The 66,606-nt window shown below is 43.7% G+C and overlaps 1 protein-coding gene across 1 annotated transcript; it reads left to right on the forward strand.

Annotated features, from left to right (window-relative positions):
• Nucleotides 1–25,291: 25,291 nt before the first annotated feature.
• Nucleotides 25,292–60,285, forward strand: ccdc80 (coiled-coil domain containing 80). Its single transcript, XM_055644644.1, has 7 exons — nt 25,292–27,649; nt 38,064–38,220; nt 40,093–40,226; nt 45,632–45,783; nt 47,409–47,512; nt 48,437–48,517; nt 58,719–60,285. Exons 1-7 carry the CDS (start codon nt 25,985–25,987, stop codon nt 59,033–59,035), a joined length of 2,610 nt encoding a protein of 869 aa, XP_055500619.1. The 5' UTR covers nt 25,292–25,984; the 3' UTR covers nt 59,036–60,285.
• Nucleotides 60,286–66,606: the final 6,321 nt, after the last annotated feature.

Consider the following 66,606-nt stretch of genomic DNA (forward strand, 5'->3'; position numbering starts at 1 on the left):
CTCTTGGAATGAACTCGTACCATGGGACAGGGCCATTAGTTTCATTTGGCCTGGCCTACTCGCTATCTGACTTCTGTAATCTTCATGACGCACACACACATCTTCCAGCATGAACCTAATAACTTTCCAATTGCCTGTTCTTCTGTTCAAACAGAGGAATATCCCAGTGGACTAACTTGCAAAACATTACGAATACTTCTGGCATTCCGACTGGGAAATTGGATCACATTCAAATCAACAATTCCCATTTATTTAGTCTTTGACCAACATAGACCATGAAACAATACAGTGCAGGAAAAGACCCTTCGGCCCACATTGTCTGTGCCAAACTTGATACCAAGTCCAACTCTTATCTGCCTTTACATATGATCCATATCCCTCCATTCGCTCCATATCCACGTGCCTATCTAAAAGTACCTTGAATGCCACTTTCGTATCTGCTCCCGCAATTACCCCTGGCCGACAGGCGTTCCGGGCACTCACCATCCTCTGTGTAAAAAAAAACTTGTTTCACACATATCCTGCAAAGCTTTGCCTCACTCACCTTAAAGCTATGCTCTCTAGAATTTTTAATATTTCAATCCTGGGTTCAAGGTTCTGATTGTCTACTCTATCTACGCTTCTCATAATTTTATACACTTCGACCTGGTCGCCCCTCAAACTCTGATTCTCCAGAGAAAACAATCCGAGTTTGTCCAACTACTCCTTACAGTAAAACGAGAAGAAGGCTCCACAACAAATCAGCTTTGTTGCTCAAATTAACGATCCAGACTGAAGAAGGGTCCCGACCCGAAACACCACCCATCCTTTTTCTCCAGAGATGCTGAGTGACCCTCTGAGTTACTCCAGAATTTTTTGTCTATCTTTGGTATAAACCAGCATCTGCAGTTCCTTGTTTCCATTTATCACTTGCCAGGTTTTGTCCTGCCACCATCTCTCTTCCTGCATTTTCTCCCCTACTGCAATCAATCTGAAGAAGGGTCCTGACCCGAAAAATCTCTCTTCCTGCATTTTCTCCCCTACTGCAATCAATCTGAAGAAGGGTCCTGACCCGAAAAATCACCTATACATGCCCTTCAGAGATGCTGGCTGACCCGTTGATTTACTCCAGTACTTTGTGTCTTATTTTCTGCTAGGCTTGAGTGTATAGTATGACTGATAGCATGCAAACAAATGTATTGTAGAGAGTGGTCCTGACCTACCATCTAACTCATGGAGCACCCCAGACTATCTTTGACTGAACTTTACTGGACTTTATCTTGCACTAAACGTTATTCCCTTTATCCTGCATCTGTATACAGTGGACAGCTTGATTGTAATCAAGTATAGTCTTTTCGCTGACTGGATAGCATGCTGTACACATGACAATAATAAACCAAGCTAAACTAAATATCACTGTACCTTGTTATGCATGATAATAATAAACTAAACTAAATATCACTGTACCTTGTTATGCATGATAATAATAAACTAAACTAAATATCACTGTACCTCGGTACACATGACAATAATAAACCAATACGGATCTGCCTGTTCCACCAGTCCCAATAGTGCACAAGCCAGACGCACCAGGGTGCCATTAAATGTTAAAGTAACTGCTCACAGGAAGTCTCTGCTGTCTGAACCCCATTTACCCCAAGCAGGTCACATGTGAAAGCCAATCCAAACTTGTTTTTGTTTTCTCTGGACACTCCTGAGTATATAATGCCGCTTAGTGTGCAGATAGAGAGATGCACTGTCTCAGCAGAATCGTTTGTGGAGTCGCTGGGAACTCAACTGATGGGATTAACGTCTATTAAACAATCTTCACGCCATAGATTAAATCACTGATTGATAAAACATGTGGCCAACCAAAGTCAACAGGAATGTCTGTGCCAACACTGAATCTCTGCCTTGGCAGTTGTATCCGGTTAAAAAAATGCATTTGATTTTATGCTGTCAGATACATTTTGCTACATGATGCCTCTTCTGTAATTGAGCTTGAGTTTGTCAGTCATTTATTTAATCAAAGATAGACGCAAAATGCTGGAGAAACTCAGTGGGTCAGGCAGCATTCATCGGAGAACATAGATAGGTTACATTTCGGGTCAGAACTCATCTTCAGATTGAATTTTTGACGTTTCGGATTGTGACCCTTCATCAGACTGATCACTTACTATCCATGTTCTCCAGAAATGTTGCATGACCTGTTGAGTTACTCCAGCACCTTGTCTGTCTTTTGTATAATCCAGCATCTGCAATTCCTGGTTATTATATATATTTTATCAGTTTTCATTTATCATTTTTTCTCCTATATCTCCCTAATTTGCATCATTATTTGATATGATTAGTGCAGCTATTTGGATCGATGAATAAACAAAGACTGAATCATCTTGGAGACACAGGAACTGTAGATGCTGGAATCTTGAGCAAAACACAAAGTGCTGGAGGAACCCAGTGGGTCAGGCAACATCTGTGGAATTATGAGCAATATCTATTTTAACACTAGTATTTCACACATGGAGAGTTTTAGAGTCATATACAACATGGAAACAGACTCTTCAGCCCAATCATGTCTATCAAAATACAGGTCCACCACTGATTTTCCGGCATCCTTGGTTCCAGAGCCATTCTGGATTATCCATTTTGTTGGACCAACAGAGGCCACGGCTTGCGAGAGTCTAACGGTGCCCCCCAGTCGGCCTGGGAAGTCAGCTATGGGAACGTATCTGCCAGCTCCGGCCGGGTTGGAGCTACAGAGCCCTGGTCGCACGGGACACGAACAACCCACCGATCGGCCACGGAAGTCCCGGTGAGGTCTAGATCAGCCGCCACACCCAGCCTGGGCACCACATTTTCACGGGGACTTCCTGGGGGGGGTTTAAAGAGTGCTCTCGTAGTTTTGTCCGGATTAAAGGAGGCGCCGTGCCATCAGTTGATGGAAACTAAGCGGTGGACCTGTACCTCATCAAAGCTAGTCTCATTTGCCCACATTTGGTCTATATCCCTCTAAATCTTTCCCATTCATTTACTTTTTCAAAATGCCTTTTAAATGTTGGTATTGCACCTGCCTCAACTACCTCCTCTGACAGCTTGTTCCATATACCAACCACACATTGGATGCACACTATTCACTGATAATCAATATGCTTGCAATCAATATACGATGAGTATATGGAACAAGCTGCCAGAGGATGTAGTTGAGGGAGGTACTATAAAAACATTTAAAAGACAATTATCCAGGTACATGGATGGTAAAGGTTTAGAGAGATTATGTTTAGTTTAGTTTAGAAATACAGTGTGGAAAGTCCCTTTGGCCCCGCAGCCCAGCAATTACCCATTCGCTAGTTCAATATTACACACTAGGGGCAATTTACAGAAGCCAATTAACCTACAAACCTCAACGTCTTTAGACTGCTGAAGGAAACTGCTGCACCCGGAGAAAACCCATGCAGTCACAGGGAGAATGTGCAAACTCCATACAGACAGCACCTGTAGTCAGGATTCAAGCTGGGTCTCTGGTGCTGTCATCATAATAATCAGAATTATACTTTATTCGCCAAGTTTGTTTTGCAACATTCGAGGAATTTGATTTGCCTGTAAGACAGCAACTCTGCCACTACGCCACTGTGCTGCCCCGATATGGGCCAAATGCAGGCAGGTGGGACTAGTTTAGATGGGACGTCTTGGTTGACATGGGCAAGTTAGGCTGAAGGGCCTGTTTTTATGCTGTATGACTCAATGAAATAACACCAATACAGGCTAATGCCTCCCTCCTGTGTTAGCCCTCATTGCAGTGGGGGAGGTAGAGGTGTAAGAGGGAATATGACACTGTGTCTGACACCACAGACTCCGTGCAGAGACTGGCACTGCCAGGGACGGACTGGCTGGGTTAGAAACATGCAATTCTTGGCTGAGGCACACTGTAATTAGGCCAGGGCAATCAGGAAGCGTGTGCCATCTGTGGAGGGAGCACATTGTCACCACACTTCACTGCCCACAATTCCCTGGAAGACATTTTCCAGATGTTTTTGCTGCAGTGAGAACTGAAATGGAGACTGATGGAGTGATAAGAAACAGCAAATGTCACAATCTTGTTTAATGCTGGAGTAACTCTGCAGGGCAGCATCTCTGGTGAAAAGGATAGGTGATGTTTCAGGTTGGGACCCTTCCTCAGACTGGTTTGGTTTAGTTTAGTTTAGTTTAGTTTAGTTTAGGTTTAGTTTACGATTTTTAGTTTAGTTTAGATTAGTTTATGAAGCCTGATTAAAGATAGTCCGCGGGTCTCCAATGAGGTAGATAGTAGCTCAGGACTGCTTTATACCTCTTGGCTGATTGGAGAGAGGAGAAAAGGGTGAGACTCATTCTTGATTATGCTGGTGGCCTTGCCAAGGCAGAGTGAAGTGTAAATGGAGTCAATGGAAGGGAAGTTGGTTTGTGTGATGGTCTGGGCTGCGTCCACAATCCTCTGCAATTTCTTGCGGTCTTGGATGGAGCTGTTCCCAAACCATGCTGTGATGCATCCCAATAAATGCTTTCTACGGCGCATCTGTAGAAGTTGGTGAGAGTTGGTGGGGACATGCCGAACTTCCTAAGCCTTCTAAGGAAGTAGAGGCGTTGGTGTTGTTCAACACACAGACGCCCCGGTCTCCAAACACCGATAGACCTATCCAAATCGTGGCTAAATTAATGGCCATTTAAGAAGATGTTGTGTAAGAGGGTGGGTGTAATATTGTACAGTCAGGAGGTTAAAAGGGCCTTAGTTCCCACATACCTCCCTTGTCTGTGGTGAACTACATACACGGAGGTCCTGATTTCAGCCAGAGTGTAAAGATTTTTTTTGGAAATTCATAAAATCCCTCGAACTAAACCCACTTTTGTTTTTTTTGTGTGTGAATATTTCTGTAAACATTAGGAAAGGATAGCGAGCTTGGATTCTAAAATATCACAGGTAACCGCTGGCACTGATCGGTGCAGTGGGTCAGAATGCTATCCTTTCACACTCCGGATCTGTGTTTGAATCCAAAAGAAATAAACAAGTTCAGGAAATATTTACAAGGAAGTCGGTCATTAAGTGCATAACTCCACTCATATCTCATTTATGCTTGAAGTTTAGAAACTTCAGCTCTAAAATTCACCTTTATGTAAAAGGAATATTTTAAATTGGTTTATTATTGTCACATGCCAAAGTACAGTGGAAAAACCATACATGATTACAATCAAGCCGTCCACAGTGTACTGATGCTGGATAAGGGTATATATAATGTTTACTGTAAGATAAAGCCCGATTAAAGATAGTTTAAAGCTTTGGGGCAGCACAGTGGCAGAGCGGCATTTCTACATTTTCCCTGTGACCGTGTGGGTTTTCTCCGGCTGCTCCGGTTTTCTCCCACGCTCCAAAGACTGCAGGTTGGCAGGTTAATTGGCTTTGGGAAAATTGTAAATTGTTCCTATTGTGTAAGATAGTGCTAGTGTACGGGGTGATCGCTGGTTGGCGCGGGCTCGGTGGGCAGGAAGGCCTGTTTCCGCGTTGTATGTCGAAAGTCTCCAATGAGGTAGAAGGCAGACCAGGACCAGTCTTCACAAGATTTTCCACTAGATTTTGAAAATCGTCTGACAATGCGCTTTTGGCCTTGTCTTTACTACCCCTAGAAGAGGCAGGTGAGGTTGTGAATGCCAATCCATGATTCTCTCAGTCCTCACACCCTGAGTTGTGCCTCAGCTGTTGCTTCAATGTTTCTTTCACAACCTGTTGCATGGCAGATTGAGTAAACGAAAATCTAATTCCAAGTGACTTTTTACCGTGATGGACTGACATTTAATCCAAAGTGCTGGAGTAACATAGCGGGCCAGGCAGCATCTGTGCGGGACATGGGTGGATGACGTTTTGTTCTTCCGACCCGACCTGAAATGTCACTTCTCCATCTCCTTCAGAGACGCCACTGAGTTACTCCAGCACTTTGTGTTGATTTTTAGAAACCAGCATCTGCTGTTCCTTATATCTATGCCTGACTTTGAATCCTTCTTCCACACCACTTCTATTTCCCCAGCTTAAAGGATCAAATGTAAAAAAATCCCTTATCTTTTAGTTCAGAGATAGAGCATGGAAACAGGCCCTTCAGCCCACAGAGTCTATGCCGACCATCGAATACTAGTTCTCTGTTATCCCACTTTCTCATCCACTCCCCACATACTAGGGGCAATTTACAGAGTGCCAATTAACCTACAAACCCGCCACGTCTTTGGGATGTGGAAGGAGACTGAAGTTCCCGGAGAAACCCATGCAGGGCACAGGGAGAATGTCTTGACTCCACACAGAAAGCAACCGAGGTCAGGATCAAACCCGGGGCTCTGGAACCGTGAGGCAGCACCACTCTGCTGCTAAGATTTAAGGAACAAAATTAAAATCACAATCACCACATCCCTTCTTTTGATCCTGAGCTTTCCCCTGCTCCTTCTAATCTTCATACATTTAAGGCTACTTTCCTGCAGCTTTTTAAACGGGTTTGTATGCAGGGTTGTTGTAAAGCCGTTGCCTCTGTCAGAGTGTGCTTCAGGCTGGATGTTGTTTTAAGAAGCTTCCAGTAGTGATCTCAGTGGAGTCACAATAATAAACAGTCGGCTTGTTTTTACAGCTCCTGGCCTGTGTGTGAATCCCACCTCACTGTGAAACAGAGGAGCCCAATCCTACATTAAGTATATCTGGCCCACCCACTGCAGTGGATTCTGTCCCTATGACCCCCATCTAGCCCTCCAGGTATACCTCCCACAGCTTATTCCTTCTCCCAACTCCTCTTCACGCTTCGGATCTGAGACACTTCTTGTCCTGTCTCTTCCCACATGCGCTGCCTGTCTTATCGGGAAATGATTAGTTTAGTTTAGTTTGAAGAAGGGTCCCAACCCGAAACGCCACCTATCCATGTTTTCCAGAGATGCTGCCTGACCTGCTGTTACTCCAGCATTTTGTGTTCTTTAGTTCAGTTTAGTTTAGTTTAACATTTAGTTTAGATAGTTGTAAGTTTTAGTTTAAGTTTTAGTTTACGTTTAGTTAAGTTTTAGTTTAGTTTTGTTTAAAGATACAGCAAATCCTTGTGACTGCGTGGGTTTCTCCAGGAGCTCCAATTTCCTCCCACATACAATACAATACAATTTATTTCTCACTTGAACCTCATAGAGGCTCAAATGAAATGTTGTTTCTGCAGTCATACACACATGAAAAAAAAAGACCCAAGACACAACACAATTTACACAAACATCCATAACAGCGCATCTCCTCCTCGCTGTGATGGAAGGCAAAAAAACTTATCTCTCCCCTGCACTCCCCATTCCCCTCCTGATGTCACATTCCAAAGACGTACAGGTTTGTAGGTTAATAAGCTTTTGTAAGTTGATAATTGTAAAACTGTTGCTAATGTGTAGGATAGTGCTAGTGCACGGCGCAGACTCGGTGGGGTGAAGGACCTGCTTCTGCACTGTATCTCCAAACTAGACTAAAAATACTGAAGGCTGAACAAACGCTCAGTCACAGAATTCCACATATTTTAAAATCCAGAATTATATAATGTACAAATGCTAAGGTAAAACCACTATACAGACTGGCTATTGTGTAATGTGAAGGATTTTTCATTATATCATTAAGTATTAAACAGAGTTACTGCAAATAAATTATCTGTAAGCTGATCTGACATTTTAATATTAATGATCTGTCATTCTTTAAAGTGAGATTGAAGTCATGGTCTTTCTTGTGAAGTTAGAATGCTGAGGTATGGGAGAGATGGGAAAAGATGCAGTAATGTATGAGAATGAAGTTGCCAAGTCTGTAATATAATGACAAGTACCATTGTGCAGTCTTACAGAGAACTGGGGTATAATTGTTGCATCTTGACCACACAATAATGTGTTTTAAGTATCTCCTTTGCATCTATCCCAGATACCAACAGTAAGTTTCAAAAGCATTGATTAGTCACTTCTTAGGATTGTTTCATTGATTGATGGAAAGAAACAGCTTGGCCCACCGAGCCAATAGGCTTACAAGCCCACATGTCTTTGGAATGTGGTAGGAAACCAGAGCACCCAGAGGAAATCCGTGCGGTCACAGGGAGAACGTGCAAACTCCATACCAACAGCAGCTGTGATCAGGATAGAACCCGGGTCTATGGAGATGTGAGGCAGCAGCTCTACCAACTGCACCACTGTGCTGCAAAGATTTACGTACATATTAATTTTGTTTAGCTCATTGTCACGTGCACCGAGGTAGAGTAAAAAGCTTTTGTTGCGTGCTAATCAGTCAGCGGAAAGACTATACATGATTACAATCAAGCTGTCCACAGTGTACAGACACATGATAAAGGGAATAACTTTTAGTGTTAGTTAAAGTCCAGTAAAGACCGACTAAAGACAGCCCGAGGATCTCCAGTGAGGTAGATGGTAGCTCAAGACCGCTCTCTAGGTGTTGGTAGGAGGATCTCCAGTGAGGTAGATAGTAGCTCAAGACAAAGAATTTCTGGACATTTGTAACTGTGGGTGGCTCTAAAAGCAAGGGGTGTAATTTTAGAGAGAACTCCCGTGTCAGTCCATCCCCAGAACAGTTTTTAAAAACATACACACACAATGCTGTTCTGACAGAGGCACCCTTTAGTGTGGTTAGCCACAAGCCAAGTCTGTTTCTATCGCTTTAAGTCACCGTGTCACAGAAGTAGACCGGATTCTGAAAACTAACGTGCTGACATTTTAACCTCTGTCAAGTATGAGAGAGAAAAGCAGAAACAGAGACGTGAATTGCTGCCATTTCCATGTTTCAAATTCTATTTAAGAATCACTTCCAATTCCAGGCACAATTCCCAAGCTGAGAATGGGAAAGGGTTACGGATCAGAGGCCAAATGCAAGAGGTCAGTGACCCTTTCACCCCTACAGTGCATTCAGAAAGTATTCAGACCCATTCACTTTTCCCACATTTTGTTACGTTACAGCCTTATTTTAAAATGGATTAAAAACATTTTTTTTATCATTAATCTACACACAATTCCCTGGAATGAATAAGCAAAATGTTTGCAAAGTCATTCAAAAGAAATAACTGAAATATCACATTTACATAAGTATTCAGACCCTTCTACAATTTGATTGCACCAGTGGTAAATTAAATTGATTGGACATGTGCCTGTCTATATAAGGTCTATATAAGGTCCCACAGTTGACAGTGCATGTCAGAGCAAAAACCAAGCCATGAAGATGAAGGAATTGTCCGTAGACCTCAGAGACAGGATTGTGTCGAGACACAGATCTGGGGAAGACTATAAAACAACTCCTGCAGCGTTGCAGGTCCCGAAGAGCACAGTGGCCTCCGTCGTTCTTGAATGGACAAACTTTGGAACCACCAGGACTCTTCTCAGAGCTGGCCGCCTGGCCAAACTGAACAATCAGGGGAGAAGGGCCTTGGTCAGGGAGGTGACCAAGAACCTGATGGTCACTCTGACAGAGCTCCAGAGTTCCTCTGTGGAGATGGGAGAACCTTCCAGAAGGACAACTATATCTGCAGCACTCCACCAATCGGGCCTTTACGGTAGAGTGGCCAGACGGAAGCCATTCTTCAGTAAAAGGCACATGACAGCCCACTTGGAGTTTGCCAAAAGGCACCTAAAGGACTCTCAGACCATGAGAAACAAGATTCTCTAGTCTGATGAAACCAAGATTGAACTCATTGGCCTGAATACCAAGCATCATGTCTAGAGGAAACCAGGCACCGCTCATCACCCGGCCAATACCATACCTACAGTGAAGCATGGTGGTGGCAGCATCATGCTGTGAGGATGTTTTTCAGCAGCAGGAACTGGGAGACTATTCAGGATCGAGGGAAAGATGAACGACAAAGTACAGCGAGATCCTTAATGAAAACCTGCTCCTGAGCGTTCAAGACCTCAAACTGGGGCAGAGGTTCACCTTTCAACAGGACAATGACCCTAAGCACACAGGCAAGACACCACAGGAGTGGCTTTGTGACAAGTCTGTGAATGTCCTTGAGTGGCCCAGCCAGAGTCCGGACTTGAACCCGATCGAACATCTCTGGAGGGACCTGAAAATAGCTGTGCATCGATGCTCCCCATACAATCTGACAGAGCTTGAGAGGATCTGCAGAGAAGAATGGGAGAAATTGCCCAAATACAGGTGTGCCAAGCTTGTAGCGTCATACCCAAGAAGACTTCAGGCTGTACTCGCTGCCAAAGGTGCCTCAACAAAGTACTGAGGGTCTGAATACTTATGTAAATGTGATATTTCAGTTATTTCTTTTTAATTACTTTGCCAACACCTGTTTTTGCTTCTTCATTCTGCGGTATTGTGTGTAGATTGATGATAAAAAATATGAATTTAATCAATTTTAAAATAAGGCTATAACGTAACAAAATGTGGAAAAAATGAAGGGGCTTGAATACTTTGTGAATGCACTGTAGATGCAGCATAATTAACACTTTTCAACAATAGAAGCTGTAATAATCTACATTCTTGGAAGAAGGAATTATGTGTAGTACAGTGGAAAATGTGGTTTCCCCTTGATAATGTTATGCTATAATTACTGAAGCAGATTTTTGGTTTATCTGAATGTTACTCTCCCAAGTTAAGTGGTGTAGATACTGTGAATTAATCATGTACTGTTGCATTTGAACCCAAACATGTACATTCTTCTCATATAAAACAGGTCAAAACTAGAACTGCTTTTGTTCTATTTTCTATTGCAAATATTAACATGCTCTATCTGTTTCGTGGGACCTAAACCGAATTATAGTTTGGACATGAAGCATCTTTGACATACTTCTGTGACACTTGATATATCCTGCTACTGGTGAGATGCCTTCCAGATAGAATTAAAGGGCTTATGCATTATTACTGGCACAAGGGTCTTGGATGGGCCATGGCTACTGTTTGTGGTGTTTGGGTTAGCTGCCGATGTAACTTGAGAGGAAGTTGCCTCTTCCCAAGAGGACAATTCAGCCACCTGACCCTGGGGAACATTGTGGAGAAGGGGGGATGACTCTTCATTGCAGAAATAAGGAATAAAAAGACACAAAGTGCTGGAGTAACTCAGCGGATCAGGCAGCATCTCTGGAGAGCACAGGATAGGTGACGTTTGGGGCCGGGACCCTTCTTCAGTCTGGCACTCTCCCTTGCTGGTGTTTCTATACTGTATTGGACGACCAGAATATCAGCCACAGATGAACAGGCATGACTAGAGGGGGCACATAACGTATAGGAAGCAGGGACAGATGGAATACAACATAGCAAAGTGTGGAGTGATGCATTTTGTATTGGAAATAGAGGCAGAGGCTATTTTCTAAATGGGTAGAAAATTCAGATATTGGAGGTGCAAAGGAACTTGGATGTGCTGATGGAGGATTCCCAAAAGTTAGTTTGCAAGTTGAATCGGTAGTACGGAACGCGAATGCAATCCAGTAGGTTTACGGGAATTATCCCAGATATAATTGGGTTAACATATGATGAGCGTTTGAAGGCACTGGACTGGTACTCGCTGGAGTTTAGGATGAGGAGGAGGGACCTCATTGAAACTTAGCGAATAGTGAAAGGCCTAGATACAGTAAATATGAAGAGGATGTTTCCATCAGTGGGACAGTCTAGCAACAGAGGCCATACATAGCCTTGGAGTAAAAGGACATACCTTTATAAAGGAGAATATCTGTTTTAGTTAAAGGGTGGTGAATCTGTGGAATTCATTGCCACAGATGGCTGTGGAGGCCAAGTCAAAAATGGATATTTTTAATGCGGAGATTGACAGGTTCTTGATTAATAATGGTGTCAGGGTTTATGGAGCAAAGACAGAAGAATGTGTTCGAGAGGAAAGATAGATAAGTCATGATTGAATGGCAGAGTAGACTTGATGAGCCATATTGCTCCTAGAACCTATGAAGATAACGAGTAGAGTTAAAGAATCACCTTTGGTCCAACCTGTCCATCTTGAGCAAGGTATTCATATTGGCACAGTGCTGGAGTAACTCAACGGGTCATGCAGCATATCTAGAGCGCACGGATAGGTGACGTCTCAGGTCTCAATCCACTGATTGTGGGGCGAGGAGGAGAAAGCTGGAAAAGGGGAGCAGCAGAACGAAGCATGGCAGGTAATACGTGGATGCAGGAGATGGGGATTTTTGGACAGGCAGATGGTCGGAGCAAAGGTCAGAGATAAGAACAATAGGCGTGAGACAGGGTTTATGAGTTGTGGATTGTGAAGTCAGAAGAAGGAAAGTAGTTAATATGGTGAAGGGGACAGCTAATTGCAGGATCCTGACCCGAAGCGTCACCTATCCACATTCTCCAGAGAAGCTGCCAGACCCGCTGAGTTAATCCAGAACTTTGTGTCCTTTTTGTGTACAGCAGCATCTGTAGTTCTTTGTTTCTACATTGGTGCAGCGGATGAACCACTCTACATGTTTCAGGAGTGTGGTTAGTGCCAGCGCCACACAGAAACCATTGTGACGTACAACAGCACAAACTTGGCACGCTGTCTGATTTCCCGATCAAGGGTGATGTTATACTCATCCATTGCTCCATCCGGTTTACCCGTCACAGAGTTTAAACCAGACAGATGTTCCCCTGGGCAAGGGGCCTTGAAAAACCTACATTCAAGGAAGTTAACACAGGGGGCCTCCTGCCTAACACCAAACGGCCGCGGGACTTTCGAAGGAAGTCAACAACAGACCCAGGGCGACCTCCCGGCGTGGTCAATGGCCGCGGGACAAATCGCAGCCGGGGGCTTTGACTTTGACTCTGACCGGGGGGGGGGAGAGTGCAGTGGAGAGATAAGTTTTTTTTTGGCCTTCCATCACAGCTATGTGATGGATGTTTATGTAAAATGTAATTATGTTGTGTCTGGGTCTATTTGTGTGTAATGTATGGCTGCAGAAACGGCATTTCGTTTGGACCTCTAGGGGTCCAAATGACAATTAAATTGACTCTTGACTCTTGACTCTCTTGACTCTCTTGACAGGGACAGAACTGTATGGAAAGCATCTTACATATTCCCAACCTAACAACTTAATCATTCTTGATAGGTGGGTGGTTTATCAGTTCATGTTATGAGCAAAATTAGGCCATTTGACCCATCGAGTCTACTTCGCCATTCAATTATGGTTGATCTATCTTTCCCTCTCAACCCTATTCTCCTGCCTTCTCCCCGTAACCCCTGACACTCCTACTAATCAAGAATCTGTCATCTCTGCCTTAAAAATATCCATTAACGGCCTCCACAGCCACCTTTGGCAATGAATTCCACATATTCACTACCCTCTGGCTAAATTAATTTATCCACATCTCCTTTCTAAAGGTATATTCATTTATTCTGAGGCTATGGCCTCTGATCCTAGGCTTTTTCACCAGTGGAAATATCCTCTCCACATCCACTCTATCCAGGCCTTTCACTATTCGGTAAATTTCAATGAGGTCCCCCCTCATTCTTCTACACTACAGCGGGTACAGGCCCAATGCCTTCAAATGCTCATCATATGTTACCCAATTATTCCTGGGATCATGCTCGTAAAATTCTTGTTTAAAGCATGGAATGGGATTAACGTAAACTTTATGAGTGATACCCTGGCTTGTTGTACAGTGTATTGAAATGATATAAAGCGTGTTACACTGGACTGTTTCTGCACTGTAACACGTTGTTTTCTTCTGTTGGAATGAACCCAGTGTTGTGTCCATGTTCTGAAAATCCCTGTCAGTGATGGACATAGAAACATAGAAAATAGGTGCAGCAGTAGGCCATTCGGCACCGAGCCAGCATCACCATTCAATATGATCATGGCTGATCATCCTAAATCAGTACCCCATTCCTGCATTCTCCGCTTATCCCTTGATTCCATTAACCCATCTATATCTACCTCTCTTGAAAACATCCAGTAAATTGGCCTCCACTGACTTTTGGGGCAAATAATTCCACAGATTCACAACTCCGGGTGATGGACAGGGTCCTCCTCAAAATGCCTAACTGATGTTCACTGAGACATGGCTGCACCCGTTGGCCAGCATGTGGCCTCCATTAGGTCCTTACGTGGTTGAAGTGCGATCCCTCAAGCCCTTGAACAAAACTTCAGGAACAAAACCTACATAGCAAAAAAGAAAGATGACATAGTATTGTTACAGGGCATGAAATAAAGAGGTGATCATTGATAAACTCCTGCAGAATACTGAACATCCTTGGTTAAGCAATAAATAGATTGTATCTATGGTAGCCATAATTTAATATATTAGAAACATAGAAACATAGAAAATAGGTGCAGGAGTAGGCCATTCGGCCAAGGGCCACATCTAACCCCCTCTTAAATATAGCCAATGAACTGGCCTCAACTACCTTCTGTGGCAGAAAATTCCACAGATTCACCACTCTCTGCGTAAAAAATGATTTTCTCATCTCGGTCCTAAAAGACTTCCCTCTTATCCTTAAACTGTGACCCCTAGTTCTGGATGTGACCCCTAGTTCTGACCCCTAGTTGACTTTAGACTTTAGAGATACAGCATGGAAACAGGCACTTTGGTCCACTGATTCCGCCAGTGGAGTGTGTGAGGAAACCGGAGTACCCGGAAAAACCCCAAGCGGTCACAGGGAGAATGAACAGACAGCATACACACAGCATCCGAGGTCAGGATCGAACCCGAGTCTCCGGCACTCGAAGGCACCAAGTCTACTATTGCGCCACCGTGCCACCCATGAATCTATCTTCCACTAAACATTGTACCCTTTACCTTGTATCTGTGCACAGTAGACAGCTTGATTGTAGTCATGTGTGGTCTTCTTTGACTGGATAGCGCACAAACAAAGGCTTTTCACTGTACCTCGGAACGTAACATTAACAAACTAAATTAAACTGAGCTAAAGTGAAAGGTGGACACAGGTGAGAGTACTTTGTTCCTGGACTTTTCATTAAGCCTGTACAGAATTGCTCAACACTTGGAAGGCTGTGCCACTCCAAACATACCTCGAGGGCCAGCCGGCAGATACAAAATTAAACAAGGAACAGAGCAAAATCTCTTTGAATCTTTCTGTAGGTTCCAGGCAGTCTTGTTCCCCTTGGTGTGAACTTTCTTGATGAAAGAGATTTTGTGAGCAAAGTTGTTTTTGACTGTGGCACATTAGTGAGGCCAGAACCAGCAAACATCAAGGCCCAAGTTCACAGAAAATTGCGATGATCACCTGCAATATAAATAAACTTCCAAATAGCATCCTTCAAAGCACAGTCAATCCAAATAATTCTTCCCAAGCCTTTAGCAGTAGATATCTGTATTTCTGGTTTAACGTCCTACGTATACTGAGGCTGGTCTGAAGGCAAATATTGATGTTACCTCATGATACAGCAGGGATGGAGAGCAAACCCTGGGAGGTTGGCCACGGAAGGGGAGGCAGGGAGAGACGTGAGGAACTGCAGACGCTGGAATCTTGAGCAAAGAAAAATGCTGGAGGAACTCAGCATCGGGGGAGGGAATGGACAGATGGCGTCTCGACAGGTGGAGATCAGCCCATGACTTTACTTTAGACTTTAGAAATAGAGCGTGGAAACAGGCCCTTCAGCCCAACGAGTCCGTGCCGACCAGCTATCCCCTCGTGCGCTAACACTATCCTACACACTACTGACAGTTTACAATTTCACAGAAGCTACTTAACCCGTTTTCTTCTCCGGATGCTCCAGATTCCTCCTACACTCCAAAGGCACCCAGAGAAAAGTCACATGGTCACAGGGAAAAAGAACAGCATCCCCAGTCAGGATCAAACATGGATCTCTGCCTCTGTTGGGCAGCAACTCTACTGCTGCACCATTGTGCCGCTTGTTGCTGTATTTTTCTATTTTCTAAGTTTCAAAGGATAACAGGGAGTGTTCTTTTTCCCTTGGGTGATTTGTTGCAATCAAACGATTTCAGCATCTGCCAAATTACAGGATGGACAACATGTCTGTGCCCTTCATCTCCTGCGTCATTTCCTGTGGGCTGCAGAAAATATCTCATAAATTATCAAAAAGATATCAGCAAAAGTGATTACATACAGTGAATGCCATTTGACCCAAGCTCACCAACAATTACACTCCAACCAAGACACTTCCATCCCCCCTCATCTAAATCTATCTGTACAGCCTCCTTCCTATTCCCTTCTCCTCTACACACATGTCCAGCCGCTCCATTGCAGTGGTAGAGCCACTGCCTCACAGTGCCAGAGACCCAGGTTCGATCTTCACCTCGGGTGCTGCCTGTGTGGAGTTTGCACGTTCTCTCTGTGAACTCCTGGATGCTCCGGTTTCCTCACACACACTGCAAAGACTTGCAGGTTTGTAGGTTCATTTACTTTCCTAAATTACCCCTAGTGTGTAGGGGGTGGATGAAAATGTGGGTTGACATATACCTAGTGAACAGGTGATCGATGATCATAGAGTCAGAATATGCAGAGTGAAAACAGGCCCTTAGGCCCAACTTGCCCATGCCAACCAAGATGCCCCATCTCCACATTCCATCTGCCTGCATTTGACCCATATCCCACTAAATCAGAGGACATATAGGTTAAGGTAAGGGGGGGATGATTTAATAAGAACCTGAGGGGTAACTTTTCTATTTCCGGTGGAGGTAGTTGAGGCAGGTACTATTGCAATGTTTAAAAAACATTTAGAGAGGTGCATGGATAGGTTATGGGCCAAATGCGTAGATGGGACATATTAGTCAGCGTGGGCAGGTTGGACCGAAGGGCCTGTTTCCACTGTATGACTCCATGACTCTACCCTATCCATGTAACTGTCCAAATGTTTTTGACGTGTACTCGGTGGGTCGAAGAACCTGTTTCCATGCTGCATCTCTATAAAAAAACAGCGTTGACATTATTTGCTTCAACCTGTGTTAGCTTGTCGCACATTCCCACCAGTCCTTGATTAAAGTTTCCTTGTGAAGAATGATATTGATGCAATATTCAGCAACACATCAGACACTGACAAAGCAGCTGGAATTGCAATCCCCACCATCACTAAGATTGAATTTATACAGCATTAAGAACCAAGGCATATCAAGAAACCAAAGCACTTTTATCCGCAGTGTACTGAACAAAGATTCTTCAACCTGCCGCAGTTTAACGTTAGGAAGGTGGAGCATAATTCAGCTGGATATTAAATTTAACTGTGTAATTGCGGTGTAAGCAAATTAACTCCGATAAGTCCCAAAAGAAAAATCAGGAGCAGATCAAAGACGGGCTGCTTGGCTGCCACTAACTCCGAACAGATGTATGTAACTCGACAACCTATTGAGATTTTGTTCAAACATGTTATTTAAATCACAGTCCACTGAAGTTAATCCTCTGTAAAGTTCACACAACAGCTTTGAAATAAAGTAAACTTCTGATCTGCTGTGCGTTTCCCTAATGAGAGCTAGTCAGTGCATGCTGTCCAAGGCAGAGAAATGCAATGTTTATTCAAGCTGTCATAAGCAAGTTTCTGCTGCAGGCAACTAATTTGATAGCTAATATCTGCTCTGTTCGTTTTGGGGATGTGTTAGCTTTTGTTTAGAGCAGAGAAGAAGGTTGTCTGACTCACTGCTGGCTTACAGTAGTTTAGTTTACAAATGCAGTGCTGAAACAGGCCCTTTGGCCCATCGAGTGCACACTGACCATTGTTGGGGGAGTCCACAACCAGGGGTCACAGTTTAAGAATAAGGGGTAGGCCATTTAGAACTGAGAAGAGGAAAAATGTCTTCGCCCAGAGAGTTCTGAATCTGTGGAATTCTCTGCCACAGAAGGCAGTGGAGGCCAATTCACTGGATGTTTTCAAGAGAGAGTTAGATTTAATTCTTAGGGCTAAAGGAATCAAGGCTAATTTGAGGAAGGACATCTTTGTGATTGAGGCAGTGCAGTGTAGGTTCGCGAGATTGATCCCTGGGATGGAAGGGCTGTCACATGAGGAAAGATTGATAGACTAGGCTTGTATTAACTGGAGTTTAGAAGGATGAGGGGGAATCTTATAGAAACATATAAAATTATAAAAGGACTGGATGCAGAAAAAATGTTCCCAATGTTGGGCGAGTCCAGAACCAGGGGCCACAGTCTTAGAATAAAGGGGAGGCCATTTAAGACTGAGGTGAGAAAAAACTTTTTTACCCAGAGAGTTGTGAATTTGTGGAATTCCCTGCCACAGAGAGCAGTGGAGGCCAAATCACTGGATGGATTTAAGAGAGAGTTGGATAGAGCTCTAGGGGCTAGTGGAATCAAGAGATATGGGGAGAAGGCAGGCACGGGTTATTGATTGGGGAGGATCAGCCATGATCACAATGAATGGCGGTGCTGGCTCGAAGGGCCGAATGACCTCCTCCTGCACCTATTTTCTATGTTTCTCTGGGGAAAATGCAGGAATGGAGTACTGATTTTAGATGATAGGCCATGATCATATTGAATGGCGGTGCAACCTCAAAGGGCTGAACGGCCTACTTCTGCACATATTCTTCTATGTTTCTATGCAGTTATCAGGCAACTGAACCATCCTACCAACAACGAGAGAACAGTTCTGAACTACTATCTACCGCTTTGGAGACCCTTAGACTATCTTCGATCAGACTTTACTGCCTTTATTTTGCCTAAAAGCATTATTAACATTATTAATTTTATCCTGTATCTGTACACTGTTGATGGCTTGATTGTAATCGTGTGTTGTCTTTCCGCTCACTGGTTAGCACGCAACAAGTGACAATAAACTAAACTCAACTCAACTCAACTAACACTAGTTCTGTACAGCCAGTTGTTGCCCCAGGGTTAGGTGTCGAACCTGGGTCTTAGGCACTGTGAGGCAGCAACTCTACCGCTGCGCCACAGTGACGCCCACTCTGTGATAAAATGTGCTGCAAAACTGATTAGGGTTTCTCCATTTAACTATGACCTTAGGTGGAGCTCTCTCTATAAATCTCTCTTCACATACCTTGACAGGATACCTTCTCCCATATCCTCTAAACTACGAGACCAAGGTGTCCGCAGATCAACTCTACTTCTCCATGGAAGATTCCAATGAAAGAAATAACGTGAGCCCACAGGCACTGTTGTTAGATAGGCCTGGAGTCCCACTGCCCTCTGAGTGAAAACGTTGCCCCTCAGGTTCCTATTAAATCTCTCCCCCCTCACCTCAAACCTAACCTTGGTTCTTCACTTCCTTACTGAAATACTGGTGTTCAACCTATCTATTCCCCTCATTATCTCATACACCTCTATTCGATCCACCTCCGGTGATCCAACGAATAAAGTCCCAGCCTGCCCAACCTCTCCCCATAGCTCAGGCCCTTGTGTCCTGGCTACATCCTTGTAAATCTTCTCTGCACTCTTTCCAATTTAACAACATCCTTACTGTAGCAAGGTGACCACAACTGAGCACAATACACCAAATGCAGCTTCACCAACGTCTTGTACAGACCAGACTGACTCCCCTCTTGATTCCCCTACCCTGGGTAAAAGACTCTGTGTATTCACCCTATCTATTCCCCTCATGATTTTATACACCTCTACAAGATCACCCCACAGCCTCGTGTGCTCCAAGGAATAAAGCCCTAGCCTGCCCAACCTTTCCCTATTTCTCAGACTCATTGAATCCTACGTATTACCTATACCCAAAACATGGCAATTAAAAAGTACAGGCAGTTAAAAATATCCAACACTTAGTTTATTTTTATAATTTAACATTTGAATAATGTATAACGTGGGGCAACACAGTGGCACAACGGTAGAGCTGCTAGATTACAGCACCAGAGACACGGGTTTGATCCTGACCACAGATGCTGTCTGTATGGAGTTTGTACGTTCTCCCTGTGTCCCCAGTGTGTAGGATAGTGCTAGTGTACGGGGGATCGCTGGTCGGCGTGGATAAGGTGGGCCGGCTGGCCTGTTTCCGTGCTGTACCTCTAAAGTCAGTGGTAACTCACTCGTGTTCACTTTAACACTTCTGATTAAGACGATGCTGGAAACGTGACACACTGCGTGTTTGCTTCACGTGTCAGTCATCGCGTGTGCACGCCTTAACGTGTCAGTCATCGCGTGTGCATGTCAGCCAGGGATTAAAATGACAAATGTTCATTTTTAGTGTTGTGATACTGTGCCACATCTCAGAGTTCAGGGGCAGGATGCTGCTGGGCGTAGCGGACTGCTAAATGAGCAATGTTCTACGGTAAACAAGTCAGGGTGAAGGGAAAGCAAACAAGTCCAGACTTTGCTGCTTATGAAACATGGGTGTTTATTTATGTATGAAAATAGTTAGTAAGGATATTTTAAAGTCCTTCAAATGAAACGTTGTGGTCTCAAATCATACTGTGCCAGATGCCCACTAGGCAGAAGGCAGCCAGAAGCTGTTACATTGGAACAAAGGCTTATCTATTCCTTTCTTACTGTGGTCTAGGTGGGAGATTGCAACTTTCACCCTGTTTCGACTAATGCAATCAACCCGACGTGCACAAATAAATAGATCATACAGAGCAAGTTAACCTACAACTTTAGGCTGTGCACGCCATTCGCAGGAGTTACTATGGTCCGGCCCATTATACACAGGTCCACTACCAATTTTCTGGTAACTGGTGGATCAGCACCACCTTTAACCCAGAAAAAAATTACAAGAGCACATTTGAAATTCACCTTCATGGGAACATGGAACTAGTCTGTGGGTAATCAATGGTCAGCGTAGATCGGTGAGCTGAAAGGCCTGTATCCGTGCTGTATCTCGAAGCAAAATTAAACTGGAAAGACTGCAGAGAAGATTTACGAATGTGTTGCAAGAACTGGAGGGCCTGAGCTATTGGGGGGAGGATGGGCAAGCTAGGACTTTATTCCTTGGAGAGCAGGAGGATGAGGTGTTATCTTATAGAGATGTATAAAATTACTTGGGGTTTTGCTCAAGATTCCAACATCTGCAGCTCCTTGTGCCCCAGAGGTACCAGTCTATATATAACATCTCAATCCATGCCGCTTGACATGGTTCTCTATAAGTTTGCTGGTAACATCTCCGAGGTTGAGGCCACAGTTGGGGGCTATAATGGCTTTGCTGCCAGGACTAGCCTCCAGGGAGGCTTGGGCAGTAGAGGCCCTGCAAGGTAAGGGCTTAAAACATGTTTTATTTCCTGGTCCGTGAAAGAAGAGCATCCATCGGGGTATTACCGAGCACCACACAAAACGTCACATCATGGTGGGTTCACATATCACTGAAACCGATCAGAAATCAGTTCTGGAATGATTTTGCTGTCTCTGAACCCATTATACCACAACCTTTTCTTATCCACCAAAAAAAAAAAAAGACACAAAGTGCTGGAGTAACTCAGCGAATCATGCAGCATCACTGAAAGACATGGATAAGCAACATTTCATGTTGGGATCGTTTTATGAAACTGGTTGTCGTGGTGGGAGAAAGCTGGATGATAGATGGAAGCAGGACAAAGCCTGGCAAGTGATAAGTGGATACAAATTGCTGATGTAACTCAGCAGGCAGCATCGCAGTAGAAAAATAGGTGACGTTTCAGCTCGGAACCCTTCGTCGGACAGAAAAGTCACAAAACCTATCTTAATCCACAATAAGCCACATCTCTAAAGTCTACAGTCTAGCTTCTGATCTTTAGACTTTAGAGATACAGCACAGAAACAGGCCCTTCGGCCCACCAAGTCCTCGCCCACCAGCGATCACCCCGCACACTAGCACTATCCTAAACACTAGGGACAATTTTACAACTCGCCAATTAACCTACAAATCTGGACATCTTTGGTGTGGGAGGAAACTGGAGCACCCGGAGAAAACCCACGCGATCACAGGGAGAACGTACAAACTCCATACAAATAGCTCCTGCAGTCAGGATCAAACACGTGACTCTGGCGCTGTAAGGCAGCAGCTCTATTGTTGTGCCACTGTGCTGCCCTTAAATAGAGGTCGGGCAGGCTAGGGTTAGAAAACTGAAGTACGTCATAAGCCCCTGGAGCCTGGATTGTGAATATCCATAACATCTACACAAATTGCCTGTCCTGATATGTATCTTACAATATTACTTCAAACGCCCTCAACCACCTCTTTGAAGTGTAGTACGCGGATTTGTTACATTTACTATTATGCCTTTTGGGAAGTCTTGCAGTCATGTTTTGCTTTGTTCCACTCCAATAGGGAAACCGGAAAACTCATTATAGTCGAAGATAGACATAAAAAGCTGAAGTAACTCAGCGGGTCAGACAGCATCTCTGGAGAAAAGGAACAAGTGATGTTTCGGGTCGAGACCCTTCTTCAGGGTTTCTCCAGCTTTTTGTGTCTATCTTTGGTTTAAACCAGCATCTGCAGTTCCTTCCTGCACAAGCTCATTGTAGTCAGAGACAGCATGGTGAAATTGCTAATTTTTTGGCTTTGTACATGCTTGAATTGTGTACATTGTACGTCAAGATACTCCTCATTTCATGATCAATTAATGTGCATAAGTCAAAGTGCCTATTTTGCTGTTGAGATTCCTTTATTTGCTCCTCTCCTATTCCGCTGGGTTGGAACATTAAAACAAATGACAAGCCAGTGCATGGTTTTATCAGTGACGTACATAATCAGTAAGTGGAAGTAACAGTGATCGACTGAAAACATCCAGCACAAGATTAGACTTGAACTGTCAGCTGCAGAATTCAGTGTTAAATGAGATGGAAATGTGGTCAGCAGTAGAACAGAGTGATGTGAAGAATCCATTTTAACTAGAGTCTGATATCCCCAGCTGCTTTAAATAACTTGAACATAAAAAAAATACAACTCTCACCTATATAATTCATCTCAAGTAACAAAATCACCTCATGTACTTCAAAGAGACGGTGGAGGGTGTTTGAATTGGAAAGGATACTTACCAGAAGTGGAAAAATCTAGGGATGTTGCCAAAGATTTGGTTAAAAAAAATAGTTAAGAGAGCTCTTAAACATAAGGAGCGGTTTAGGAAGAGAATTCCACAATGAAGGAACTTGCTGTCTACATGCTGCAGTGCTATTAATGCACACAACTGCACAGCCAGCAGATTGCAGCCAGGAATACATATTAAGGATTGAGAAGTTATGGGCGACACGGTAGCGCAGTGGTAGAGTTGTTGCCTTACAGCGCCAGAGACCCGGGTTCGATTCTGACCACGGGTGCTGTCTGTATGGAGTTTGGACGTTCTCCCCGTGACCTGCTTGGATTTTCTCCAGGTGCTCAAGTTCCTTCCCAAAGATGTACAGGTTAGTGGGTTAATTGGCTTGGTAAAATAGTAAATTGGCCCTAGTGTGTGCAAGATGGGTGTTAGTGTGCGGGGGTTGCTGGTCGGCGCAGACTCGGTGAGTCAAAGGGCCTGTTTCTGCCCTGTATCTCTGAATTAAAAATTAAATTAAACAAGTTGCCTGTCTACCTCAGTCAATGTTCTGTTTGATTCACAAAAGCAGCGTCATGCACCTTTCCTTCTGTTGCTTCTAAGATATCTCCCGAGGATGTTACTGGGTTTGGCCGAGTTTGAGAAGAATGTTACCGGGTCTGGAGTTTGAGTTTAGTTTATTGTCACATGTACCGAGATACAAATGAAAAGCTTTTCTTGCACTAACCAGTCAGCGGAAAGACAATACATGATGACAATCGAACCATCCATAGTGTACAGCGACATGTGAATAAAGGAAATAATGTGATTAATGTTTAGTTCAAGATAAAGTCTAGTAAAGTCTGATCAAAGATAGTCTGTGGATCTCTAATGAGGTAGATAGTAGCTTAGAACTGCTCTCTAGTCGTTGATAGGTTGGTTCAGTTGCATGATAACAGCTGGGAAGAAACTGTCCCTGAATCTGGGGGTGTTGGTTTTCATACTTCTTTCCCTCTTGCCTGATGGGAGAGGAGAAAAGAGGGAATGGCTGGCGGTGCGACTTGTCCTTGGTTTTGTTTGTGGCCTTGCTGAGACAGCGTGAGGTATAAATGGAGTCAGTAGGGGAGGAAAGGGAGGGTTTGGGCTATAAGGAAAAATTGGACAGGTTGGAAACACAAGAGGTATATTGGGTCAAGGAAAGAGCGTTCACGTCACGGCCCTGTTTCCACCAATCTGTCCACGACCACGCACAAGAAGCGACAAGGCAGACAGCATTCTATTCAGATGCCAAGAAGTGTGTTCAGCTCTGGCTGAACAACTTCTAATCTTGTGTGTGGACTCGATAAGAAGAAGATAGGGGTATATAGAGCCATACAGCACAGAAACTAGCCCTTTGTCCCAACCTGCCCATGCCGGCCAAAATGCCCCATCTACACTAGTCCTACCTGCCCGCATTTCACCAATATCCCTCTAAACCACGGACCTGAAGTGTCACCTATTCCTTTTCTCCAGAAATGCTGCCTGACCCGCTAAGTTACTCCAGCATTTTGTGTCTATCCCTGGAGAAAATGGATAGGTGACATTTCGGGTCTGAACAAGGGTTTTGACCTGAAACGTCACTTATCCATATTCTCCACGGATGCTCTCTGACCCGTTGAGTTATTCCAGCATTTTGTGTCTGTGCTGTTTTATGTTCAATACCAATTTTTCCTACTCTCCGTCCTATATCATCCAAATAACTTAAGACCTCCAGCGCAGCACTCTCAGTGTTATTTGTATTAAATCCAATTTAAACCTCTGGAAGGTTTTAGAATGCAGTTTAGAATGCTGCTCTCAGCTCTGGAGAATACCCGTTAAACTTCTCTGCATCTTTATGTCTGTCTTCCTTGAAGACATTACTTTCAACCAACATTTTTGACCAAGCTTCCCTCATCCGCATTAACACTTTTATGTGATTTTGGTATCAAATTGTGTTTGACAAAAAAAGTGAAAAGATGATCAGGGTGGAACCAGATTAAAACACCTCACAGCAGAGGTGATTGCAAACACCTTCATCAGTTTCCTTGTGTTTAATTTACTCCAAGCTGTGACCCCCCCACCCCGCCCCGTCACATGAGGAGCAGGAAGAAGGGGGGAGTGAAGTGAGGGGGGAGAGAGGAAAAAGTGGAGGTGTGGGGAGGGAAGGAGCAGTGCAGTGGAGGGAGGAGGAAGGGGGGGGGGGGTGAGGGACAGGAGGGTACAGGTGGGGAAAGAGCCAGGGAGGGAGGGAAGGAGCAGGGAGGGAGGGAAGAAATGGAGGGAGAGGGGAAGGAAGGAGAGAGATAGGGAAGAGAAGGAGGGAGGGAGGTAGGGACGGGGAAAGGAGGGGGCGGAAGGAGGGAAGGGGAGAGGAAGGGAAATAGAGAGGGAAGCAGTGAAGAAAGCGGATTACTGGACTTCTGGTGATAACCCCTCCACACCTCCCATTCGGGTGATCTCAGTGGTGCTGGGAGCTGCGGCATCCCGTGTGAAGCCGGGGGAGGGAGCCTGCAATAGTTACGGAGCCAGGAGTCCGGAGTGGCTGAGCTCGCAGATTTCTCTCTCTCCCCCTCCCTGCATCCTCCCCTCAGTCTAACGACCAGAGGAGAGTGGGCAGGCATATTACCTCCCATCCCTCTCCGGGACCCTCCCCACCGTCCCATCCGAGAGGAAATGCCCCGAGCCCCCGACGGGAGAAGGTTTTGTGTTTGCTGCCGGAGACACGGGACTGCAGAGGGCGGAGAGAAAGTTCAGCAGCACAAAGTAGATCATGGCGTCCCCACAGCGAGCGGAGGAGTGAGAGGTCCCGGGGTGGACAAGAGGCAGCGTCGGACGGTACCAGGAGGAGAGGAATGGTTGAGTGTTGCTTGGTCTGGTCCGTAGTGTGAAGGTCCTTGACGGAGTGATGACCTCGGCTGCCCCGCAGTGAAAGGTGTGCCCCCCCCCTCCCCATAAGGAGAAATAACTTTGTCCCTCCCCACCCCACCCCACCCCAAACCCAGCCTCAACCCTCAACATTAATCTCAACCCTAAACCCTTCCTCAATCTCAACCCTCAAATTCAATCGCAACCCTATTCAACCTTACCTCACCTCACCTGAAACCCTACCTCCATCTCACCCCCAAAGCTTTGCATCAAACGGGACCTCCCGAGCCGTGAAGCGGAGGAGTCATGAGGACCAGCGGGCTGCGGCCACTCGCCCCCTTGCTGCTGTTCTGGCTGCTGTCCACGGCCGCGCAAGGGGCGACGAGGAGGAGACTACTGAGACCCGGGAGCAGGGTTTCTCAGCCGGGGGGTATCGCCACCACCACCGGCCGCCGGGTTACGGTGCAGAGAGACGAGGGCAGGTCGCTGTTGGGACGGACCAGGAGCTCCGGGATCCCCATGAGAAGTTCTCGACCCAGGATGGTCAGGGGTAGGAGAGGTGGAGCCAGGAGCCGAATGGCCCGTGTCTCAGCTTCGGCCACGCCCAGCTTGCTGTCCGGGATGGTGGGCAGGCAGAGACTGTGGGTCATCTCGGCCCCTCACCCGTCGGACGGCTACTATAGACTCATGCTCAGTCTACTCAAGGAGGACGTCTACTGCGAACTGGCGGAGAGGCACATCGCCCAGCTGGTTCTCTTCCACCAAGAGGGAGAAGTGGCCGGCAAGCTCAGGAAGATCACTAGCGAGGGGAAAATCCTGGAGGAATCCCTGGATGCCAAGACCGTCCTCAAACTGATGGACTTCCTTAAAATGGAGCGAGGTAAATTTAGCATGGCCCTGCTGAAGAAGAACCTCCAGCTGGAGGAGACCTACCCCTACCCGGTGAGATTGGAGGCCATGTACGAGCTGATCGATCAAGACCCCATCAGGAAAATCGAGCGGTTGAGGCAGAAGGGTTTCGTGCAGAAGTGCAAGGATGCTAGGGTAGAAGGGCAGGTGGCCGTGTCCGAGGGAGGGGAGAAGAAGAAGGTGGAGCAACCAAAGCCAACTCCGAAGCAGGAGAACACGGAGGTGACCGTGCCAAAGGAGAGAGCTCCCGAGAAGAAGAAGTCCACGGTGAGGAAGCCCTTTAGGATATCACTGAACACGCACGGTGGCTCTAAACTTGTCAGGACAACTAGTGCGCCCAGAGTATCTACAACCAGTTATTCTACAACTATCACCACTACTAGACCAACCACCACCAGCACCACCACAGGCGTGCCCACCACTGCCGCCACCGAGAGACCAAGGTCTCACAAGGTCATATTTACTCCGCCGAGATACCACAAACCTGAAACCCCTTTGAGACCCACATCTGCGGCCAACTCGCACAACGCGGGCACTAAATCCCCGCAGGAGCCCACCCCGGCAACGGCAACAACTAGACCACGGTACCCAAGGGTGCAGGCTGGCCGCCACAAGTACGGCAAGGCGGACAAGAAAGAAGGCAGCTATCGCCAGAAGGGCCTCCCGGTGACACCAGGACAACGGCAGCCCACCAAAGCCAAGTCGCCCAAGTCCAAAACGACAAACAACAAGATCCTAACAAATGAGTACGTGGATAAATATCAACCTGAGAAGACCTCGTCCCCCAACACGGGACAGGTGGTGCCCAGACCCCCGAAAGGTGGCAAGGAGCAGAAGAAGCCCATCAAGGCTGAGAAAGCGAGAAAGCCAGTGAAGAACAAAAAGACAGGGACAAAGGTCAAACCCTTGACCAAAACCAAGCCCGCAAAGGAAATTGCTCAGAATAATAAGCCCAAGAAGACGGTCAAGAAAGGGGGTTTTAAACAGCCGAAGAAGATTCCAGGAAGAACAAAGTCCTTGGCATCTGTTCTCCGTTATTATGAGAATAGACGACGTCTCCTGGTAAGTGCTCTCTCTACCTATCATAGTCACGGTATCCATGGTAACGGGCAAGGATGATGGTAGTTCCCAATTTTTTTTAAATCACATTGGGATTTTGTGCAAATGACACAACAACGTTTCCCAAAGTGGTGACAGATTACACCTCTTGTATTCAGCATTGTTGCCAATAATGTGTCCTCCTGACCTATTCGACACTTAAAGCAGAGTTTTCTGTAAATTCACTTTGTACTAAGAACTCCCACTTACAATTATATCCCAGGATGTTTTTTCCTGTTGCAAGGTTGCATGTACTAAAATGACAGGGAGCAATAAAGCACAAGAACAGGCCCTTCAGCCCAGTGTCTATGCTGAACATGATGCTGAGACCATCTCTTATCTGCCTGCAGTTTACCCATAGCCCTCAATTCCCTGCATCAGCATAATAATAATAATAATAATCTTATTTATATAGCACATTTTTAATCAACTTGCATTGACCCCAAAGTGCTTCACATAATTACATTACATTTACACACAGGCAAAGGTGGGTGAAGTGTCTTGCCCCAAGGACACAACGACATTATGCACTCCAAGCAGGATTCGAACCGGCTACCTTCCGGTCGCCAGCCGAACACTTAGCCCATTGTGCCATCTGTCGTCATCAAAGACCCACACCATATTGGCCACGCATTCATCTCCCCCCTACCTTCAGGTAGAAGGTACAAGAGCCTGAAGAATGCAATGTCCAGGTTCAGGAATAGCTACTTCCCCACAGCCATCAGGCTATTTAACTCAACTCATACAAAACTCTGAACATTCATAGCCCATTATCTGTTTATTTGCACTTTATCTGTTTATTTATTCATGTGTGTATATATTTATATTAAGGTATATGGACACACTGATCTGTTCTATATTATTCATGCCTACTATATTCTGTTGTGCTGAAGCAAAGCAAGAATTTCATTGTCCTATCTGGGACACATGACAATAAACTCTCTTGAACTGTGTACCGATCCAGAAGTATTTTAAGCACCCCTATCATATCAGCCTCCACCACCCCTAGCTGCACATTTCAGGCACTCACCACCCTGTGTAAAAATACTTGCCTTACACATCAGGAGTGGCACGATGGCGCAGTGGTAGAGTTGCTGATCTACAGCGCCAGAGACCCGGGTTCGTTCCTGACTATGGCTGCTGTCTGTACGAAGTTTGTACGTTCTCGCCGTGACTGCGTGGGCTTTCTCCAGGGTACTCTGGTTTCCTCCCACATTCCAAAGACGTACAGGTTTGTATGTTAATTGGCTTTGTTAAAGATTGTAAATTGTTCCTAGTATGTAGGATAGTGCTAGTTTACAGGGGACGCTGGTCAGCGTGGACTTGGCGGGCCGAAGGGCCTGTGTCCGCAATGTATCTCTCTAAACTCAATATCTCCTTTAAACGTCGCACCTCTCACCTTAAAGCTGTGCCCTCTAGTTAATAATAATAATAATAATAATAATAATAATAACAATAATAATAATAGCTTTTATTGTCAGTGCACATAAGTGCAACGAGATTTGGTTTGCAGCTTCCATCTGGTGTCATACTTAAATAATTGATAAAATTTAGATTTAGATACCCCGAGAAACATGGTTTGTAAAAATAACATTACAACAGTAAAACAGTTCAAACAGACGTTGTTCACCTAACAATGAATACTTGATCAAAATCCCTTCACTCACCCCTTTTATGTAATTCTTATTGGTTTCTGATTGTTCAACATAACCGTTATTCATTTGAAGGAAATCAATGCCACTATTTATTTAAATATGTTTTTTTTACAGTAAAATGATGATGCATCAGATTTTTGCTGACCTCTCTGACTTAGTGGGAACCACAGGAAGGGAAACTGTTGGTTTAGTTTCATAGTGTATCCAACTGTTTCTGGCCCCATGTTTCCTAGCTCACTCGCACACTCACAAGTGCTCAGTAAATTAAAGCAAGCTCAGTATTTTATATTATGTTAAAAAACAATAATACCACCGCAGATCCGTAACCTTTTAATGACCAATGAATGGGAACCTGGTTGCTATGTCCATTTTGTTACTTGGACACTTCTTTGTAAGAACGTTAAAAATAATAATTGCCTGCAACACTAAAATTCCGCAGATGCTGTCAGGAAAGACACAAAGTGCTGGAGTAACTCAACGGGTCAGGCAGCAAATCTGTTTCAGGTCGGGAGCCTTCTTCAGACTGATTGCAAAGGTGGGGGGGAAAAGACAGCCGGTAGAATGTCACCTATCTATGTTCTCCAGAGATGCTGCCTGACTCGCTGAGTTTCCCCAGTGCTTTGTGTTTTTTTTTTGTAAACCACCATCTGCAGTTCCTTCTTTCTATGTCTACTGAATGTCCGACCTCAAACGTCTTTTACCACAAAGTCTTTTAAATGTTAAAACGATAAGATCCATGGAGGGGTGCCTATACTTTAGTTTAGTTTTGTTTCATTTTGTTTATTGTCATGTGTACTGAGGTACAGTGAAAAGCTTTTGTTGCATGCTCACCAGTCAGCAGAGAGACAATACATGAGTGCAATCGAGCAATCTACAGTGTACAGCCACAGGACATGGTAAAGGGAATAATGGGAATCACCATACATGATAAAGGGAATAACATTTAGTGCAAAATAAAGTCCAGTAAAGTCTTATTACTTGTGAGGTTACATTTCAGAACAAATTCCATGGATTGTTTATGTAGATTATGTGTGGTATAGCTGCTAAAAGTCACGACTAAATCTAATGTTATGTCAATGGGTTGACCTTCGAACCCCTAATGGATGACAGATTTTTTTAAATTCAGAAGCAGTGCCTTCTAACTTTGTAAATCTCAGGATAATACATTCAAAATGCTCAAACAAAGAATATGGTTCATATTTCCAAATGGTAGGTCTTGCATAAGTGAGCTCATTTTCAGGCTGCAGCCCTGGAATTCAATCCAGTCTTACTTACCGCTGCCTTGCATCGCAAGATTTTATACTTTTATGTCATGTTCATAAGTTCCAGGAGCAGAATTAGGCCATTCAGCCCAAATCTACTCTGCCATTCAATCATGATCTATCTTTCCCTCTCAACCCCATTAGATGTTTAAACTAGAGTGCAGAGGTCTAATATTTTGATGGGATAATGATAATAAAAGAGTCGGTATTAAGGAGATTAGTTTATTTGAAAACAGATATGTTGGCCAGGTCCGGGTGAAATTGCAGACTTTTGGACCATCATTTTTCAGTTTCTTGGCTGCAGAGGAAGCAGAGGCTTTGAGGGGAGGTGTTACTGCACCATTGTTTAAAATGGGAGGAAGATTAAAGGAAATTATTACAGGCCAGTTAATTAGCTTCGGTGGTGCACACATTACTGAAATCTCTCTTGGAAACAAAGAACTGCAGGTGCTGGTTTATACCAAAGATGGCCATAAAGTGCTGGAGTAACTCAGCGGATTAGGAAGTATCTCAGGAGAAAAAGGATGGGTGACATTCCGGGTTGTTCCCAAAACGTCATCCATCTTTTTTCTCCAGAGATGCTTCCTAAGCCGCTGAGTTACTCCAGCACTTTGTGTCTATCTTTATGGGAATCAATTCCAGGTTACTGCATAAGCTATTAACATGTGTAGAAAGACAGAGAATAACCTGTCATGAGTTCATGAGTTTTCCCTACGGATCGTGAGTTACCTCTCTAGTTCACCAGTTCCCCACTTGGTTCCCGACTTGATTTGTGGCTCGGCCAGCTTGTACATTGGCACAGCGAGTAGAGCCGCTGCCTTACAGTGTCACAGCTGGTTCAATCCTTGCCTCGGGTGCTGTCTGTATGGCGTTTGCATGTTCGCCCTGTGACAGTGTAGGGTTTCCTTCAGCTGTTCCGGTTTTCTCCCACATCTGAAAAACATGCAGATTGCAGGTTACTTGGTCCTCTGTAAATTGCCCCTTGTGTGTCCCTCGGAGTTGGATGCAAAAGTGGGATACCAAAACTAGTATGTTTGATAGCCAGCATGGATTCGTTGGGCTGAAGGGCCTGTTTCCACACTGTGTCTCAAACAATCAATCAAAGCTGTTTTCCTTATTAGAGAGTTCAAAAGCCAGAGAACATAGATTTAGAGTAATCAGCAGAAAGATCTGAGAGGCAATAAGGAAAAGGATAATTTCACCCAGAAGGTGACTTAGAGACAATATATATAAGCATCTAGATAAACAGGGTCTGATTAGGAACAGTCAACATGGATTTGTGCCTGGAAGGTCATGTTTGACTAATCTTCTTGAATTTTTTGAAGAGGTTACTAGGGAAATTGACGAGGGTAAAGCAGTGGATGTTGTCTATATGGACTTTAGTAAGGCCTTTGACAAGGTTCCTCATGGAAGATTGGTTAAGAAGGTTCAACTGTTGGGTATAAATGCAGGAATAGCAAGATGGATTCAACAGTGGCTGAATGGGAGAAGCCAGAGGGTAATGGTGGATGGCTGTTTATCGGGTTGGAGGCAGGTGACTAGTGGGGTGCCTCAGGGATCTGTGTTGGGTCCTTTGTTGTTTGTCATGTACATCAATGATCTGGATGAAGGGGTGGTAAATTGGATTAGTAAGTATGCAGATGATACCAAGATAGGGGGTGTTGTGGACAGAGTGATTTAGGCCATTTGGAAAAATGGGCTGAAAGATGGCAGATGGAGTTTAATGCTGATAAATGTGAGGTGCTACACCTTGGCAGGACAAATCAAAATAGGACGTACATGGTAAATGGTAGGGAATTGAAGAATACAGTTGAACAGAGGGATCTGGGTATAACCGTGCATAGTTCCTTGAAGGTGGAACCTCATATAGATAGGGTGGTAAAGAAAGCTTTTGGTATGCTAGCCTTTATAAATCAGAGCATTGAGTATAGAAGCTGGGATGTAAAATTGTACAAGGCATTGGTGAGACCAAATCTGGAGTATGGGGTACAATTTTGGTCGCCAAATTATAGGAAGGATGTCAACAAAATAGAGAGAGTACAGAGGAGATTTACTAGAATGTTGCCTGGGTTTCAACAACTAAGTTACAGAGATAGGTTGAATAAGTTAGGTCTTTATTCTCTGGAGCGCAGAAGGTTAAGGGGGGACCTGATAGAGGTCTTTAAAATGATGAGAGGGATAGACAGAGTTGATGTGGACAAGCTTTTCCCTTTGAGAATAGGGAAGATTCAAACAAGAGGACATGACTTCAGAATTAAGGGACAGAAGTTTAGGGGTAATATGAGGGGGAACTTCTTTACGCAGAGAGTGGTGGCGGTGTGGAATGAGCTCCCAGTGGAAGTGGTGGAGGCAGGTTCATTGGTATCATTTAAAAATAAATTGGATAGGCATATGGATGAGAAGGGAATGGAGGGTTATGGTACGAGTGCAGGCAGGTGGGACTAAGGGGAAAAAAATTTGTTCGGCATGGACTTGTAGGGCCGAGATGGCCTGTTTCCGTGCTGTAATTGTTATATGGTTATATGGTTAAGGTGTTTGCAGTCTGGAACTCGCCGTCTGAAAGGGGGGATAGCAGAAGTTCTCGTTATTTATCATGTGATTACTGTTCAACTTCATAAAGTATGTGCAGAGGGTGATGAGAAGATTTACAAAGGTGATACCTGAGGGTACACAATCAGGAAAGACTGAACAAGCTGAGGCTATGTACTCCTGCCAAAAGAAGGATGTGGCGACATAATAGCTGTCCTTCAGATTATGATAGGTTTAGTCTAGAGATGCAGCATAGAAACAGGCCATTCGGACAGAGAAAGAGAAAGCAGAGAAAGAGAGAGACAGAGAGAGAGACAGAGAGAGAGACAGAGAGAGACAGAGAGAGACAGACAAATAGAGAGACAGAGAGAAAGACAGACAGAGAGACAGAGATATATAGAGAGACAGAGAGAGGAGAGAGGTGGAGAGAGAGACAGAGACACAGAGAAAGAGTGAGATATAGAAAGAGAGAAACACAGAGAGAGAGAGACAGAGACAGAGAGAGACAGAGAGAGACAGAGACAGACTGAGAGAGAGAGAGGGAGTCAGAGGGAGACAGAGAGAGACAGAGACTTTGCCCCACTCATCTTAAAGCTAGTTCCACTAATATTTGATTTTTCCACCCTGGGAGAAAGATTCAGACTGTCTACTTGATCTATGCTTCTCATAATTGTATATACTTCACTCAGGTCTCCCCACAACCACTGGCGTTCCAGAGAAAACAATTCAAGACAGAGAGAGAGAGACAATAAATTTATAAAGCTGACATTTCTTTATTTTTTCCAAGGCCCGCAAAAATGTGCCAAATATATAATGTGGCCCTCATACTGAAAAGTTTGGAGGCCCCTGCTCCAGCTAATAGCCCCTAATCCAGGCATCATTCTGGTAAACCTTTCCAAAGCCTCCACGTCCTTTCTGTAATGGTACGAACAGAACTGCACACGATCATCCAAATGTGGCCTAACCAAAGTCCTATAAAGCTGCATCACGACATCCGTCTGCTCACATTGCCACTTTCAGGAAGCTATGGACTTGGACCCCAAGATCAACTGCTCCTACCCACTTCCCTCACACTTCTATACACTGGCTATCTTCCCTCTTCACTGTTAAGCTTACTCATGAACCTCATGAAAAAGGTATGGCATCAGAGGGGCTGGATTGGATTGGGTGAGAAGCTATTTAAGAAACAGTCAACAATTTGTAGAAATAGGTGAACATAAATCATCTTACATGAACATAACTTGTGGAGTACCTCAAGGGTCTGTGTTAGGTCCAAAGCTTTTCATAATATACATTAATGACATATGCAGAGTATCAAATATACTGAAATTGATTACATTTGCCGATGATACGAATATTATTTGTTCCAGTGACAATTTGAAGCAGCTTTTGGAGGTCATCACATCAGAAATGATTAAATTAAAACAGTGGTTTGATGTCAACGAATTGTCTTTAAATTTAAGCAAAACAAAGATTATGCTATTTGGAAAATATAAAACAAACCCTCAAGTATAATTGGTAATAGATAACATAAGTATAGAAAGAGTATATGAAAATTAATTTCTTGGTGTGATTTTAGACCACAAAATCTGCTGGAAACCACATATAGACCACGTCAAAGCAAAATTGGCAAAGTCTATGGCAATATTGGAAAAATCAAGACATATTCTGGACCACAAATCATTACATACTCTGTGTAATACACTCATATTGCCATAACTGAGTTACTGTGTGGAGATATGGGGTAACGCCTACAAAACCAACCTACAGCCGTTATGAACATTACAAAAAAGAGCAATAAGAATCATCAATAACGTTGGATATCTTGAACATACCAATTTATTATTCTTAAAGTCACGTACACTGAAGTTCACCGATCTGGTTAAATTTAAGACTGCACAAATCATGTACAAAGCAAGAAATAATTTACTTCCGGGAAATATACAAAAACTGTTTATGGAAAGACAGGGCGGGTATAATTTGAGAGGGGAACTTAATTTTTAAAAATTCTATGTCAGAACAACTCTTAAAGGTATGTGCATAGCAATCTATGCGGGTGAATTTGTGGAATGGTCTGGAACCGGAGATAAAACTTAGCACAAACATAATTCAGTTTAAAAAGATGTACAAAAACACTTTTTTTTAAAGGATATTGGGATGAGGATAGGTGATTTTGAGTGGGATATTTGTTATACTGATTGTATTGGGAAGGGTGATTATAGGGTGATGAGTTAACAATACGATTAAGGGATACTGTATAGTACAGGAGGGTTTTTTTTCTCTCTTTTTTTGTATGGCTTTGCAAATATTTGATTAGTGTATAAATGTAATTTGGTGTACATATGGAAATAGATGTTTATAGCTGCTAAATTTGTATAAGATAATTATAAGCAGTTAAATAAGGGGTGGGAATTAATAAGCTTTGGCTTCTTCCTGCTACTTTTCAGACACGTATGATTCATTTATTTACAAATATTGTTTATGACACTTTATAAATATTCTTGTTTTGTTTTTTTGTGTTTTTTTGTATGCTTTTTATTTTTTAGTCTGTTTGAAATAAAGGATTTATTATTATCATTATTAAGTTCATAAGTTCACAGGTTACAGGAGCAGAAGTAGGCCATTCGGCCCATCAAGTCTTATCTACCACTCAATCTTGGCTGATCTATCTTTCCCTCTCAACCACATTCTCCTGCCTTCTCCCCATAACCCCTGACAACTTTTCTAATTCAGAATCTACCAATCTCTGCCTTAAACATGTCCATTAACAGCCTGCACAGCCTTCTGTGGCAATGGATTCCACAGATTCACCACACTCATTAAAGAAATTCCTCCTCATCTCCTTTCTGAGGCTATGGCCTCCGGTCCTAGACTCTCCCACTAGTGGAAACATTCTCTCCACATCCACACTATCCAGGCCTTTCACCACTCGGTAAGTTTCAATGAGGTCCCCCCCCCTCATCATTCTAAACTCCGATCAGTTCTGACGCAGGGCCTTGACCCAAAATGTCAACCATCCCTTAGCTTCCACAGATACTGCTTGACTCTGTGAGTTCTTCCAGCAGTTTATCTTTTGCCAAGATCCATGTTGCCACCACCTACGATGGGCAGCTATCCAGCACTATTTTTCTCATTCAGCTCCTTGTTGCCCATCAGGGAAACTTCATGTAAAGGAAGCCTCTCCCTCCCAGCTTGCCCCACCTCTGCCTCCTTCGACTGCTCAGCCGTGCTCAGAGCAGGTATTGTTTTCCTCCATAAATTGGGACCCTTCTTCCTCCAGCACAGTGTTTGGCTCAAGCTTCCAGCGGTGCCTTGTGTCTTATGTTCTCCATTATTTGCCTTAGAATGTCTTCTGCTGAGTTTGGTTAAAAAAAAAAACCTAAATGCTTTTGACGGAGAAGTAATAAAGGTCTAAGTGCTGCAAAAAGAATAACAACAGTGTTCTGACTCGCATACATGTAGCATTAATAATCTGTTGGAACTCCCTCAATCCTGAGTTCAAACTATTAAAAGCATTGGGGAAAAATGCTGACAGCACCAATGATTAGATTTATCTCTAACTAACACTTGAACTGACAGGCTCCCACCTCAGCTCCCTTCCAAATTTCCAGCTGCAACGTATTTATTGATGCAAAGCCAATGAATTATAGAGATAGGTTTTAGACTTGAGCAGTGCCAGATTATTATAATTTATTTTAACATACTGTTTCTGACGAGAGAAGAAATGAATCATTGGTCACCTCATCAAATAAAATGTTTCTCCCAATATGCAACATGAGAATATTTGATTGAGTTGATTAGTTAACTTTAGAGGCGGCACAGAGGCACAATGTAGTGTTGCTGCCTTACAGCGCCAGACACCTATGTTCAATCCTGACTACAGGGTTGTCTGTGCGGAGTTGCTACATTCCCTCTGTGACCTTGTGGGTTTTCTCCGGGTGCATTGGTTTCCTCCCAAACTCCAAAGATGTGCAGGTATGGAGATTAATTGGCTTTGGTAAAATTGTAAATTGCCCTAGTGAGTAGGATAGTGCTAATGTACGGGGTGATTATTGGTCGGCATGGACTCGGTGGGCTGAAGAGCCTGCTTCCATGTTGTATCTCAAAAGTTTAAAGCCTAAAGATACAGTGTGTGGAAATAGCAACTTTCATAAGATCATAGGACAAAGAAGCAGAATTAAGCCATCTGGCCCATCGAGCCTGCTTTGCAATTTGATCATGGCTGATCTATCTTTCCCTCTCAACCACATTATCCTGCCTTCTCCCCATAACTTTTGAAAATACCCAATGACTTGGCCTCCACTGATGGCAATTCCAACGTTTTACATATACTTCCACCACAACGATCATTAGTCCTGATGGAATAATTTTATCCTTGTAATATCATTGCTGAGGTGACCCGTTGTCTTGTCATACACATTTCATTGTACCATTGACCCTGTGTTAAGCTACATTAAACAAATAAAACTGAACTGAACTGATGCTTTAGTATTGATATCATTCACATTTGAACACCCATCGAACCGTAGGGGGTTGATAGAATTCAAAGGACAAGGCAGAAATATTAAATAACAAGTTTTTTATTCTTTGGGAAACTTTAATATTCAGCCATTTCAGAATGATCATACTGAAAGTCATTCATATATGTTGTCTTCAATAATATGTTAACGGATTGATGTATCCGATAATGTCCTTGTTTCAAATTATCAGTCCCTTACAGCTTGAAACTCAACTATGTTACACTCATTGTGAAATGAGAATATTCTATTTACATGTTTCAGGGCAAGATTGTATTTGATAGTCTGCAGAGTTACCATGAATCACCTTAATGTTATTTTTTTTCTAGAGCATAGTTTGATGTGAATAATATTTGGTTTCAGAATATTTGCACGTGGAATATTAACTTTTCTAATATGATCTTCTCACTCTTAGTTTATCTCCTCTCCAAATGACCAAAGCAACATGTACGAACAGCAGCGAGATGAATATTTAGAGCACGTCTGCGAAATGGCGTTAAGAAAAATCACAATCATCACCCTTTTTGGACCTATGAATAACAGCACGATTAAAATTGACCATTACCAGCTGGGTCAGTATTAATTTTCTTTCCCGATGTGAAATGATATCCAGAATGTCTTTCTATAACTTTGATTCATGGGGAAGATGAGGGTTATTGAAGTGACGTCTGTCCAATAGCACCGCTGTGAATGATGTGCACTTTTGCCCTGTATTGTGTTTGTCACTGATTTTTTCAGGGCAATTTGTGTCTGACCCTGATTGGTATCTACCGGGTACCATCCTGCCTGATGTCATTGTGGCTTGTCACGAATGCTCCTGGTCTTTTCAAACCTCAAGCTCTTCACACACACACACACACACCTTACTTTCAGTCTGCAGAAGCATCACGACCCAAAACGTCACCCATCCTGTTTCTACAGTGATGCTGTCAGAACCGCTGAGTTACTCCAGCACTTTGTTTCTATCTTTACTTCTAATCACTGTTCCCTGTCAACTAATTTCTATTTTATTGCCACAATATCACCTCCTACTCATTATGGTTTACTTTTGCATACTAACCTCTGGTGCAGATTCTATCAAAGGCATGAGAGTGCAAATATGCCACATCCAATGGGTCTCCCTTTTCTATTTTACCAGTTCCACCTCTAAAAAGCTCAAGTAGTGTTATCAAAATGTGCTGGGGAAACATGTCTGTCACACGCTGAAAAGAAAAAAAAATTGCCTGAACTTTGGTTTATGCAGTCTTTATCAGAATGAATATATAAAGTAAGGAAAAGGTAAAAGCAGAGAGGAAGCAAGAGTAGGAGTGGCACACAGGCGCAGCGGGTAGAGCTGCTGCCTTATGCCCCCGTCCCACTTAGGAAACCTGAACGGAAACCTCTGGAGACTTTGCGCCCCACCCAAGGTTTCCGTGCAGTTCCCGGAGGTTGCAGGTGGTTGCCGGTGGTTGCAGGTAGTGGAAGCAGGTAGGGAGACTGACAAAAACCTCCGGGAACCGCACAGAAACCTTGGGTGGGGCGCAAAGTCTCCAGAGGTTTCCGTTCAGGTTTCCTAAGTGGGACAGGGGCATTATAATGTTAGTTACCCGGGTTCGATCCTAGCCTCAGGTGTTGTCGCCTAGATCCCAAAGACATGTGGGTTTGTAGGTTAATTGGCCTCTGTAAATTGTCCCCTGTGTGTGGGGAGTGGTAATATCTGGGAGGAATTGATAACAATACAGAGTGAATAAAGTTGGAACAAAGATGGACAAAAAATGCTGGAATAACTCAGTAGGTCAGACAGCTTCTCTGGAGAAAATGGATAGGTGACGTTTCAGATCAAAAACCTTCCTCAGACTGAAGTCTAACCTACCTTCTTCAATCTGAAGAAGAGTCCTGACGCAAAACGTCACCTATCCATGCCCGACCCACTGAGTGTCTATTTTTGGATTAGATTAGTGTAGGATTGGATAGTGTAAATGGGTGGTTTATGATCTGTGTGGACTCGGTTGGCCAAAGGGCCCATTTTCGAGCTGTATCTCTCTATATATCTAAAACAAGAAAATTTATCTATCAGAGAATACAGTGCCCTCCATAATGTTTGGGACAAAGACCCATTGTTTATTTATTTGCCTCTATACTCCACAATTTGAGATTTGTAATAGAAAAAAATCACATGTGGTTAAAATGGACATTGTCAGATTTTAATAAAGGCCATTTTTATACATTTTGGTTTCACCATGTAGAAATTACAGCTGTGTTTATACACAGTTCCCCCATTTCAGGGCATCATAGTGTTTTGGACACAGCAATGTCATGTAAATGAAAGTAGTCATGTTTAGTATTTTATTGCATATCCTTCGCATGGAATGACTGCTTGAAATCTGTGAATCATGGACATCACCAGTTGCTGGGTGACTTCTCTGGTGATTTTAAATAATGATGATCTGTTTTATTATCTTAAGACAATGAGAAACCAGTGAAAGATATAAGGTACAATAACCTGGATAAGCACCTCGTCACTGAACTTCGCAAAGAGTATGGGTTGTCTGAGAACGAATTCTTCATGGTGCTAACTGACCTCGACATGAAGGTCAAGGTAGGACAAACATTCTGTTCATATTGAGATGTTCACAGACATTGGATAGGTGACGTTTTACCAGAACATGTTCTACCAGAACATGGATAGGTGACGTTTTAGTCTGAAGAAGGGTCTCGACCCGAAACGTCACCATCCGTGTTATCTACAGATGCTGCCTGACCCGCTGAGTTGCTCCAGCACTTTGTGCCCTTTTGTGTATTAGCCAGCAAGGAGTTTTTGTTTCTACTGACCTATCCAATGACGCTATCCACACCTCACTTTGCTTCAGGTAAGCGGCCAACATAATCAAACACTTGTCCCACCCTGGTCATTTCTTCTTCTCCCCACTCTACTTCGGACAGAAGATACCAGAAGCTTGACAGCGCACACCACCAGATTCAGGAATAGCTTCTTCTGTTATCAGACGTCAACTGTCCTACTGTAAGCTGTTTGATTCACCTCTCCCCCATTGTGGGCTTTGGGCTTCACCTATGGTACTGATGCTGGGACCTATTGTACTGGAGTTTGACATGATTTCATTCATGCATAATATTATTTGATTTGATTGGATAACATACAACACAAAGCTTTTCACTGTACCTCTGTACACGTTACAATAATAAACCTAAATTATCTGAATAAATGGTTTCACTATTTAAGTTTCAGTAACCTTTTCACATGCTGCAGCGTTACAGTTTTGGTTTATTATTGTCATGTGTACCAAGGTCTCCTGCCTGACGCTGGTCACTGCCTGACCCTAGTGGGAGATGAGGTCAGAATCAATCCCGGGTCTCTGGTGCTGTGGGGCAACAGCTGCACCACTGCTTATGCAAATAAGACTAGGGACCACTCTCTTATAATCAGTGCACGGAAAAACTCTTGGAAAATCGTAATTTGTCGAACTACATTTCACACACATAATATTTGGCAATACCATTTGAAATGAGAACCTGGTTATTGTAACTTGCTCACTAAAAATAACTTGGGCACTGCATTATTTTATGTTCAAAAGAACACAGAGTGCTGGAGTAACTCAACAGGTCAGGCAGCATCTCTGGGGAATATGATTAGGTAACGTTTCAATTTGAAGAAGGATCTCGACCCGGAACATCACCTATCATGTTTTCCAGAGATGCAGCCTGACCCGCTGAATTACGCCAGCACTTTGTGTCCTTTTGTGTTTTCGCCAGTATCTACAGTTCCTTGTTTCTACATCATCTTATGTAGCCTTTGGAAACAGTAGACTCTGTTAATCCATATGATTTATTTTATAATCTATGAAGCAAAAATCAATAAACAAATTTCAGCAAAAGATTAGCGCACTAGATTTCGCTTGACACCAGAATGTTTTGCTTCTATCTCCAAGGATACGAAAATAATAAAAGATTCAACACTCAACTAACTCTCCACATGGTATTGATGTTGGAACAGCTTCTTGCACCCATGAAACACGTGAAGTCTACTCCCAGGGAGCTTTCAGATGCTCATTTTAGCATCTGCTGCAGTGCAGTTCCCCCATTCTCAAAAAAAATCTGTAACAAATTTTCGGGACAGTTTTTAAAATACAAAGCAGCTGATCCAGCAGGTCCATGTAATCGACAATATCCTAAATCTTGTCTCTCGGTGCTTCATCCAGTGCTCCTGGTGCTTTGGATGAAAGTCAAAGGTAAACACAAAGTGCTGGAATAACTCAGTGGGTCAGGCAGCATCTCTGGAAAAAAAGGATGGGTGGTCCGTGCGTAAGTGTTCAGTTAAAACGATCGCCCAGTCTGCGCTTGGTCTTGCTGATATATAGGATCTCACACAGAGAATAATGGATAGTCGATGAGATTGGAGGAGATGCAAGTGAACCTCTGCCTTAACAATTTGGCTAAACAGTTGGGGTGCTGGATGGCTGCAGAGTTTGGTGGGAGTTGAGCCAAGAGTATGTCATTGTTAAACCAAAGAACAGCAGATGCTAGTTTACAAAAAATTGACACAAAACGCTGGAGTAACTTTGTTAATTGAATAAACAAGCATGTGACAGATGGAATAAAATGTAGGAAAATATGACATCTACACTCTGTAAAAAGGATTGAGTTGAATTGAAAGATACAGCATGAAAATAGGCCATTCAGCCCATCGCTTCCAAGCAAGGCCATCGATCACCCGCTCACACCAGTTCTACGTTATCTCATTTTCTTCACCACACGTACAGAGGCCAATTAACCTACAAACCCACACGTATTTGGGATGTGGGAGGAAACTGGAGTGTCCGTTGGAATCCCATGTGGTCACAGAGAGAACGTGCAAACTCCACACAGGGAGCATTCAAGGTCAGAATCGATCCCGGGTCCCTGGTGCTGTGAGGCAGCAACTCTACCAGCTGAGCCACTGTGCCCGCCCCCGTAGAAAAGGAGAATACTTTTTAAATGGTGGAATCGAAAATGATGAGGGACTAAAATTAAGAGTGTTCAAAGTGACTTGGGGAGATTTTATGGTAGTACGAGGAGAATAGGTTAACAAGGGCGGCATAGTGGCACAGCTGTCTGTACGGAGTCTCCATATTCTCCCTGTGACTGCGTGGGTGCGTGGGTTTGCTCTGGGTGCTCCAGTTTCCTCCCACATCCCAAAGACATGTGGCTTTGTAGTTTAGTTTAGTTTATTGTCATGTGTACCGAGGTACAGTGAAAAGCTTTTGTCGCGTACTATCCAGTCAGCGGAAAGACAGTACATGATTACAATCAAGCCATCCACAGTGTACAGATACATGTTACAGGGAATAATATTTAGTGCAAGATAAGGTCCAGTAAACTCCGAATGAAGATAGCCCGAGGTTCTCCAATGAGGTCGATGGTAAGTCAGGACCACTCTCTAGTTAGTGTTAGGATGGTGCAGTTGCCTCCAGTGTGTAGGATTGAACTAGTGCGCGGGTGATCATAGGTCGGCGTGGACTGAAGGGCCTGTTTCCACACTGTATCTCTAAACTAAACTAAAATCAGTGGCGAATGGGATTGCTCTGTCAGCCAGCCTAGACTTCATTTCAAATTACTTTAAACATAGTTTCTGTGAGTCTGCCCACATAGATGAGCAGGAATTTTCCATTTACCATGAACTTGCCAGCTGTAAATTCTTTCCCTTACATTGTGCCCGAGATCATTGTGCTTTTAAAGGTTTCTATAAGACAGTCCTCGCGGGTTGGAGCTCTCCCAGTTAGGATCGTACTTAGTTTGCACGGTTTAGGTAAGCAACAAATCTTCTGGAGATTCCCACCGTGTAAGCATACAGAGAGATGGCCAAACATTCCAATGCTCCTGGTTCAACAGCTGACATCTGCAGTTCTAGGAAATCAAATAAACGCAGATGCTGGAAACATACAGCAGGAATTGAGACTTAGAGAAAATAAACTACTGGAAACACACAGCAGGTCAGGCAGCATCAGCGGAAAGAGAAACAGTTGTCATTTGAGGTCAAACACCCTTTGTCATGGGTGGCACAGTGGTGCAGCAATAGAGTTGCTGCCTTACAGCTCCAGAGAACCCAGTTCAATCCTGACTACGGGTGCTGTCTGAATGGAGTTTGTGCGTTCTCCCCGTGACCTGCGTGTTTTTTTTCCGGGTGCTCTGGTTTCCTCCAACACTTCAAAGACGTACAGATTTGTAGGTTAATTGGCTTAGTATAATTGTAAATTGTCCCTTGTGTGTAGGATAGTGTGCGGGGATGTGTTAATGTGCGGGGATCGCCAATCGGCGCGGACTCGGTGGGCCGAAGGGCCTGCTTCCACGCTGTGTCTCTAAATAAAACTAAACCGTTGAAAGAATTCTTATTTAATGTTCATTGTTAGCTAGGAGATTTACTACAAGTTAGGTAGAAAAGATACAAACACAAAGTGCTGGTGTAACTCGGCAGGTTGCGCAGGATCCATGGAGAACATGGATGGATGATGTATCAGGTCGGGACCTTTATGCAGACTGATTGGAGTAGGGAGAGAAAGCTGGAAAAGAGAGGTGGGTGCAGGATGAGACCTGGCAAGTGGTAGGTAGTGACACAAGGAACTGCAGATGCTGGTTTACAAAAACAGACATAGAGTGCTGACGTAACTCAGCGAGTCAGGTAGCATGTCTGGAGAACATTGATAGGTGACGTTTCAGATCGGGACCCATCTTCAGACTGATAGGTCGATATGGGTACAGTTTCTGGAGGATTTGACCTAAAAGAAGAGGCTTTTTTTCCCTGGAGCATAGGAGGTTAAGGGGTGACCTTATAAAGGTCTATAGAATCATGAGGATCATAGATAGGATGTCTTGTCCCTAGGGCAGGAGAGGATAAAGCTAAAGACCATAGGTTTAAGGCGAGAGGGGAACTATTTAAAAGGGACCTGAGGGCAATCTTCTTCACAAGGAAGATCATGATTACATGGGACGCGCTGCTAAAGCAAGTAGTAGAAGTGGCTACAATTAGGGCATTTGAAAGACACTGGACAGGTTACATGGATAGGTAACGTTTAAAGGGGCTAAGGCCAGTGTGAGTGAGTGGGATTAGCTCGGTCAGGCAACTTGGTTGGCACAGATCATTGGGCCGAAAGGCCTTAATGAATTTCGAGTTGGGTAGATATGGATACAGCTTCATTCATAAAAGTGATCCACTGGTGAAATTAACCTGCAACTCCAATCCATCCATGGTCTCGATCCTTTCAACCCCACTTCTGTGTAAAATGCTGCATTTCTTCATCTCCACCCTTCTGCTCACTCTCCACTACGACAGTGGCATTCCGAGAGCTATCTAGGGATCCCTTCTCTGAACATGTCCACCAGCCCATCTCTCCATTCGTCCTTCAAATGCTCCTTAAAATGTAAATCTTTAGTTACGTTATCGTTACTTCTCTAGAATAGATAGAGTGAATGCACAAAGACTTTTATCCAGCGTCCGTGAATCAAGAACAAGAGGACATCGGTTTAAAGTGTGAGGGGAATGATTTAATAGGAACTGAAGAGGCAACGTTTTCCACATGGAAGGTGGTGGGTATATGGAATGAGCTGCCAGAGGTTGTAATTGAGGCAGATACTGTAACAACATTAAAAAAAAAACATTTGGACATATACATGGCTAGGAAAGGTAGAGAGGGATATGGGCCAAATGTGGGCCAGTGGGACTAGCGTGGCTAAGTTAGGCCAAAGGGCCTGTTTCAATGCTCTATTACTCTATGATGTCTTGGCTATCTATCCAAAAGTCCCTTTCTTTTATTTGGCCTTGATTTTTGTACAGGTCAGCTTCGGAGAAATTCCTGGGATAACCTGCGGTGTTAAATGCATCATATAAATGCATACTATTGTATTCACTGAATTGGATCTATATGATATGTTGCTATAATATCTTGTTATACTGGTCAAATGATTCGTTCATGTGCAGCAGAAAACATTAATCACGGATGTCTGTATTTACAGCAATTTTACGAAGTACCCATAGCAATGCAAGCCATCTTTGATCTGATTGAAACCTTCACAACAAGGATCAAAGAGATGGAAAAACAGAAGAAAGATGGAACACAATGTAAGAAGGAAGACAAACCGAGGTCACTAGAAAACTTTTTGTCCAGGTATGTACAGTCTGAAAATAAAAGTGTAATAAAAATTAGAGTGATTTATTTCAGTTCCCAAAAGCAGATTTATATTTGAGTTTAGTTTATAGTCACATGTATCGAGGTACAGTGAAAAGCTTTTTGTTGCGTGCTATCCAGTCAGTGGAAAGACCATTCATGATTACATTCAAGCCGTGCACAGATACAAGACAAAGGGAATAACGGTTAGTGCAAGATAAAGTCCAATAAAGTCTGATTAAAGATAGCCCAAGGGTCTTCAATGTAGTAGAAAGTAGCTCAGGACCTCTCTCTAGTTACTGGTAAGATGGTTCAGTTGCCTGATATAAGCTGGGAAGAAACTGACTCTGAATCTGGTGGTGTGCGCTGTCACACTTCTGTACCTCTTGCCTGATGGGAGAGGGGAGAGGGAAGAAGAGAGAGTGAGACACCTGTGGTGAGACTCATCCTTGATTATGCTGCTGGCCTTGCCGAAGCAGCTTGAAGTGTAGATGGAGTCAATGGAAAAGAGGCTGGTTTGTGTGATGGTCTGGGCTGCAGCCACAATTCTCTGCTTTGTCCATTTATTTATTAATTCACGATCTGGTGCATTGTTGACGCTCATTTAAATAGAAGCAGTTCAACTGTGAGTCATTGAATTTGATATATTTGCTGGTAATCAGTGGGAGAAAGAACCAAATGGGGTCAGAAAAAGAGAGAAGAAGAAGAAGAGTGAAATGTAAAGCCGGAGGGAGAGGTGTAGACGGAAAGGGATGGGGAAAAGAGGGAATTAAAAGAAAAATGGAGACTAGGGGGATGGGAGATGAGTGTAGGAAGGGGGGGAAGGAGTAGGGTGATTGTGAGGAGGGTGGGGATGGTAGATGGTGGGAGAAATATTACCGGGGTGGGTTGAGGTTTCTTATTGTCATGTATAATGAGGTGCAGTGAAAAGCTTTGTTTTGCATGCTATCTAGTCAAGTCAGATAATATTATACCTAAATACAATCTCAAGCCAATCTCAAGTACAGGGGATCGAGTAATTACAGGGGAATCGAGAACCAGAGGACAAAAGTTTATGGTTAGGGCTAGAAGATTTGATAGGAACCTGAGGGGTAACCTTTTTACACAAAGGTTGGTGGTGTATGGAACGAGCTGTATGAAAGGAGGAGGTAGCTGAGGCAGGGACTATCGTAATGTTTAAGAAACATTTAGGCAGATAAAAGGATAGGATAGGTTTTGGAGGGTTATGGGCCAAACGCAGGCAAGTGGGACTAGTGTAGATGGGACATGTTAGTCGGTGTGAGCAAGTTGGGCGAAGGGCCTGTTTCCATACTGTATGACACTATGAATCTACTATAGTAGAACAAAGGGGAAGATACAGGGGTACAGTTTATAGTTTTCAGCATTGGAGCACACCATTTCCTGAGACAAAGTCCAATGTCCGCAATGGGTAGAGGAGAATTGGCCGGTACTCTCGCTTATGGAAGGACCATTCAGAAGTTTGATAACAGAGGGGAAGAAGCATAAGGCATAGGAGACCTTTCCCTATGTACCGGTTACCCTGGAGTTCCTGTAAACTACATGGCAGCAGAGCTGAGAAAAGAGAAATAACGGAAGTGTTTTCATTAGCTCGTTCTCCCCCTCAGATTCCGCTGGAGAAGACGTTTATTTATTATTTCTACCCCAAGTGACGAAGAATGGGCATACCAACATCAGCTTTATGCCTTAAACTCACAAGCTTGTAACCTGGGTAAGATTCAGTCTTCTTATCAATCAGTGTCTATCCTTGCATTACATAGAGGAATATCATTTGGAATACATTGCTATCGATTTCAAAGATTTCTTATAGTTCATTTTAGTTGGAATGAAATACAACAATCAAACTAATCTTAATGTAACCAACCTGAATCACCCACAAATAAAATGTATAAGAGCAATCTAGGTCTTTAAATATCCAAACCTGTGTTCAGTCAGAAGTAGAAACAAGCAACTGCAGATGCTGGTTTACACAAAAGGACACAGTGGTGCAGCAGTAGAGTTGCTGCCTTAAAGCGCCAGGTTCGATCCTGACTGCAGGTGCTATCTGTATGGAATTTGCATGTTCTCCCTATGGCCACATGGGTTTTCTCTGGATGGGACGGTTTCCTCCCTCACTCCAAAGTCGTGTAGGTTTGTAGGTCAATTGATTTCGGTAAATTGTCCTTAGTGTGTGATATAGAACTAATGTATGGGGTGATCGCTGGTTGGCGCGGGCTTGGTGGGCCGATGGGTCTGTTTATGCATTGTATCTCTAAAGTCTAAAGTAATTGCTGACAATTTCTAAGATTTATCATGGTTCATTTTAGTAGGAACCAAATACAACTGCAATTAATATTATTTTCACCAACCTGAATCGCCAACAAATAGAATGTATAAGAACGATCTAGTTCTTTAAATTCCAAAACAATATTCAGTAGGAGGTAGAAACAAGGAACTGCAGATGCTGGTTTACACAAAAGGACACAAAGTGCTGGAGTAACTCAGCGTGTCAGGCAGCATCTCTAGAGAACGTGGATAGGTGACGATTTGGGTTGGGACCTTTCTTCCGAACTTTTTCCCAGTATCTTCAGAATTTACTTGTGGACTGCGATTTATTCCTGAAGATTAACATAAGAATAAATCTCTTATTTTGAAGGTTTACGTCACTTGGCTGTGCTGAAGATGATGGGTGTGGGCATTGATGTTGGAGGCGTTTTAGAACTCTTTCCTATTAATGGTAAGATTATTTTCACAAAATTGGATAAGTTTAACAATCTTTATGAAATAATAAATAACTGCAGATGCTGGTTTATACCAAGGAAAGGCACAAAGTGCTGGGGTAACTCGGAATGTCATGCGTCATCCCAGGAGATCATGATTAGCTCACGTTTCGGGTTGAGGCTCTTTTTCAGACTTTATGCAGTTGTTTGAACTAAACCCCATCTGCTTACGACAGCCAATATATTCCAAAGTTGATACAATGAACTGCAGATACAGGTGCACAACCTTTTATCCGAAAGCCTTGGGACCAGACACTTGTCGGATTTCGGACATTTTCGGATTTCAGAATGGAAGATTTTTAGCGTAGATTAGGTAGGTAGCGCGGGCGGCTTGAAAAGTCTGGAGCAGCTGCCTCCTCCCCGGAGACCGGGAGAATCATTGCATAAATGTTAGTCAGTTAGTTTGGAGGGATTTTATGTGGTGGTGGGGTGGGTGGGTGAAGGGGGAAACTTTAATTCTTAGTCCCCTACCTACCTGGTCGGCGACTCCCAACCTCGCGGAGCTGGGGGCTCCGTCCGGCCGCGGGCGGCGCCGGTTGTAGCTCCGACCCCGGCAACTCTACCCCTGGCTGCGAGGCGCTCCAAATCCAGCGCGGCCCGCGGCCGGACGTCCCAGCTCCGAGAATGTCGGGAGTCGGCGGCATCGCAGCGCTGGGATACCAGCGGGGAGCGAGCAATGCCTTACCGGGTCGCCGTGCGGCAAGCTCTGGAGCGCTGTGGCCGCCTTCTTCCAACATTCGCGGAGCGTCGCTGGATTTGGAGCCGCGGAGCTGGGGGCTCCGTCCGGCCGCGGGCGGCGCCGGTTGGAGCTCCGACCCCGGCAACTCTACCCCTGGCTGCGCGGCTCCAAATCCAGCGACGCTCCGCGATGTTGTGTGTCGGCGGCCACAGCGCTCCGGAGCTTGCCGCACGGCGACCCGGTAAGGCATTGCCCGCACCCCGCTGGTATCCCAGCGCTGCGATGCCGCCGACTCCCGACATTCGCGGAGCTGGGGCGTCCGGCCGCGGGCCGCGCTGGATTTGGAGCGCCTCGCAGCCAGGGGTAGAGTTGCCGGGGTCGGAGCTACAACTGGCGCCGCCCGCAGCCCCACCGGCCACAGCGCTGCGGAGCTTACTGCACGGCGACCCGGTAAGGCATTGACCGCTCCCTGCCTCTCCGACCAGGTAGGGGACTAAGAATTAAAGTTTACCCCTTCACCCCCCCTTCACATAAAAGCCCTCCAAACTAACTGACTAACATTTAAGCAATGATTTACAGATGTTTAAGCGTCTCCCGGTCTCCAGGGAGGAGGCAGCCGCTACAGTAGTACAGACCTGGGTTGACCGTGGGTCGTTTTGGGTCAAGTTTGGCGCCAAACGCGAGCTTTGGTGCGCAGACGACATCTGGAAAAAATGGCCGGTTTTTGGAGCTTTTCGGTTTCTGGAACACCGGATATAAGGTTGTGCACCTGTACTGGTTTACTAAAAAAAAGATACAAACTGCTGGAGTCACTCAGTGAGTCAGGCAGCATCATTGGAGAACATGATTAGGTGAGAACATGGATAAGTGATGTTTCGTATCAGGACCCTTCTTCAGATTCTTCCAATGCATACACGTATATGGAAATAATGATTTTGTGTTCAGGAGGGTAATTTAAGAGAGGCTTTGCAGTTTTACATGATCATGTTTCACCTCATGGCCAACTTTTATAAAGACGAAGAGAGTCATACAGTCTTACAGTATGGAAATAGGCCCTTCAGCCCAACATGCCCACACCGACCAATGTGTTCCATCTACAATAGTCCCACCTGCCTGCGTTTGGCTCATTTCCCTCTAAACTGGTCCTATCCATATACCTGTCTAAATTTTTCTTTAAAATTGCAATAGGATCTGCCTCAAATACATCCTCTGGCAGCTCGTTCCAAACACCCACCAGCCTTTGAGTGAAAAGTTATCCCTCCAGTTCCTATTAAATCTTTCTCACCTTAAACATCTGGTTCTTGATTCCCCTACTCTGGGTAAGAGACTCTGTGCGTCTACCCGATCTATTCCTCTCATGATTTTATACACCTCTATAAGATCACTCCTCATCCTCCTGTGCTCCAAGGAATAGAGTCCCAGCCTACTCAGACCCTTGAGTCCTGGCAACATCCTCGCAAATCTTCTCTGTACGCTTTCCAACTTAACAACATCTTTCCTATAACATGGTGCCTAGAACTGAACACAATACTCTAAATGCGGCTTCATCAATGTCTTGTATAACGATGACATGACCTCCCAACTTCTATACTCAATACTCAAGACTGATGGCCAATGTGCCAAAAACCTTTTTGATCACCCCATCTGCTTATGATGCCACCTTCAAGTAACTATGTACCTGCACTCCTAGATCCCTCTCCTTTACAACACTCCCCAAACCCCTACCATTAACTGCGCCGATCCTGCCCATTTTAGACTTTCCAAAATGCAACTCCTCATATTTCTCTGCATTAAATTCCATCCATCATTCCGCACCCCACCTGGACAACCCATCAAGATCTTGCTGCAATTTATGATATCCATCTTCACTATCTGCAATACCACCCACTTTAGTGTAATCTGTAAACTTGCCAATCTTGCCATGTATGTTCTCATCCAAATCATTGATGTGGATGACAAACTGTAATGGGCCCAGCACCGAACCCTGAGGCACACCACTAGTCACAGGCCTCTAGTCCGAGAAGCAACCTTCCACCATCACACTCTGCTTGCATCCATGAAGCCAATCATCTATCCATTCGGCTATCTCTCCTTGGATCCCATGCAATTTGATCTTCCAGAGCAGCCGACCATGTGGAACCTTGTCGAATGCTTTACTGAAATCCATGGATACAAGACCTACACCTCTGCCCTCATCAACCTTTTTGATCACATCTTCAAAAAACTCAATCAGATTTGTGTGACATGACCTCCCATGTACAAAACCATGCTAACTCTCCCTAATCAGCCCTTGTCTATCTAAAGTGTTTCCTATATAAAGTGTTGGACAAATATTAGTTTATAATTGAGAAACTTGCTTTCGTTTCTGTGAATATGACGTGTCCCGATAATATCTACAAAACTATGAAGGCCATTGTGATATCAGCACAGAAATACCTTAGCTGAGAAGAATATGGTTGGGGTGTAAATTTGAAAGTCGGGAACAGCAGGTAAGGAGACTCTGCGTTCCTTCCACTTACCTTTTACGTGGAGACATGGACCGGATCCACGAAGGCTGCGGGAAAGCTGGCGGGGGAAAACCGCGGAGTTGCGGGCAGCCGGCAGCAGCAGCCAAAGGCACGCTAATCTCCCGTAATGGGAACAGCTGTGCCCGACTTCGCTCCCGCACCGGCCAAGCCGGGCGGGAGAGGTAAGCAAAAACTAACAGAGTCGTTGACTCCGAGGAGTCCGACTCTGAATAGTCGCGAGCGGCCAGTGCCCGTGCGCATTGGAGCCGGTTGGAGCGGCTGGGAGCAGGGAACAAAGCAGCCGCGACGGCCAGTGCCCGTGAGCATTAGAGCCGGTTGGAGCGGCTGCAGGAGGAAATACCCCAAAGTGGCAGGCACCGGGAGATGGGGGCTAGCCACAGTGGGCAGGTAGTAAGCCCCACAGCAGTACCTTGTGTAGGGCTGCACAGTGTTTCTCCCTCATCAGAGGGGAACACCGTGGGTCAATCCTGGAGCGGCTGCAGGAACTGGAGCAGGAGCAGCCTCAGGAGCAGCGGCTTCAGGAGCAGCCGCGATGGCCAGTGACCATGTGCATTGGAGCCGGTTGGGTGCCCGAGAGCATCGGAGCCAGCTGGAGCGGCTGTTGGAGCAGGTAAGTGGCAGGCTCCGGGAGATGGAGACTAGTCACAGGGGGCAGCTAGTAAGTCCTACAGCAGTATATCTTGTAGGGCTGCACAGTGTTCTCCCTCATCAGAGGGGAGTATAGGGGGTCAATTCTGGGCTGCACCTGAACAGGGGTGTAGAACATACCCCTAGTGCACATGGGGTGCAGAAAACCTATTGGAAGGCACTTACCATCAGGGAACTGCAAAACACTGAATATTCCCAGTATCCCACCTCAACGACCACGGAGGATGCCGAAATAGTAACAAACCTACTAATAGTAACCATGGAGGAAGGTGGGTCTGGCTCCTTACTAGGTTGGTGGGAGATTATAGTTCTATCTGGATGCATAGACTATATTACTACCGACACTTATATTTCACAAGTATAGGGGTATACCATAGAATTATTCAAAACATAATCCTCCAGTTCAGCATGTACCGAACTGAATGTTCATGCTTACAGGCAAATAAATAATCAAAAGCGCATGCTGAACTACAGTGCCCAAATAAACTAGGAGTAATGGAGGACAACCAACACGAATAACAGGAATTCGTGTTCAAAAATCTTTATCATAATATAGATGGGGGTTGCCACATCATCATAGATTTGCCTAATTTGAATACCTTCGTACTTTATATTCATTACTAGATGGGAACCTTTGTTACTGCAAAGGTATTGATCCTAGGGTACTACATGGCAAGCATCATATTAAAATATGCTTGCTATACAGTACTCATTGGAGGTTACCACAGATGTATTTAACACAATAGATCATCTGCGGTTCACGCTTAACACAGTTCACATGTCAGTGACTTTGCCATAAGAAAGGGTACAGCCTTAATGGAGGCTGGCAGTAAACTAAACCATCCATCAGACTGTAGAATAATTGGCATTTAGTGGCTGTGTTCCAGCCGCATAAATCGGACCTTTACATTATCAAATTACTGAGCGCAATCATGCGTGCACTCAAAAATTATGGGGGTCATTCTGACAGACCTATGAAGCTACCAACAGAGGCCACCATGGTACTAAAATGGTGGAAACATAACATTAGGCATTGTTCCAATCCAAACATTAACAGCTACCAGTCTATGGAACTACATACTGATGTGCACTTGGATTGGGATACTACTAATTTCATCTCCAGCTGTGGGGGAAATGGAATGCACAGGAGGCATCATTACAAACGCTGGGCATAAATACCTGGAGAAGTAAGTGCATGCCATGGCTTTAAGTCATATTGTTCTGGGTTATATCACCAGTATGTTAGACACCACCGTGGTAGCATATGTCAACCATATGGGTGGAAACATATCGACATCATGTGACTATCTGGCCAACACAATTTGGCAACAGTGTATCCAGATAGATATTTGGATATCAGCTACCAACTTACCAGGTAAACTGAATTTAGTGGCAGACAACAGGTCACGCTAAGTCTAGAACACTGTATGGATGTTGGATAAAAAATGTATTGCTGGAACAGCACGGTATGGAACACCAGATAACGTCCTATTCACATCCATGCTCTCACCAGTTATCAAATTATGTTCTTGGGAACCAGAACCTGGGGCAGTGGCTACAGATGCATCTTCGCTGCTTTGGGGGATCACTTATGCATTCCCTCCTTCTGCCTCATCAGTCGGGTATTTAGGAATAAACAGTAGACTCCGCGTCTGGTATTTTGATAGTACCTGATTGGCCTACTCAACCATGGGTCCCGGTGATATCGACATGGTTTTTAGAACCATGCATCACCATCCATCATAGACCTAATTTACTGGTTCTTCCTGCTACAAGGGGAGTTACGCATGTCATAATTATATATAAACCAATTAATTTATAGAGTTGAAAGCACCTCTTCTACACCTGGGACTGACGGACCTAATGTGGAATTATTTCAGCGGGCCACAGACAGTCCCCCATAAAATCAGTACTTGGTGTCATCAAGAAATGGGAAGTACTGTCACAACAATAAACATCACCCACAGATCTATGAACATCCCGTCTGTTCTGGAATTCCTGGCAAGCCTCCATTACGATGAGAGGCTCAGTCATAGTGCCATCAACGGCGCCAGAAGTGCTCTGTCAACATACCTGTTCGCAAGGAACAGAGCGGCATTCTGTTGGGACACACCCTGGTAACCAAATTCATGAGGGGCATTTTAATATTAATCCCCCAAGAACCAGGTACTCCCAAATATGGGATGTGAGCATTGTACTGACCATGTTAAGAAACTGGTCTTCAGCTACAGCTCTGTCCCTACAGAAACTGACTATGAAAACAGTCATGCTGATGGCCTTGGTCACGGCACAAAGGGTCCACTCACAACAGAAACAAAGGTTGGACAACATGATTATTCATCTGGAAATTTAACTTTTCACATCAATGAAATAGTCAAACAGAACAGACAGGGGTCAGCAGGCCTAAAAACAGAATTCAGGGCCTACCCGACAGATGGTCGTCTCTGTATTGTAACACACTTACTATTATATATGGAGTATACTAAGATCATCAGAGGGAAGATATGTCACTTTAATCAGCTACAAACAGCCACTCAAAACAGTGACAGTCCAGACCATCTCTAGATGGCTAAAACAGGTCCTAATAAAGGCTGGAGTAGACACTGGCATTTTTAACTCTCACTCCCCCAGGGCTGCAGCTACATCGGCAGCCATGAAGTTGGACGTTCCTATGGACCAAATCCTCAAGACAGCAGGATGGTCAACGGAGGAATCTTTCCAACGACTTTATAACAAACCAGTCATTGAATCTGGAACATTTGCAGAAACAAATTTAAGTTCTGTAATATAATTTACCCCATAAATAGGGGCAATAATTGGTGTTAATATTTTTATCGTTGGGTTCTCAATATCGTATTGATATCTAATGATGTTAACTCTATTCTCCCCATAATCAAGGCAAATGTGATGCATGGACTCGTTTCCACGGCATGAAATCACAGAGCTTTAAAATCTTCACGTAGTCACTCACGTGACTCCGAAGTAAAATAGTAAGATTAAACGAGAACTTACCAGTTTGAAGTTTGATCGTTATTTTATGAGGAGTAACGTTGAGGGAATACGTGCCCTCCGCTCCCACCCTTGATCATATACTCAACTGGTATCTCATCTCTAATCTTACTATGTTTAGTCATTACAGTTATCTGTGATTTCACACCGCTGCTTTGAAGAATGACACGCATGCGTCCGGGCGGGGTTCTTCACGTATTCCCTCAACGTTACTCCTCATAAAATAACGATCAAACTTCAAACTGGTAAGTTTTCGTTTAATCTTACTATTTTCCATTATAAAACTAGCTTTAGAAGAATTAACAGGGAAAAGCTAAAATCAACTCTTTAATGTGGATTGTGTGATGCACTGTCATCAAGGATAATTCTGTACAAAGTGAAATGTAATTATTTTGTTTATTCTGTGTGTTCAGTGCATTGTAAAATTAATCAATTTACCTACTTGTACCAAGTCTGTACTTTACATCAGTTGGGGCAATGAGTATAAGAGTTAAGAAATCATGATGTACCTCTAAAAGAGTTTGGTTCGGCCACGTTTGGAGTAATGTATGCAATTCTGGTCACCCCATTCCAGGAAGGGTGTGGCAGCTTTCAACTTTATTTTAGACGTTAGGGATACAGCACAGAAACAGGCACTTCATCTCACCGCCGACCAGAGATCCCCGTACACTAGCACTATTCAACACACTAGGGACAATTTACAATTTTACAGAAGCCAATTAACCTGCAAACGTGTACATCTTTGGAATGTGGGAGAAAACCGGAACATCTGGAGAAAACCAGTGGGTCACAGGGAAAAACGTGCAAACTCCGTATAGGCAGCACCCACAGTCAGGGTAAAACCCAGGTCTCTGGCACTGTACCGCAACTCTACTGCTACGCCATCGTGTTCGCCATCTACTGCTGCGCCACTTTGGAGAGGAAGCAGAAGAGGTTTACCAGGATGCTGCATTAGCTATATGAGAGATTGGACAAACTTGGATTTGTTTTTCAGGAACTCCAGAGGTTGAGGGGAGGTCAGATCGAATTATATAAGATTATGCGGGATGTAGATAGGGTAGACAGTCAGACCCTTTTTCCCCAGGGTGGAAATGTCAAAGACTATAGGGCATAGCTTTAAGGTGAGAGGGGTAAAGTTTAAAGGAGATGTGCAGGGGAAGTTTTTGTTTTTACATGGAGGGTGGTGGGTACCTAGAATGCTCTAGGTGATGGCAAATACGAAAATGGCGATAAAAGGCTTTTACATTGGCATATGGATATGCAGGGTATGTAGGGAAATGGACCATGTTAATTCAGATGAGATCATGTTATCTTGTCATTATGTTTGGCACAGATATTGGCCTATAAAGCTGCAACATGATTTCATGATTCTTATACTCAATACCCTTGACCGATAGAGGCAAGCAAACCATATGCCTTCTTTACCACGCTATCTACCGTGTTGCCACTTTCAGGGTGCGATAGATAGACTTGGACCCTAAGATTTATCCAAAAGTAATTTGATTTGTAAAGCTAGTGATCTTCAATGATGTTTTTATCAGTTAAAGATTTTCCAAATTCTTCTATAAATATAAATCCAAACACTCCCTCCAAAACAAACTTTCAAGAACTTGAAATTCCACTGTTTCTTGTTTCAGATGTGGCAGTTTTCAAAGTTTGTCTTTTTGTAATTCTGTTGCTATCAGCCTTCTGTTCACAAGTTAAAATTGAAGAAAGTAGCAACTCTTAAAACAGAAATCCTGGGAGGAATGTGGTTTCCTCTGTTTCTCACACAGTGGGAGTCAGGGAGGAGGAAATATTGCGGTTCAGTGTTGGACTGCATTGAAATTCATGGCACCACTAGCCAAGGCTCCTTGGGAGAACATTCAAAATCAACTTCGACTTTTTGTTTTAAGGGTATGGGGATTGTGTACTCATGACAGGGGTATTTGATGTGGTCTACTGCCGGTAAGATGAACATACCGGCAGTGATCTCATACAAATATCGAAGTAAACTAAAAATGTATAAGATTCAAAGGTTTGGCTGGCTTCTTAATCTGAGTCAATCTCAACTAAACTGGTTAAACAAACCTTCACATCTGTGTGTAATTTGTCTTATTCCACATCTGCTGAACTGAATACAAATCTGGCTTTATAAGTTAACTGTATTCAGTGGGGTTTTTTTGTAGACAAATGGTGCCACTACGCATGTAAATCTATTCATGTAGATCTATTTGCTGCTGTTTAGACTTTAGCAATGCTATATACGATCACCCCGTCCAGTCACACTATCCTGCACAATAGACACAATTTACACTTTACAGAAGTAAATTAACCTACAAACCTGTACGTCTTTGGAGTGTGGAAGGAAACCGGAGAATCTGGCAGCAACTCTATCGTTGCGCCCCTGTGCCACCCCTTTTTTTCTACAATGGATCGTATTGGAAAAATGCAAAGATTGAATATATATAATTGAATATATGATTGTTCATCAATCTATTTTTTTAAACTTGTCAGAGATGTAAGTACGATGCACAACATCACAAAAAAAGCATTGATTATATTTATATTTCAGTGCAATGATTGCATATATCTTTTATATGGAATTTAAAATGGTAAGCAAAATTCTTAAAATGCATTAAGCTGAAAAGGTAATAACTCACAGTGTCAGAGACCCAGGTTTGATCCAGACCTCAGGTTCTCTCTGTGTGGAGTTTGCACCTTCTCCCTGTGACCACGTGGGTTTCCTCCAGGTGTTCCAATTTCCACCGACATCCCAAAGTTGTAAGTAAATTGTCTCTCTATAAACAGTCCCTAATGTGTAGGAACAATGACCTGCAGATACAGGTTAATACACAAAGGGCACAAAGTGCTGGAGAAACTCTGAAGAAGGGTCCCGACCCGAAATGTCGGCTATCCATGTTCTCTAGAAATGCTGAGTTACTCCAGCACTTTGTGTCCTAATGTGTGGGGAGTGGATGAGAAAGTAGGATACCACAGAACTAATGTGACCAGATGATTGACGGTTAGTGTAGGCTGAAAGGACTGTTTCCATGGTGTATCTCTAAACTTTAAAAAATATATAAATAGTTATTTCTTAATCATAAGGTAGTAATTTTGCCTTCTGAGTAAAATCTTTGTACAGTATTTCGCAATAATTTTTTTTTAAATGGGATATTGTTATTTATGAATTAATTGATTACTTCCAAGAAAAATATGAATAAAGAGTAATTACGCCAGAATCGCAGTTGAAGGAAGTTTTATAAATCATATGTTTGGTAAAATAAGTGAATTGACTGTTTGTTCCATGTACAGGCACTGCAACTGTAGACCGCGAAGAACTCTCGCAATCCTTGGTGAAAGACATACGGGACTATTTCCAGGTCAGCGCAGAGTATTTCTCAATGCTCTTGGTGGGCAAGGATGGAAACGTCAAGTCCTGGTATCCAACCCCAATGTGGAACATGGCCATTGTGTACGACCTTGTTGACTCGATGCAGCTCCGCCGGCAGGAAATGGCGATTCAACAGTCCCTGGGCATGCGATGCCCAGAAGATGAATATGGATACAGTTACCATGGTTACCAAGATGGATACCATCAGCAAGGTCACTATGGTGGATACCCTTACTAGAATAAAATAAAATGCGGCATTTTGATTAGAATGCTGCAAAATCCATGGACCAGGTTTTGTAAAACATCCAACATATGCCATTTGAGACCAATTGGAGTTTTGTTTTTTATATAATTACAGAACATACTCTGCCATAGTCATCAGGGACAAATGTCAATTTTCAATTACATTTTGGACATATTGAAAGACTAATCTCTAGATCCTGTCGATTTAAAGAACAAACAGTAGTAGCAGAAGCCATACAGTTGTCAGCTTCTTTGCAAGAAATATCTTGCAGCTGATACTTATCGTGGAATGTATGTATATTCATAATTAGAGTTTTTTTGTTTGTTCTGCATATTTATTGTGTATTAAAAGGAGGAAGACGCATCAAATTTAAGGGATTAAATAGATGGCCTCTGACTGTATGAAATAGACTTAATCGGAAATGTTCCTCTGAATTTTCAATCAACAGTCGTATTTATGCTGATGCAAAGACAATTTTGCAAAAAAATACACCAGTCTTGGTAGCACCTGCTTTAGATGTTATTGAGAACTGCTGCAATGGAATGCATGCATGGAATAGAATGAATTTTATTGCATGCAAAAGATGCACAATATTTCAAATGTTTGGATTTGGCATCATACCCCTTATACATCAATCTTTACAAATACTAGTTATTTTACCTAAGAAGGAAATGTGCTTGCACTATGAAAATATCATCATCATCAATTTGAAGGGCTGTAAGAATGACATATCCTTGGCTCTGCATTGCATCTGACACACATTTACAAAGACACATTTGCAAGGCATTGACTGAATTGGATAATGCCATTTATTTTTCGAATTAAACACTGTGGGCAATTTGAGATGGTCTCACAAAGCATCAGGAGGCTGCTACACCCCTGTTCTGTGACACAGATACATCATGACAATAGAAAATGCTGCAGTGCATATCAGGTCAGTCAGCATCTGTGGAGGTAGAAACAGATGCAACAGTTCAAGTCATTCAGGTCTGAAGAAGGGTTTCGGCCCGAAACGTTGCCGATTTCCTTCGCTCCATAGATGCTGCTGCACCCGCTGAGTTTCTCCAGCATTTTTGTCTACCTTTGATTTTCCAGCATCTACAGTTTCTTCTTAAACAGTTCAAGTCATTGACCTGATTCCATTTTACTTACCTGACCCACAGAATATTTCTAGCAATGTTATTTTTGTTTCACATTTCCATGGTATTTTGCATTTGCATCATTAAAACACATTATCTGGCTAATACCGTTGCTGTTTGTGGGGCTTGCTACTCACAATTAATCTGCCTTATATCTCACATTACAACAGCGACTAAGCCTCAAAGATATTTAATTGACTGTAAACAACTTCAAGATGTGCTAAGATTGTGAAATTAATTGTCAGTTAGTTAGTTTAGCTTATTGTCATATGTGCCGAGGTACAGTAAAAAGCTTTTCTTGGATGCTAACCAGTCAGCGGAAAGACTATACATGATTACAATTGAGTCATATATAAATGCAAGTTTTTTTAGTTGTCCGAATCATTCCCAGGTTGAGGAGATAAGAAGTACTAACATTTATACAATATCCACCTGGGATATTGTATATTAAAATACATCCACCTGGGATAGCAACATTTGCAACAATTATACTTTTCCTTTTAAGTGACCAACAAAATTTAATCATATTAACTTGGCAAAGCAATTGTAACATGAGGAATTTTCTGACCAGGTGGTTTAATTGATAGGGCGGCACAGTAGAGGTGTAAGAACTTTCTTAATATTTAAATAAGCAGACTATTTCATAAAAAAGGGAAAATGTTTGAATTGATGGGAAGTCATTTGGATGAAAGAATGTTCATTTGATGGTGATGATGAACTGTGGTTATTCAAGGCATTAACCTCCCATTTCCATTCCAAGACTGCACATTTCTCCTACTGTAGAGATACAACGTGGAAATAGGCCCTTCGTCCCACCGACTCGAAGCCGACCAGCGATCACCCTGTACACTAGCACTATCTTACACACTAGCAACAGTTTACAATTATCCAAAGCCAATTCACCTAGAAACCTGTGCGTATTCTAATGTTACTATATGCAACTTCCGTCCCATCTAATCCTCAAAATCAGAATATTGTGTTCTCAGCTTCTCTTTCAGAGCATGCCACAGTTTCTACTGGCAACCTTCATATTATTTATGATTATAAGCACTGATTTTTGCACCTTTTGTCATTTAACTTATTAAAAATATTCCAAGGGAAACACTAAAAAAATGTTGGTCAGAGTATAATCCCAAGATTATTGGGGCAGCACAGTGGTAGAGCTGCTGCCTTACAGCGCAAGAGACCCAGGTTCAATCCTGACCTTGGGTGCTGTCTGTGCAGAGTTTGTATGTTTTCCCTGTGTTCCATGTTGTCCGTCAGTTTTCTCCGGGTGCTCCGGTTTCCTCCCACACTCCAAATACGTACATGTTTGTAGGTTAATTCGCTTCGGTAAAATTGAAAATTGTCCCTAGTGTGTACGATAGTGCTAGTGTACGGGATGATCGCTGGTCGGCACGGACTCAGTTGGCCAAAGGGCCTATTTCCATAGTATATCTCTAAAGTCTAAAATCTAAAGTAAAGCTACCCTTTCAGATTATACCACAGATTCTAATAGCAACTATTATACTATTTCTGTATATAAGCGCTTTATCTCCTAGGCACTTTACATCATTTAACATGTTAAAAGTATTCCCAGGGACACACTAAAAAAATGTTGGTCTAACTATAAACCCAAGATTTTTTTGGAATTTATGTTGTTATACCACCTTTCTCGAGGTATAAAATTATTCCACTGCTGGTGAACCAGTCCAAGAGCATCCAAACACAAAGTCATGGTGCAGCTTGGAAGACCTTGGCTAGGGTCCATTTGGAGTATTGTGTTCTGGTCACCCCATTGCAGGAAGGATGTGGAGGCTTTGGAGGATGCAGAAGACGTTTACCAGAATGATGCCTGGATTAGAGAGTATTAGGTGCAGCGAAAGGTTGAACAAATTTGTATTGGTTTCTCTCGAACACATGAGACTGAGGGGAGATCTAATAGTGGTATATACAATTATGAGAGGCATCGAGAAAGTAGAGTCAGAACCTTTATCCCAGGTTGTAAATGTCAAAAACTAGAGAGTTTAGCTTTGAGGGAAGCGAGGCAAAATTTAAAAGAGATGAGCTGGGCAAGTTTTTTTACATGGAGAGTGGTGGGTGCCTGGAACAGGCTACCAGTGGGGGTGGTGGAGGCAGATACAATAGTGGAGTTTAAGGGGCTTTTAGATGGGCACATGGATATGCAGAGAATGGAAGGATATGTATTCCATGCAGACAGAAGATTAGTTTGTCTTAGCATCATGTTTGGCTTGGATATTGTGGGTTGAAGGGCTGTTCCTGTGCTGAGTCTGAGGAAGGGTCTCGACCCAAAACATCACCTATTCTTTTTCTCCAGGGAAGCTGCCTGACCCGCTGAGTTACTCCAGCTTTTTGTGTCCATCTGTGTTTCACTAAGTTCGATGTGCTATGTTCAGTCTGATCACTGGTCTGATTTGGCTGTAGTCAGAGCATGAGATGGAGCCCAGACTGCAGCAATAAGCAATAGCAAGATTAATCTCCAACCAGAAATTCTTCCCCCCTCCTTCCCCTCCCCGTGGCCACCGCATGTGCCATGTATGTAATCATGTCTGGGCCTGGAATAAGCCATCTCTTGCAGCAAACTGGCTCCTGCCCCTCAATCCCAACGACACTCATGAATTAAAATCACTTGGGCAACTTGCACAGTGGAGCTTTACAACAACGCCAACAAGTGGGCACATTTGATACTAAGAGACGAAGGGAAAATAACATTGGGAGCAAACGTCTGCACTGAAATTCAATCTTTCAACTGTGCCACTCTGCAGCAATAACATAAAAACATAAAAATGCTGAATTTTCAATGGCATTCTTTACATTTTGCAGAGTATCTTCAGCGGGAGATTCACCGAGGCACAGGTTTGACGAATGAATTTTGCTAATCCTTCAAAGGCTCCTTTATTATTGTCCGTCTCCCAAAACCCTGCCACTCTTACTTTAATAAAGAGCACTGATGTATTAATACCTTCTGAAACCTTTGAGGGATGTGTTCCATTGTTATGGCATTCTATTATGTGATTGTGGAGTGGCACAGTGGCGCAGCGGTAGTGTTGCTACCTTACAGCGGCAGAGACCCGGGTTCGATCCTGACTATGGGTGCTGTTTGTACGGTGTTTGTACTTGATTGACTGAGATTCCCCAGGGTGCTCCAGTTTCCTCCCACAGTCCAAAGACGTACAGATTTGTAGGTTATTTGGCTTCAGTAAAAATAAATTGTAAATTCTCATTGTCCCTTGTGTGTAGGATAGTGCTCGTGTAAGGGAATCGCTGGTTGGCGCGGATTGGGTGGGCCGCAGGGCCATTTCTGCGCCGTATCTCTAAACTAAACTAATTCATTTCAATTCTCAAAAAAGATGACACGTACAATTTTCAACCCAACCTTCACTTGTGTTTCAATTAACTGAATCTGCTCATGGTCTAAGCAACACAACTGGAAGGAAAATGGTATTCAGTGAAATCCATCCGATAATGCAATGTTAAAATATATACGCTTCGTTATCCTTATTGCTGAAATCCTGGGAAACAATGAAATTCTATTTTCTTAAACATTAGGTAAAATTTTATTTGTGGTAACATAGAAACATAGAAAATAGGTACAGATTAGGCCATTCGGCCCTTTGTGCCAGCTTCGCCAGTCAATATGATTATGGCTGATCATCCAAAATCAGTACCCCATTCCTGCTTTCTCCCCATATCCCTTTTCGATTAGGCTTAAGAGCTAGATCTAACTCTCTCTTGAAAACATCCAGTGAATTGGCCTCCACTACCTTCTGTGGCAGAGAATTCCACAGATTCACAACTCTCTGGGTGAAAAAGGTTTTCCTCATCTCGGTCCTAAATGGCCTACCCCTTATTCTTAAACTGTGACCCCTGCTTCTGGTTACTTGAGTATCCTGTTGTAGAAACTTCAACTTTATCATCATTGAAATCCAAGAGTATGATAATCACAAGGTTGCTGAATTGGGCAAATCTAGACACCAAATTAAAAACCTGTCTCATTGCATGCTACTGTAATTGGATATTCAAAATGAAACATGGTATCAAATGCAGTAGAAATTCTCAACAATCTTTCTCAAATATTATTTTGTGTTTTGCAGATTTAATGCTCATTTATTTTAAAGTTTTCTAAAATTAGATTTTCTGCTGCAAATGAGACTAACCTGAAAATCCTCAGAGTAACTAAAGTACATTTCAGACCATCAGTCTGAAGAAGGGTTCCAACCCAAAACATCACCTAGCCATGTTCGCCAGGGAAGCTGCCTGGCCTGCTGACTTACTCTAACACTTTGTGTCTTTTTTTGTAAACCAGTACCTGCAGTTCCTTGTTTCTACATTTCAAATATAGCTTTGGTGATGTCAAGAAAATCAAGATGTATTTTGACAATGGGTTGATGAAACATAAAATCACAGGTGTATGGATAGGAAAGGTTTAGAGGGATTTAAGCCAAATGTGGGCGGGTGGGACAGGTTAATGGGGCATCTTGGTCAGCATGGGCAAGTTGGGCTGAGGGGCCTGTTTCCGTGCACTGTCACTATAGACTCTATAGGTCATTCAATATTTACCTTTCAATCGCACTTTTATACAATTTGAAAAAGAAATGTGAAAGCATTAAGAAAGTCACAGTGGAATCAATTCAGCATAGCTCACCATTACATCATGTTAAATTATCTGGAAACAAGATGTTGTACAGGCTCCTGCCAAACAGGAACTCTGCCAAGGCATAATCACCTTACTTACTGGAAAATTACAGTACCTTCATAAACAGTCCACTCCGAGTACATGGTGATTTAAGATTTCCTTTCAAATTTTGTAATTCACATAGGAGCTGATCGAGTCACTTGCCTAAAATTCTGCAGAACCACACAGATACAATAGCTTTGACAGTAGAGGGTCATGGAGAGAGTCATAGTCATACAGCGTGGAAACAGGCCCTTCGGCCCAACTTGCCCACACCAGTCAACATGCCACATTTACAGTAGTCCCACCTGCCCATGTTCGGCCCATATCCCTTTAAACCTACAATAAACACAGAGAGCTGGAGTAACTCAGCAGGTCAGGCAACATCTCTGAAGATAAAGAACGGGTGACGTTTCGGGTCGGAACACTTGTTCAGAAACTTTGCCCATTCTTTTTCTCCAGAGATGCTGCCTGATCCGGTGAGTTACTCCAGTGTGTCTATCTTTGGTATAAACCAGCATTTGCAGTTCCTTTCTACACAATCCCTTTAAAACTATCATGTCCATATACATAGAAACATAGAAAATAGGTGCAGGAGGAGGCTATCTGGCCCTTCCAGCCAGCACCGCCATTCATTGTGATCATGGCTGATCGTACCTGTCTAAATATTTTAGGATACACTCAGGATACAAATCAAATGACCTTCCTTTAACGTCGGATTTCTGAAATACAAAAGCAGAATGTTTACATGTTGTGATAGACAATAGATGGGACAGACCGCTCGATCCTTTTTATGGAAATATTAAAGATAAGATGGCATAGCTTTAATGCGCGAGGGACAAAGTTTAAAGGTGATGTGTAGGGCACTTTTATTTTAAACACAGAGTGGAGCATGCCTGGGTCGCGCTGCCAGGATGGTGGTGGAGGCAGATACAATAGTGGCATTTAAAAGACATTTGTAGAGCCACATGAATGGGCAGGGAATGGAGGAATAGGGATCAGGTGCAGGCTGAGATTAGTTTGACATGGCATTATGTTCGGCATGGACATTGGGCGCAGAAGGCCCTGTCCTTTACTGTTCTATATAACATACTAGACCAAGTGCAGACCCGTTGGGTCTGTTGCCCCAACGTGCGGTTGTGGGGGGGGGGAGGCGGCATGCAGCGTCACACACACTAACTATCCCCCCCCCGCACACACTCCCCTTGATATTATATTAATATTATTAATTTGCTCCTTTTACCCCATAACCACCCTATCTACTGACGCATAGCCCCCAACTTGCAGTCACATCTAGAGAGGGGGGCGGGCGGGGGTAGAGAGTGAGGGCAGAGAGAGAAGGGGCAGAGACAGAGAGAGAGACAGAGACAGAGAGAGAGGGGGGGAGAGGGAGAGGGGGGGGGGAGGGGAGGGGGGGGGGGGGGGGGGGGGTGGAGAGGGAGGGGAGGGGAGGGGGGGGGGAGAGAGAGAGGCGAGGGGAGGGGAGGAGAGAGGGGGTGAGAGTGAGGGGGAGAGAGAGGGGGTGCTGAGAGGAGGGGGGGATGGGGGAGCAGGGAGGGGGAGGGTGGAGGGAAAAGGGTAGGGGGTGTGGAGGGGAGGGGGGTTTAGGGGAGGGAGGGTGGGGGAGGATATGGAGGGGAGGAGGGGGAGAGAAAGATGGGAGATAGAGAGAGGGGGGGAGAGTAGGGAATTGGGGGGGGGAGGGGGGGGAGAGAGGGGGGGAGGAGAGGGCGAGGGGGGAGAAGCGGGGG

This window comes from Leucoraja erinacea, chromosome 13 (assembly GCF_028641065.1).
Source record: "Leucoraja erinacea ecotype New England chromosome 13, Leri_hhj_1, whole genome shotgun sequence".
NCBI lineage: Eukaryota > Metazoa > Chordata > Chondrichthyes > Rajiformes > Rajidae > Leucoraja > Leucoraja erinaceus.

Coding starts and splice junctions, on each gene's coding strand:
- ccdc80 (XM_055644644.1), top strand. CDS start 25,985: ATGAGGACCAGCGGGCTGCGGCCACTCGCCCCCTTGCTGCTGTTCTGG. Junction 27,650..38,063: donor AGAATAGACGACGTCTCCTG/GTAAGTGCTCTC, acceptor TCTCACTCTTAG/TTTATCTCCTCTCCAAATGA. Junction 48,518..58,718: donor AGAACTCTTTCCTATTAATG/GTAAGATTATTT, acceptor TTCCATGTACAG/GCACTGCAACTGTAGACCGC.